General features: G+C 34.9%; 1 protein-coding gene across 1 annotated transcript; it reads right to left on the bottom strand.

The window, feature by feature from the left end:
• Positions 1-25,851: 25,851 nt before the first annotated feature.
• Positions 25,852-49,992, bottom strand: LOC150101551 (cytochrome P450 2J5-like). Its single transcript, XM_090400837.1, has 8 exons — positions 49,694-49,992; positions 45,404-45,531; positions 44,359-44,456; positions 43,296-43,597; positions 43,038-43,144; positions 42,520-42,775; positions 40,518-40,705; positions 25,852-26,033 (listed from the first exon to the last, which is right to left on the bottom strand). The coding sequence occupies exons 1-8, from the start codon at positions 49,990-49,992 to the stop codon at positions 25,852-25,854; spliced, it is 1,560 nt and encodes a 519-aa protein (XP_090256963.1).
• Between the last annotated feature and the right edge of the window lie 12,582 nt (positions 49,993-62,574).

Below are 62,574 nucleotides of genomic sequence, written 5' to 3'. Positions count from 1 at the left end.
ATGGATAATGCAAGAATTCATAAACCCACTGATTTGTCAAATATTTGTTTTAATTATTCATGCCAATTAAAATTACTTTCACCATATTCGTACATGCGTAATCCCGTAGAATATATTTTTTCGAAGATAAAATCTTATGTGATTTTACATCTCAATATGATGAGAAACATAACCCTTGCAATACAAAATCATGAGTTTTAATTAAATAATCAAACGTAAGTTATGTTTTATGTTGTTTTAATTTATTAAACCAAAATCACAAGTAGCGCTACGGTAGCGCTTACCTGTCCGAATGCACCCATTGTCTTCGCATACAGTGAAGGTGTGTCTGAAAATCTGCTCAATTTGTTAAAATAAGTAAAGGTTTTGTAGTGGAAGTTGCGGTGCTTTCATTTACTGGTGATTGTGTTAGGTAACGTGAATATTGTAACATTAAATTAAATATTAATAAAATAAAAATATTTTTGTAGTATTTAAAATGTCAGCAAAGAAGAGAAAGATAGAACGAGAAAGTCGGGAGTTTAAAAGTGAATGGACCGAAACCTACGCATTTGTAGCAAATAATATAGCAGGATTTCAAATGTGTTTAATATGCCATGAAAAGCTTTCAAACAATAAAAAACAAATATAGAAAGACATTTTTTAAATAAACACGATACATTGGACAGGGGGATGAAAGAAAAAAGAGAAGAGCTGCAACGCAAAGTAAACCTAACTAAATGTTTATTTTCCAAATGGATAAAAGCATCAAGAAATACAACTATTGCTAGTTTTGTGGCTTCTCAAGAAGTTGTTAATCATGTGTCCTTTTACCGACCACGAATATGTGAAAGAATATTTTATTAAAATGTCCGAATTTCTCTTCTGCGATTTTAAAAATAAAGCGGAAATAATTACAAAAGTAAAAGACATGCCATTATCTTCTAAGATTGTAAGGGACAGAACTATACGAATGGCAGAAGATATAACAAATCAGCAGGTTATAGATCTAAATTCAACACCAGGATTCCATTGCCTGTGACGAATCATACGATGTGGATGACATTGCACAGATTGTACTTATTTGTAGATACGTAAACTCTCAAGGACCTCAGGAAGAATTACTCGATATACTGCCACTTACAGGACAAACTCGTGGAGAAGACATTGACTCTGTTGTTACCACTTGCTTGAAAAGTAAGGGTGTTAATATTAACAAAATAATATCTATTGCGAACGATGGGGCGTCGAGCATGAAAGGTACAAAAAAGGTTTTGTTTCTTTATTCAAAAAACAAATTTTGCATGACTTGGTTTTCCTTTCACTGCATAATCCATCAAGAGATACTTTGTGCACAAACTTTTCCAAAAGAGATAACAGTAGTGATGGATTTGGTTGTAGACATTGTTAACAAAATAATGGCAAGAGCACTACAACATCGGCAATTTTGTGAACTTCTTAAAGAAATCAATTGCGAATATTCCGATCTTCTTCTGCATAATAGAATAAGATCGCTTTCCAGAGAGAGGTGAGGTGTTGATGCGATTTGCCACCTGCCTTGGAGAGGTTAAGTTGTTTCTAAGACAAAAAGACCATTAATATGCACAGTTAGAAGATACTCATTGGTTACCAAAATTCTACTTTATGGTGGATATGACTTCCCATTTAAACGCACTAAATAAGAAACTACAGGGAAAGGGAAATACAGCAGTTTTGCTTTTAGAAGAAGTGATTTCGTTTGAACAAAAATTATATTTGTTTGTGACAGACTTAGAGAAAGGCACATTATTACATTTTCCTACGTTGGAGAAATATCAACAAGAACAAGCTGATAATAATTCCATAAATTTAACCTTTTTCAAAGAAATCGGGGTAAATATGCGATCTGAATTTAATGGGAGATTTGAGGAGTTTAGAAAGAACAAGGCAACTATGTCATTTTTATTGCGACCATTTGAAATTAATCCTGCCGAATTAAATTTTTCACCTTTTGCTGGAATTGATGAGGCTGCATTTCAACTTGAGTTAGAGGACCTGAAAACCAAAGATTTGTGGAATTCAAAATTTAGAAATCTTGAAGCCGACCTGGAGGAGTTGAAGAGACAAAAATCTACCCCTTGCCATACAAACAAATGGTTTGAAATAGAAGATCTTAGAAAACAAGATCAGATTGTATTTGACACGTGGAATTATTTACCGGACACTTACTTTCAGTTAAAAACATACGCATTTGGACTTCTATCGATTTTCGGATCGACATATTTGTGTGAGCAAATATTTTCTAATATGAATTTTATTAAAAGTAAGTTGAGAAACCAACTAAACAACGTGAGTCTTTCGTCATGTTTGAAAATGAAAAATTACGGCGTATTCGCCGCATATTGAGAAACTATCCCAAGAAGTTCAACAGCAAAAGTCGCACTAAGAAGATATTTTAAATAAAAAAAAATTAAAGAAATAGGTATGTTATTGGATTTTATACATATGGTTTTGTAAGGAGGACGAAATCTTTGTTTATTATTTAATATTTATAACTATCATATAATTTCGTGTGACATGCCGCCCCTGTGTTTTAAAAGTATGATAACGTGTTACTGTGAAAAAAAACTGAATAAATAATTTAATTATAATATTTTTCGATGCAGTTTCTAAATTTAAAGCAGTGATGAGCAATTGAATAGTAAATCAAATACTCGGTTCGATCGGCATAAGGAATATTTTCTTTTTCTTTGATAAGAAAGTATTAATTTATTTCCCATTATTTAGCTATATTTTAATTTTTTAACCTGCACAAATAAATCCGCATGTAAAAATAAACATTCATAAAATAGATTTTTAATTAAAATATACTAATTCTGCCGTACAAAACAAACACCGTGGACCACACAAAAAACCTGAGAGGGCCGCATGCAGTCCGCGGACCATTGGTTACTCGTTACTGCGTGCTGCTCCCTAAATTTTTTTTCACAGATATACTTTTTAAAACGGCTCTTCACTCCAAAAAAAGTTGCCTACCGCTGGTCTAGAGAGTAGGCGATGCCGATTTAGTCCTATCTAACTTTTGGCAGCTGATTAGCAGTTCAATCTCCACTGGTAGCCATTCAGAGATAGCGGATTCAAGGCTATCACTAATTTAAGCAACCCGTAGTGCAGAGACGGCTCAACAAGTGCCACCATCTCGTGGTTCCTAATCCTAACACAACATTTTTTTTTTTTTAATATCTGAAATAGTGTGAGCTGTTCGTTCGATTTTCTTGAGTTAAAGGGGAGAAAAAAAAAATGCTTGACAGTGCCAGAGATCGATCAACTCGGGAAACGGTCGAACAAAAAGCTTAGAAAATCACCCTCTAGTCGCCGACTAGACTTGAACTTAATTCTATTTTTGGGCGGTTTAGCGCTGAGGAGTGCAAACACCATATTACGCATTCACAAACAAACAAAACAATGAACGAGTTGAGAGAAAACAGATTTAACTTATTATATTTTCCACTTTATTTATTTTTTAAAAATTTATTCAGTTCTAAAACCGATCACAACATGAGCTTTATCAAATGAATCAAGTGTATCTAATATAATCATAAATCCTACGGTAGGCATCAATGAATACTAATGTCTTAATAAAGAAGCTCTTTATTGATAAGTTGTCTTATGCATCTAGTATTTATATGGTAAATAAATGCCATCAATGGATCACAGATGAGACTACCTGTCTGCTTATTAGATTGAAATGGTTCCAAAACTTTCACGCTTGGTCTCTAGAACAGAGGTTAGTGATCTTGTGAAAATTAAATTTAAGAAATACAAAACAAATGATAAAATTAATGGGAAAAATCCTTTTAATCATCCACACTACAAATGTGCTATAGGTTTACGTTTCTTTAGTAGAGTTACATAAAATATAATAAATACATAAATATTGACGTTGCGCAAATTGCCAGTCTACTTGGCCCAGTGGATAGCTTATTTGCTAACAATCAGGAGGTAGTATTGAATCTTACCGTAGGCATCGATTAATACGGATGTCTTAAATGGTGGTGAGAACCATTTCCTTGTTTATCACAGTCCTAAAATAGCAGTTTTGCTAATTATTGCTAATTAATTTTGCTAATTAATATTTAGAAGGTAATTTTCACTCATGTTGAAGTGCCCGATTCTAGATATAATAATTATTAACTAAATTAATTTAGGTAATAAATGACTATGCCAGTATTTTTTTCTTGGCCACCAAGGCATCGTCATGGGCACAAAGAAATACCACTAAATATGCACACGTAGACTCACTAGGAGGGTGGCAAAAACAGACAGCATATGTAAGGCAAGATCAAGCAGTCCTACCGAGCTCTCACTATGAGTGAGGTGAGAGAAACTCAGTGAAAATCTCAAAACAACGATCTATTACATTTTATATAAAGTAAGAAAGCCGAATTTGTCCAGAGTTGGTCAATGCTGTAAAGCTAAGCCGGATACTAGAAATAATCTCTACGATTTATAGCCGTATAATAAGGAACGGTTGATATGAGGCTTCATTGGAGGGCTTTACTGGTCCAATGAGCCCTCCCTGATCGGATCCATTTATTTTTCAATGGATCCAGTCACTGGTATGCACAGTACGGTGTGCTACTCTATAACGGCAGTAGTGCAGGTAATAGATATATTGAAACCTCTTCCTGTTTATTCAAAATACTGAACTTTCCAGGATGTGGTAGACCCCGGGATGGTCTAGATAATGGAGGGAATCTTCCGGTGAGCGGATGACGGTTTTAAAATTTGAGATATTTTCTTGACCCGTATGTAAGGAACAGTTGATATTTTATTTGGATTCGGGCAGAATATTCAGGGTGTTGTTCTGTTAATTGTCTGTTGACTAGCATTATCTCAGTAAAAGGTTCTATATGTCGATTAGTTGACATTTCGATAACACCATATTGCTGAGATAAGTCCTGATGTGACCATATGATGTATGTGCTTTCTAACTGGGCTTTATGTTGACAGGAAAGAATAAGGTTAAGGAATAAGAAACTGCCGACTATTGTTTTCATTTTTAATGGTGAAACTTATCTTCAGATGTTGGTGTCGAGATGTGCTAAAACATTTCCAGCGTATCCCAATCAATGGCCCACGTAGCGTAGCCATATTGCAGGTTTGGGAGTGCAAGAGTTTAGGGCTGAGTCTCCAAAGCGTTCCATGAAGGTGTAGTAAATAAATAGATCCCTCGGCAACATTGATATATTTTCATCTTACTCAGAACGATCAAGTACAACCGTAGTGTTTCCTTTATCCATTAATGACTATGATATTCTAGTCTAACGTTGGTTTTTTAGTGACTCATGGAACAAATTCCCCCAAAATTCCTTTTATCTAATAGTAACCGAATATTACTGAATATATATATATATATATATATATATATATATATATATATATATATATATATATATATATATATATATATATATATATATATATATATATATATATATATATATATATATATATATATATGGGAGGTAAAGTTGTCTATTCCTTGTTGTCTTTTGCATTTTTTGAAGAATGGACACTAGCTTTGAAAACAAGGCGAAATTATGGCCGAGATTGAGCCACTGTTAGCTCCTTTCTTGACCGGAATCGACATTGCATTAATCAAGTTTGTTATGGAGGCGAATAAGTGTTCTGTGTTTCTTGGGTAGATTATTGAAGTTTTGTATACGACAAACCTGGACTAATTGAAGTTCTTTTTTGTGCTGAAGCATTGGACACGTTCGAAAGAATTGTCCAAAGCCCGGCATACAGCACGTTGTAACTTCGTATTGTAATGCTTAAAGAGGGAGGTTTGTGTGAGTTAATATGGTGCTTGAGTCGATTTGCGTACGTAAAAGAATGCAGCTGGTACAATGTCCAATACAAAAATCTTCTCAAGACGTAAAATGAAGCCCCAATTTTCTCAAAGGTCTCCGTATATGTCTTCGTAGAATTGGAAAGTTATTGGAGACTTTAACTTGAAAAAATGACCAATGGGGAACCACTCTTTTATACAGGAACGAATATAAATTGGAGAGATTATTTCTTGAATTTGTCAAAGCGTCACATGACTCACCAAAGCTGAAATTCGGCTGCAGCAGTCTAACTAAAATATGAGAAACCGTTATTCCGAGACCATCAGCGAGTTTCTATCATCGCTGAAGGCACTGTCGTTAATTTTCCGCAGTATGCAGTTTTAGCAGATGGTGAGCTTTGAAACTTAGCGGTATTTCTATGTGCCCTTGAAGATACTTGATTGGCAGGAAAGGCATCAAGATGATCGTGCCTTTTGTGTGTTCCTCTAGAGAGTTTGAATATAAAAAGGACAAGCTATTTTGAAATATTAATAAGATTATATTTTCAGGGAGATGTAATATTCAATCTCTAATTTTCAACACTGAACACGATTTTTAACGTCCACAGTTTCAAGTAGAATGAAGTGGGCAATCAAAATGGGAAATCTGTAAGTGAGAGATTGTGAACCTTGAAGTGCACTGATATCTTTGCTGGACAGCAAGTGGGGACTTCTTTGAGTAACCAAATAAAGCAACTGACATAAAGAAAAATAAAAAGTAGGTTTTGTTCATGGAAAACTGAAAAACAATGTAATATAAGAATGGAGTTCATTCGAGGATCATTTTCAACGAGTCCTACCCAAGTGGTCAAATGCAGAACATTTGTACTATATTTGGTAGTAGAAATTTGAACGGTTACTACATTTTGTAATAGCCGTTCTGTAGTTGGATAGGAATAGAGTTTAAGGCTATGCTTTCAAAATTCTCCTTGAAACAATTGGCGACAGCGGAGAGTGGGACCCCCGGTATGTTCCTTGTATGTTTCTTCCCTTAGTTTAAAATAGCCTGAGTCCATGGTAAAACGAATAAGACTGGTGTGTCAGTGGGAGAAAAGTTGGAGAAGAGAGCAAAACTTAAAATAATGGCAAGCATCATCCAGATTTGTAAAAGCTAGTGAAGAAGAGTATGCATCAGTATAAAATGAGCAACAATTAATAGCGATTGAATACACGGAGAAAAAGAAACAGCCTGTATTATACTACAGATAAAATTGTTGTCTGGTCCAAAGTTAATAGTATTCAGGATCTTTGGATTAATTACTTTAAAATTTGCTAAATGAAAAGAGCAATGACCAAACAGCGAAATTCAAATAAATTTGCAATAAAGATTACATTTTCAATACTTCAGGTATAAAAAGCCATCAGAAACATGAAATAGACAAAGGCATCTGGAAAAGGTGATAGTTGAAATACAGTGTGGTATTGTTTCACATCATGTCATCATTAATCCACAACGCGACAAGACATTTCATTTTGTCACTTGGTTTAATAGAGGAACAACACAGTATATTAGAAAAAAGAAGCTTCAAATTATTTTAATTCTAGCATTCTTCACATTACAAAGACTAAGACTTTCTCTTCCAAGCGTTCAACAATGTACGCTGTCAAGAATGATGTAATATTTGTATAACAATGACGTAAGTTACATAACGTAACAAACACAGATGTGTAAGCACTAAACGCGATGTGTTCTGCATAACAGCTGAATTTTTTTTTTTTTTTGGCCACACTGACTGTTTTCAAGCACAAAGTGGCTTTCACAGATCGCAGAAAGATAACAGAAAAGTGGAAGGTCTAAATTAACTTGGCAGAGAATGACAGAAAAGGAAAGAAGAATTGGTGGCTGGAGAACAGCTGAATTCGTGGCGAGGGAAAAAGGTATGGAAGAAACTGATGTCGGATTAATGTGCCATGAGACACGGAGGATGAGTAGTAGTATTGAATAATGAAGTACATATTTCCTTTCTATCTACATCAAAACTGATTTACAACAGTATATTGCAATATTCAGAGGGTATACATAAATTTCGAAATAATATCAGAACCAAACATTAAGTATATAACGTTTGGTTCTGATATACAAATTAGCTAGCTAAATGCATAATTTTTTACTCCACCCATGAAGTATTGTAAATCGACTGAATACAGAATACTGAATACTGAAGTACTAACTAATAAAAATAAAACAAAAATGAAATTAAAATAAATAAGAATTGTCGTCAATATAAAAGTATCAAAGTAGATTCTGATACCAATTTCTCTGGCGTTACTAATTAAGCAGTAGGTTGCTAAATCTATCGACAACGCCGATCCCCACAACACTATAAAAGTAACAATCATACAAATTAACTCGACTTCAGTTATGTAACTCGTTTCAATGAGGAAAAACATCACTGAAATCTGCATTGATGAAGTAACCTAATAATCAATGCAGACAATAGATAAACTCGCGTTTGTCCTTGACTACTGATTGAAGGTATGAAAATATATAGTCTATGATAAGCACTGATCATTTCTTTCGATTTTCTTGTACTGGACAACTGGAAACATCTCTGTCTCTGCACGCAAGAAATTTATTTCGAAACTTCCGCTAACATACCTTAGTTAAATTTATTGTTGACAGCCTCACAAAAATGTATCCAACCGGATCAGTTGGATAATTAACAGTGGCACTAATGAGCTACACGTGTATAAATATGCACTTTAATAGCGCCACTCTAAACATAGAGTTTTAGAATACACACAAAAACCTGTTCCTGTCCTTAAATTTCTCGTACTTTTATTATTTATGTTACTCCGTTGTATGTACAAAAGAATTTGAAGTAATATTTTTGTCTTTAATTTTTGCTATAATTAAAACATTATCACTGCAAAATCAGACAAAAATTTCGTCTGAACTGCATATCAAGAAAAAAAAAAGCCTTCTAGTTCAGTAGGGTATTGGCTATTTCCTGATGTTCTACTTAAAGGCACTGGGAATTTGATCCTGATGCACATTATGTTATTGTGATTTGCGTGTGTGTGTGTGTGTGTGTGTGTGTGTGTGTGTGTGTGTGCTAATAAAATTGCCTATTTCTAAGCAATGAAAATACTCCCACGAGGTTTACATGCTATACTTTTTTAAATGATGCCAAATACTAATGTGGTTTGATTTTTTTTTTCTGTGAAGGATGAAATAATAAGGCATTTTTGAAGGATGAAAAGGTTACGGTTTAAGTAAGTCTTCCGTAATATCATGAACAGGTGCTTAAAAAATTTCAATGACGCACTTATAGTAAGTAATAATACTAATAGTATACCAGTAATACAATTTCATACAGTCTCAGTAGGTATAGTATAGACGAAGCCTTTTAGTCGGAAAGACCTGGGTTCGATTCCTGTCTATGTCGTGAGGAACCTTTATCTGGTCTCTTTCGACTAAAGGTGAGTTTGCCGGTCCCGTGAACAGACACGGATTTACAGCCATGAATACTTACGACAATATGTGGAAGAGATAGGGTCCTCACCACATGTAGTTACGTTGGTGGTTAACCAAAAATCACATCATGGCAGTCAACCTCTAAAATAGGAGACGGTACATGAATGGGAATACAATTTCGAGCATATCATATTATAACGAAGTTCGTTAGGAAGAGATAGTAATTTTTTTTTGGTTTACGTTTAAAAATTTCAAGCATCACTTGCAGCTACATATGAGAATTATAAACTATTAAGATTGCATTTAAATATTCTGCAATTTATCTGAAATCTAACTCTTATAGGAATAATTTATGGTAGGTGCATATTTTAACGTTTTCCTTCTTTGGCGACTGTATAATTATTGCAGGAAAAGAGAAAGAAAATGACCCATGAAACACCGAAAGAAAGGCATTTGTCAACATTCGTGTGAACATTAAAATAGAAATGTATTTTACATGGTAATTAGGAAAATGAAAACACAACAAGAACAAAAAAAAAACACACTGAACATGGAAGCTGCAAGGCACAGTCATCGTTCAGTAAGTGCTGTGCACGACAGTTGATAGTGAAGTTAAAATCTGAGGTACGGATAGATGTAATAAGCGACTTCCAAATATCCCATCTAATCACTCCTTGGTTTCTGTTGAGTGTGCCTTATGATTGGATAACCGTCGTAGATTCTTTCCTGTTGCGGGCATTGCAGTTGTGCTCTATTCCAGACATAGCACTCACTGTTAATATTGGGGTGAGAAGTGGAAAGCTAGGCCTGATCTGTCTTCTCTGTTATTATTCAAGTCTCCACTACTTTCTTTTTGTCTTATTTTGTTATTAGATGTGTGTGTGTGCTATATAAGAAAGGCCACAAGAACATGGAATATTATAAGCTTCAAGATGTTTGTAGAAAGAGTTGTGGCCCTCCGGTGAATGTAACAGCTGTTATAGTCACTATGGCTTTGAAAGCTAATCAAATGTCTTTGTAGATTAGCCATTTTGAGGAAGATGTACCAATATGAGGGATGGAAACTGAGGTTCTTTAACGAATGGCAGGAATTTTTTTGTGGAGCTCTTGTCTTGTCAGATGTCATCTCCTTCCAGGAGGTTGACTACAATGAGTTTCCACCATGTACGGTTTTGTGTTTCTCGTTTGCATTCTTCAGGACAAAAAGGTTCAGTCTTTAATATTTCCCTTACAATCTCTTCTCTGTCTTCCTCTTCTTCTTTTCCCTTATATCATTCCTTCTAGAAGTGTTTTTTGTAGGGATTCATGCCTTAGCATGTGACCAAGGTAGGTGGTTTTCCTTTTCTTAATAGTTTTAACAGATTTCTATTTAATATGTCTAAGTTTTTAGTTTGTTTTAGCAGTCCACGGGATTCTAAGAATTCTTCTGAGGATCCACATCTCAAAGGCTTTTAGTTTAGTTTAGCTTAGCTTTTAATTTTGTGGAACTAGTGTAGAGAATACTTTTTCGTTGTATCATTTTCTTAGAATATCCGTTGCTCACCAGTAGTTGAAGTAGAGACCGTAATTCTTTTCAATTTTTTCTTTGTCTCTTCTAATAGAGTTTATCCTTTTTTAAGCATATGTACAACATCTAATTTTTGTGATATGTGGTGCATGTAGGAGGAGGAATGCAGGTAACAACCTACATGAGTGAGCTAAGGGCATACATTAAGAGAGAGGTCTCCTTCTAATTTATAATAATAATTATAAGTACTTGTAAGTTTTATTTATATTCCTATATCATACACGACATGTACGAACAAGGAAGTAAGAGTCAATGGTTTCGTTCTTTTGATGAACACGTTCAAATGTTTCTGGCGATGTGGCCAGAGAATGTTACCGTAGTACTGAATACCTTGATAAACCCAAACACATTTTTGTGTATGCATTGCTGTTATGCTAGGTATATGATTAATTTTCCCTTGCCCTATTTGCGCTTAAGTTGAATAATATGCATACAATTTTATTAGAGAAACATATGCTTCACCAGAAATACCAGAAAAAAAAAAGAAAATGCAAAAAAAATCTGTTAGAATAGATATTAAATATTATGAAAATGTGTCTTTTATGGTACACCCTCCTCAAAATCGCAAATTTACAAAACTCTCATGACATTAGAGTAGCTTTCAAACCCACTATGACTATCGGTAATGAAATATTCTTACTCCTGTTCCATATTCCGTATATACTGTATGTTTACTAATATGAATTAAAGTTTACTTCACGTTTGCTGCTGTGAAGATTTTCTTTGTGAACTAGTCAACAATGAATTATCCATAAGCTATGATATGACTAGCTGAAGGTATATGAATAAATATATTTCTATTACTCCTCTGTTTTACTGAAATATCCTATAGTGATGTTATCAAAATCACTTCGCCAAAATGTATTACAAGAGAAAATCTGGAATAATTGTAACTCATAAGTATAAACGGATGCATATGTAGAACATTCAACTGCTTCATAAACGTATGCAGTATGCAATGAACGTCGTAGCCTGGAAGATCAAATACAACTTTCCAGTTTAAAACTATGTCAATAGTTAAAAGAATCGAATTAGATACGGAGTTTACTTCATTTTAAATTAATGATTTAAAATGTCGGAGTGCGTGTTAATAATAACACCTGATTTTGAATTTAGGAGTGATCGGTATCCATTAGAAATCAAGAAAATATCCAACCTCTCACTCATGAGATGGGACATTGAGCAGGATAACTTCCCCAAATAGAGAAAAATTTCGACAGTTATTTCTGTTCAGATTTGGATGATGAATATATACTTCACAGGTTTCTTTCTCACTCTGTTATTCACTAGATTTCACTGAAATAACGTGTTTGAATGCGAGGAAGTACGTCATCTAAACAAGAACGGATGAAGTAATACAACTTACAATGTCAACATTTTAGGCAGTTGCTGGAAGCATTACAACAGTGTGCTTGTCATTGACATGTATTTAATGAAGGTCATGTAAATGTTAATGGGCTATCACACACACTGCATATATAATTGTTATGTTCGCTGTATTAGCGCAATGTATTTATTTATTTATTTGTATTTCATTCTTCATATTCATACTAATGTCTACTTTCCTGGGCTCTTGATATTTGATGAAATTTGAGGTTTTTTGAACAAACAGTGTGCCTATTAGTTTAGTTTTGCTATCATTTGTAAACTTCTAAAAGTTAGCTCTTTTACCTTGATAGAATACAATAAATATATAATTAGGCTTTCTTTTATTTATTAATTAAAAAATTTTTTTTTTGTCACTTGGATGAAAATTTCAGTTTCAAAATATTGATTACGAAACCATACCGGACATTTATACGAACACCATATTAATTAAGAATCCCAGATTTCAACTTACACTGTTTGCAACATACCAGAAATAAATCATACTGGATTTCTTTAAAAGAATATAGTTCTTTTTCTAGTTTAACAGAAACAAAAAGTTAAATTCCCCGTTTGTTATTTTTCTGATAACTACACCCTGTGTCCATAAAGAAACCTAACATTTGATAGAAAATAAAACACACCAGTTATAATTATTCAAATCATTTATTTCAATCAATATACTACTCCCCCTCAGCCTAGATACAGCGTTTTTCAGGTCAATTAATTCGTTAAATGATTTTTTTTATATTGGTTTTTAGGGATACTGTTGGGGGTCGTGGTTACTGCCGCTTGAACGTTTTCAATGGTGTCGTATCACTTTCCTTTCAACGGCAAATGAAGTCGGGGGAAGTGAAAGAAGTCACAGGGTGCTAAATCAGGTGAAACTTGGTTTTTGCTCATAAACTGTCCCACAATGTTCGAATAATGAAATGGTGCATTATCGTGCAAAAGCGACCAGCTGCCTGCATCACGATATTCATGCCGTACGCGACGAATTCTCGCTATCAATCGCTTCAAACTTTCGAGATAAAACTCACAATTGACCATTTGGCCAGGGGGAACGAATTTTTTGTGGATAACACCCTTGGAATCGTAGAAACAAATCAGCGTTGTCTTTACTTTTTCCTTCTCCAAGCGACTTTTTTTCGGATGCCCCTCTTCTGGTGGTCTCCACTCAGCATTCTGGCGCACGTTTCGTCACCTGTAACGATCGTTTCAAGGAAGTTCGAGTCCTTACGAGAGGTTTTAATTAGGTCCTTGCAGTGTTAAATTGAATTTTTACATTTTTTTGGTCGTCGGTCAACTTCTGGGGAACAAATCGCGAATTCAATTTACGAAGGCCCAAACTCTCGGTCAAAATGTTGATTTTGTAATCCCCTATTCATCTTCAATGAATCTCACCGACGATTTCGGGTTTTCTTTGATGAAATCACGCACTTTTTGGATGTCAACTTCGCTCATTCCAGTTTTTGCACTGCCTGCTTTTCGTCGTCCTCAAGCGTCTCACGACCACTTTAAAATCGCTTAAAACGCACGTAAACTTGAGTAAGGGATAAGCATTCATCTCCGTATGCTTTTTAAAGCATTTAATGCGTTTCGGTAAAACTTTTACCAAGTTTAACACAAAAGTCAATCGCAGCTCTCTGTTTGAAACTCATTTTTCGACGGTTCGTCAAATCATACTGTCAGTCTTGGCACTATAACTCGGCTTCTAATGAAACAAATGTCATTAACAGTTGACACAACACTAATGACGGTTGCAGCTTTCGACAACAAGAACGATACAACAGGTGGCGCCACTAATTTCTTCTATTTTCGAAAAGTTCGGTTTCTTTTTGTACAGAGGGTGTGCTTCCCAATAGTGATTAATGAGCCAATCAAACTCACTAATTAGTTTTAGTGAGTTTGGTGGATGTAAAAATACCTCATATGATTACCTAGAGAATCTCGTAAATTTATAATAAATAAATAAATAATATGTATCAAACATTCTGGTACATATTATTGGATGAAATGTGTACCTGCTCTCCAAGCTGCGAGTTCGAATACAGTTTTATACTTAGATGCTTGGGATTGTCTTTAGGTGGAAAATGAATGCCATTTTCCTGTGAGAGACAAGGCCATTGTTATTGGAGATCCAAAACAGATTGAAAATGTTTCGGTTTACCAGGAGGGCAGAGGACAAAGTTTCCAGATTATGTAAAAAAAATAAAAAATAAAATAAACTTAGATGAAAGCTATAAAGGAACTGGACACCAGATGGTTTTTAGAACTAAAGAAGGAATGTAGAAAAGGAGTGGTGGATTAATGAACAGCAAAATTTAAGACTTTAACAACTTCTTGATGAGTGTAGTGATGAATTTGATAAGATGATGTTGATGAAAATGATAACATCATAGAACAGCACTCTAAAGAATCAATTATAATCTTAGATAATTAAAGTTTGAATATTTTAGGTTTAGGAACTTTTGTTGCTGGGAGTCGCATAAAAATATGCTGCATAAAATGAAATAAGAATATTAAAACTGCTCAAGAATTGATGTAGTGTAAACTATTATGGATATTTTGAGCTGACCATTCCTTAAAATCATTCAAGTATTTTCTTTAGGTCTTTCCAAGACCATCATTGAACATAACACCTCACAACCCTTTCATCTAAGTTTAATAAGAATATTAAAACTGCTCAAGAATTGATGTAGTGTAAACTATTATGGATATTTTGAGCTGACCATTCCTTAAAATCATTCAAGTATTTTCTTTAGGTCTTTCCAAGACCATCATTGAACATAACACCTCACAACCCTGAGGAAAAAAAGCTAGTACTTTTATAATTAGGAGAGAAATGATAATCTTACAAACAAACATGATAATCTTGTTAGCACTTTTTTTTATCTAAGTCAGTTTTATATTCATTTCAATGAAACAAAGTGAATTAATGACGCATAATACTAATATTAAAATACTTTACTTTTTTCAAGTACTTTCAGTGATACTACCGCTGGCGAGTTTGACATTCCAAAACATTTCTTCATAATAATTAATATCTGGGAAATACATCATCGTTTAAAATATTGGGAAAAGCCTGATGAATTCCTCTTTTAACGATTTCCTCTTTAATTCCTCTTTTAACTGCTTTTAATCTAGACTACCTACATGATGTCAAATCCTTTTTCCATTTACAGGTTTGTCTAAAACATTTTACCACCTTTCGCAAATCAGATTATCAACGAAAATAATAAAAAAAAATGACGAACTCAGGTAAAATAATTTTATATTATTCCTAGCTAAAGAATGATCAGTTATGTTTTCATGTTTTTCTTTTATGTTGATCTCACAAATGGGGTCACAAGACATATAACACAGCAGTGTGCCATGTGTGGGAAAGTGATTAAGGAAAAATAGCCTATTGATATATTCGTAAAGAGTTGGAGGTTGTACTCAGTGGGAAAAACAGTATGGGGGAAGATTGTTCCAAATAATAGAGATGAAATTAAGGAAAATGGTGAGAATTTAGTTCGGGGTGTATAGATTTGGACAGCGTATTAGTGTTGACCAGTGGCTGCTTTACTCCCTCTATGTTTAGCAGAAAGTGGAGGAAAGGTAACAGCCAATTCAGAGGCGCAATGCCCATGAAAGTAGCTATAGAAAAAACAAAGCGCCGAAACAGAGCACCTGTGATAAAGTAACTGAAGTGAGTCTGTGAGGGAAAGATCATCTATTAAGCGGATTACCCTCATCTTATTATGATCAAGAATACTTAGAGGGATCTTGGGTGCTCTACACCAAATGTGGGAACAGTACTACAAAGTTGGATGGATCTGAGACATAAATTACTCGTATTAGGAGATGCTTTAGGGGTTAAGAGACTATGTAGGCAATATGTTTATGCCATGATAAACTGTACGTGACAGTCATCCCAAGAAGAGAAAAGAAAGGAAACTGGAACATTATGAAAATGAGAGCGTATGAGGTAGGATTTTTCTTGAGGGTAATAAGGCAGGCTTTAGTTTTTTAGCATTGAAATTTACTTAGTTGTCTTCACCCCATTTGAGGTAGTTGAGGAGGTCATTGTTTAAGTCACTCGTTATGGAAGATTTTGAGACATCTATCCTTGAAGTACTAAAAGCTAGTTTCTCCATTTTTTCTCCAATTACATTATTCCTCTTCCTCATCCGTGAAGAGGAATGGAGAGTACTTTCGTAGGCGAAGTTGTGACAGGATTTGATGTCAGAAAGAGGTCATTGATATAATGGAGATAGAACAGAACCGTAGAGCACGCCAGCATTAATGGAAAAATCTGATGAGAGAAAGCCATTAACCATTACAGGCAATGAGGAGGCTGGTAATCCAATCGCGGAGTACAATAGAGAGGCCCTGAGATGGTAGCTTGTTTAGGTGGCCTGTGTGCTAGAAACAATTGAATGCTTTTGAGGTATCGAGAACGATAACATGGTTTCTCCAAATCTTTCCATGGTCTTTGTCCAAACGTGGGGAAGATTAGCAAGGGATCAACTGTAGAACCAAAGTGGAGAAATCCATATTGGGATCACAAATTAACTGTTGAATTTCTGAGATTCAACAGTAATTTGTGGAGAGAAAACATTGTATACTGATTTCTTTTGTACAAATATTTGTACAGAGTTGGGCTTGTGGCCATGGATGATTCCAGTTGAAGTTCTGTTAGAAAAAAAAGTGATAAGGTTTTGATTTTATGTTTGACTTTCATGTGTAGAATGGTTGATTCAGGAAACATAAAGAGTAGTGTCATGCAGCTGTGCTGAAGGACTTGTGTACATAATTCACACAGAAGGTGTATTCAGACTCCCATCCAAGTGTGGCCTGGGACAGTGCCCTGTGTTCCATTGACCCGGTCTACCTCCAGGCACTATTCGCCAGCCTGATTGGCATACCTCCAATAAATGTGTTATTATCGAGTTCGGTCCTCTGCACTATCTGGCGACCAACCTGATAGCGTTCACGATAATGATTATAAGCGATTTTGAATAATCAGTTTAGTATTACTTCAGATTGCAAGTCTTCGCAATCCTTAGTTGCTTATTTGTTTAATTCAATTCAAAATCTTGAGGATAAAGATAGTTAGGTTAGTGCAGAAAAAGGTAATGAATCTATAATCACTCCCGGCCCAGCCTACACCAATAACTTCTCTCAACTGCTTGTTCACCCACACCGATATAAGATTTGTAACAAGGTTGGTTATCCTGGATTTACGACAGAAGAAACTATGACTGTGAGGCCTGTAAATTTCGTGGCCGGTTTTCCTATTCTGTAGGATTAAAAACCAGAGATTCTGGGAGGAAAATCCGTCGGATGAGACCGGTTGAAATTCCCTGATAAACGTACTTCTTGTCCTAGACAGGATTCGAACCTTGGCTTTGTAACAGGACATCACAAACAGAGGCTTATTCTGCAACCTCTGGTTCTATGCAGGGATGGCGGTACGATGGCCGATTATTTTATCCCATTCTGAATGGCATCCGAACTAAAGCTACGAGATAATTATTATCGTTGTTTGTAATATATACTGTGGAGTTGCTCTGGTCGTAAATCCAGAATGATCAATCTTGTTACAAATGGTTCCAGTAGTGATGTATGGATGTGAAAGCTGGATTATTAAAAAGAAAGATAGAAAGCGAATTGATTCGTTTGAATTATTGGAATGGAGGAGACTATTAAGAATCCCATGGACTGCAAGAATGACCAATAAGAAGGTTTTAAAGAGTACAAAGACAGAATGCTTCTTGGAGGCGATGATCTAAACAAAAGACGTACTTTGGACATATTATGCGAGCAGATGAATCATTGCAGTTATGTTGGGGAAAATTTAGGGAATGAAAAGAAGAGAAGAAGACTGAAAAAAGAGTTGAAGGAATAACAAAAGAACTTACCAATTTGAACTTACAATTACTGAAGTAAAGGACGAGAGGCCCAACGGAATGGAGAGCTATGGTTACAAGATCGCCAAGAGTCGAAATCGACTGGATGGAACATCAACAACAACAACAATAAACATGTTTGTTGTACGAGCTGTAAGGAGAAAGTTATGACGGTTAGTCGTCCTGGCTATTGGATGATTGGAATGATCCGTGCTAGCATCATTCTATTGTTGTTGTTGTTTCTTTTTGTGTGATTTTCACTCATGAAATTCTGCAAAAGTGTAGTCCATTAGCACCATGGGTATCTGCTAAGTTTTCCACATTTTTTAAAAAATAATTTCCTATTTTTTCCGATTGTTATTTACTATTTTACATAATCTAGAAACTCCTCCCCAGAGACCAAACGTGGAGCATTATTCAAGCAACTAGAGGCCTCGGAAAAAAATGGGAGAAGGTGGTTTTATACTGGAAGATGAAATTCATCTCCTTTGCTAAAGCATTCACAAATATCCAAATATCTCTGTCTGTAGTGGGATTGCTACGCGCAGCCTGTTAGAGGAAGAGTCGAAAAGCTACCTACTCGGTGAAGCAAGCATTTGGATCTCTTCCATTAAACATAACGTTTCCTTAATAATCCCTGTTGTGACAGTTCTACAAACATCATCCAGTTGAATATTAGCACGATCATATTCATAGTGAGATGGTATGGAGATATGAAATTACATAAGTCAGACTGGAGAGTAGAGATTCTGATCTAAGGTACATTCAGCGCTTTATAGTAGCGAGAATGTCACACGAGAGCAAGACTAACGACATGATTTTGAGTAAGTAGCAACTGTCACCTTTGAGCGGAGCAACTGATCAATATAACTTTGTGTGCTTATAAGTATTTCACGTTTATCCATGAGGGTTGCATCTGTGACTATCGCGACATATGGCAAGCTGTGTCTTAAGGATTTTTAAAATTCTTTCATTCGAAACCTAGAATCCAGGGTCTTTCATACGAAAAGGATATCACTGATGCTCTTTGGTTGACCTGATCACGGAGCACCTAATTCCCATGATTTGAATCACGTGGACTCAACGTTCTCTGGTTGAGATTATTCTGCCTAATTAGTTCATAATACCTTGCGACACTTCCATAATCCAGTTGGGTGAATGCTAAGACGCAAGCGATTCTCCACAATGTTTTCGCTTATGAATTGACCTCAGAAAAGCCTCTACGAACAGTATACCTCCAAACATAAAATCTGAGATAGCATTTCGTTAAGTCAGTTATGCCACTGTTAATGAAGAATAATGTATTTCAATAGTATTGTGTCGCATTCGTCCCAATCGTCGGAATAAGTGTGAAAGTATTCCATCTACATTATCATGTAGTTCGAAAACTATCTCTGTACTACTCTGTTAACTTTTCTAACCATCACGACATTTTGGAAGTATTGATACATTCATGAATGAATGTATGAATACTTCTGATGATTTATTTTTTAGACTTCGTCTGCGGCAGTTTTATTCAGTGGTGATTAATGATGGCGATGTGGCGAGAGAAGTTTTCCATGCGCCTGAATTCCATGACAAACCACCAGTTCTGTATTTTGATTTGATTCCTAGAAAAGTTGGTAAGCACCTTCCTCTATATACTGTATATAAAAAATAAAAAATCATATTTATTATGTCAGTTATATGATTAACTTCTTCTCTATAAAGTATCCGTATTTAGTCTTGTATATACCTTTGAATAAACTTTCAAGAGGTAAACACTGCTCTGGTGTTTTTTGAGAATACAGTTGAGTGATAGTCACCAATTTTTCACAAGATCTACTTTTCCAATAAATATCCATCCACTTGCAACTTTTTTACTTAAAAATTATTTATTGCCGTATTTATTTTTACTTATAACTTTTAATTGTTTTATCACAAACTCGTAATTCACGCATGCGCACAGTCTTTTTCATAAGCCTTCAATAGAGGGAGGAAAGAGGATTGCATACAACACATATAGTATTCTATGGGTACATAAGTTGTGAATCTATGAAGTAGAGTCAAGAAGCAAAATTATTTCTAAGAACGGATGTAATTTTGGTAATCATATTAGAGTGGGAGTGGCGTCTTGCTTTGAATTTCACCACACATTTTTAACAGAGTGCGTTCTTAAAACGCACTCTGTTATATTAATGATAATTATGGTGATATAATGATATTAATGATAATGATAATAGCTGTCTTAAGACGTGATTGACTAAATCTTTAGGTGGACACCACTGATATAAATGAGAACATGTTTATGTTATATATCAGAAACTCCATATGCTTATAGATATGCTATAATACATAGCTTAAATTATAGGGATCAAAGTTTAATTCAACGTGAAGTGTGATCTTCTCATATAGATAAATGAGTAAATACTTTATTACTAATCAGCTGTGAAATATCGGTCGGTGTACAGTTTAAAACTATGTGAACAAATCTTTCTGATTCTCTTTTGTATAATTAACACTAAAACTGACACTAAATATTGACACAGTTTAATTTTGATAGATTTTCAATATTTTATGTCAATATAACTAATAAAAGTGTCCTATTTTCGTGTTTGCAGGCGTTATCACAGATACAGGAAAAGCATGGAAGTTGCAATGACGGGTATTCAATTATAGCTTGAAAAACGGAACTGTGACCGACAAATGTAATATTCAGGTACGTGTACATTGTAACCGTGTATACAAAATATGGTTTAATGTGGACCAATGTATTATTCAGACTACTGAATAATACATTTATCTCAGGCCTACTTCGAACGTGTGCCAACATATTATAACTTGCAATCTTTATTGGTTGAAATTTACATGTTAAAAATGTTTATCAAATTTACCTGTTAAAGAAATTCAAGAAAGACAAACACGTTGGAACCGATTCAAACAGTCGCGCTAATTAATGAATTTAAATTATTATTTTTTCAATACTTTTAATATATCTTATTGACGAACATGTCAACCACTGGAGACCAACAATGACATATCTCTCCTTGGTGAGCGACACATACAGTTGATTGTAAAAAAATTCATAATTTATTGAATTGCTATTTGGTTACAACCCAACGAACTAAGGCTACGGTGCTACTATTTTATGCCTTACTGCATGTATTGTTCTGGCCAGTTTGTGTGCCAATTTCATATGAAATACATTATTTTGTACTTCGTAAAAAAGTACAAATGTATCCTACCGCCATATAAATATGCTTCCATTTTTATGCATTCTTTAACCTTACTGCAGTCAATGTGTTAAAGTTATAATATAGTTGACGCTTTTTATCTTAATAAACCAGAAAAATCAGTCGTAGCATACAATTTAAATAGTTTCTGATCCGATAATGACATTGGAATAAATACTGTTATTTGGATTAAGTTTTACTTCTCAAACAAGCACAGACAATCATCCCTAACTGTGGACATTAGTTTCCTTAAATATTGTTTATCTTTAGAAATAATAATACTGAAACACCAAGTAAGTGAGCCATATTAATATGATTCGTTTCTTGATTTTAGATTTCACATAAATCCTTCGTTCTTTCGTGAAATATATACTGTTTATTTTACAGGAGGAAATATCGTTATTTCTGAAAGTAGTTGGCAAAACCAATGGAAAAGCCTTTAATTTTAGAGATTATATCTGTAAAACTATTAATAACATCGTTTAGTATGCTGTTTGTGGTGAGAGATTTAGTTACACTGATCCTGAAAGGATGGTATTAGATGGTAAAGATTAAAATGTCTGGAAAATTGTGTATTCCAAACATTTTATCCACTTCACGCAGTAGATAAAATGTCATTCCAGACAGGATCTGGAATTTTCATACCGATTCTCCAAAAGATATTCGATATTTTCAATATCGGTGTGATTCCAAAATTAAGCCCACTTGTATTGCAGTTGAATAAGAAAATTAAGTAAGCACAATTCCTTTGAATTTCTTGTTAAATATTAATTGGCGATTCCAAATTAAGCCCACTTGTAATACAGTTGAATAAGAAAATTAAGTAAGTTCAATTCCTTTGAATTTCTTGTTAAATATTAATTGGTGTAAATAGCCTTAGTTTTATAATTTTTCACTAAAAGCGGTCAGCCAGGCGATAAACATCCTGACGGATATTTACATTTTCACATATAGGTAACAACATCATCATCATGTGTATCAAGGATTTAGGCCTAGCATGGCCTCTTCTGGCCTTAGAAGTCATCGTTGAATCGTTTAAGAAGACGTCCTGGTTTTCTTTTCCCTAATGGCTTGTATTTTAAGACTTGTTTTGGTAATCTTTCTGTTTTCATTCTTTGAACGTGTCCCATCTATTTATGTTTATATTTTTTAATTTTTTCTATTACTGTTTCTTGGTTTAATTCTTTCATAATATCTTCGTTTCTTTTGTGATCAAATAGAGTATACTTTGCAGTTTTTCTCATAAATTTCATTTCTGCTGTTGTTAATCTTTGTTTGTCTTTTTGTTTTATTGTCCAGATTTCGCTTCCATACATTAAGACTGGTAGGGTTAATATATTGTATCAGGGCTGAAGTGGGCATGCAGAGCATGCAGTGCATGCGGGCACCGCCACCGGAGCACGGTTCATAAGTTCATTTTTAAGAAACAAAATTTTTATTATAGAAACAAAAACTTTTTAGAGTGATCAATGTTAAAATAAATAAGGCCGGATACATCTTATTAAATGCACCGATACACCGAATAAAAATAAAAAAAATTGTATATTGCCGCCTCTTTGATCAGCCGGCTGTTTACAATTTTGCATCGAGAGCAGGCTAAATGCTTGCCTACAGAATGTTGTGTCTTTACTGCAGTCTATCTAAAGTGAAACGGTGAAAGGATTTTATGCGTACCAATCATATGGTATGCATCTCAGTAGGCTACCGACAGTAGCGCAGTGCGGACTATTATTTCGTCTTTGTGTAGTGTTGTGCAATAATTTCTTGTGGGTATAAAATAGAAATAGCATCAAAAATTTAAAAAAAAGTTATCCGGTGCTCAAAATCGTTTGCGTCATGCTGCGAAAGAAGCACATATTAAGAAACAAACTGGGACTCTTAATAAATTTGATAAAATATTAAAATATTCTGATGCAGATTGTAACTAACTCGATACATTAGAAATTAGAGTTAAAGAACCGTGCACATCATCCAGTTTGCATGAAAGTACTATTGCAACTATTGAACAAGATAACAAGACGCATGATTTAAGTGAAAAACAGAAGATTTAGTTGTAGTCGACCACGAAACTAACATATTGTTAGTCTCTGTAAATTTAGAAGATCCAGGTGAATGGGGAAATATTGATGAAAATTTACAAGTTGTTTTAATTAAAATGGGGCCTGTTAAAAGGAAAAATATAATATATCCCAGAGATACATATGGTCGTAAATTTGGCGACATATTATAATAGAAAAATGGATAACGGGGAGCTCGTGCCAAGAACATTGCTCATTTATTCCGAAACTTTAAATTCTGTTTTTTGCTTTTGTTGCAAATGTTTGCACCTACTGAATTAAGTAGTCTTGTAGAAGGTTATAACGATTGGAGAAATGTAAGTACAACGTTGCATAGACATGAGACTAGTTTAACTCACATGAAAAATTTCTTAAAATGGAAGGAACGTGATAGAAATGTAAAACACAAAACTACTATTGATTGCCAGACTCAAAGCATGTATGAAATGGAAAAGAAACATTGGACAAGCGTTTTAGAACGCTTGATTGAAATTATAAAAGTTCTTGGTAGCCAAAATTTAGCTTTTTTCGCGGATCATGTGATAAATTATATTAAAGGAATAATGGCAATTTTTTAAAATTAGTCGAACTTTTTTCGAAGTTTGATCCCGTTATGGAAAATCATGTTGAAAGGGCCCTACAACGAAACAATAGAGTACACTATTTGAGTAAAGACAGTCAAAATGAAATATTGGAAACTTAAAGTAACGCAATCAGGGATACAATTTTATTATCAATTCGAAAATCTAAATATTATTCCATAATTTTAGATTGCACACCTGATGCAAGTAAAACAGAACAAATGACCAATATTATTTGCTTTATTTCCTGTGACAATTTTATGTGCAACAATAATGGAACAACTGAAAAAATTGAACATTCCCATTGAAGACATGCGAGGTCAAGGGTATGACAATGGGGGAAATATGAAAGGGAAAAAATATGGGCTCCTAAATTTGCTTTTGAACAAACATCCTCAAGATTTTTACGTGCGATGTGCTTCACATACTCTAAATTTAATCTTTAACGCTTTCATTGCCAAGCTGAAAATTGGAATTTCGTGTGGTGGCCAAATTTTTTTAATTTTTTTATTTAGTTAGCGACGTCCACGCGATAACGCGTGATCGGCCGTTTGGCGAGGGCTCGCATCGCGCGATATCGCGTGATTGGCAATGAACATGTTAACGATGCAGCCAAAGTGAATGCAGATACAATTAGTTTCCTTGCAATTATTCAAGAAATACACAATTTATTTCCATTCTCTTACAAACGTTGGACAATCCTTTTAAAGTTGGTAAAAATTTAACATTGAAACAGCCAACAGAAACGCGATGGGAAAGTAAAATTAATGCAATCCGCCCTCTACGATATCAGTTAGCAGAAATTTACGATGCACTTTTCGAAATTTAAATAATGAAAATTTTAATAAAGGAACTCAGCATGAAGCACAAACATTATGTGCCTAAAATAAAAGACTGCAAATTTATTTGATCTCTTATAACTTGGCATGATTTACTTAACAGAATAAAGCCTGTGAGTAAAATGCTTCAAGACAAAAATATGAACATTACACTGAAATAATCCATTATTTAACGAAACTCCTTCCCCCCAAACGGTTGTAAAATTGTAGCACATCGATAGCTTGGTTGGGGTAAAAAGTTACTTTTTTATTTATTTTGGTATTTTACTTTTACATAGGAGTGTCCTGGGTTCGATTCCCGTTGCTGACTTGAGGAGCTTAAGGATCTTTCTCAGACATAGCCAAGTTAGTCGGTCATCGGGGTGGACTGCAGAGTTTTTCTCCCCGGTTTATTTGAGGTGTTTCCTCCCGCAAGCCGGCAAACCGGCCTCATGAACACACGTATCTACACACATAGGACACACCGGGAGGCATAAGGCCAATCACCTTATCCTCGGTAAGGGTACGGTTTAGAAGGGCTAATAATAGCCCTGTAAAAGACCACTAGGCCTAATACGTGAAGGGAAGAAGTAGACTTTTACATAATCTAAAAACTACTGTAGACGCTACTCTTTTTTATCACTTCATGATACAATAAATGGATAGGGATACGCAGGGCAATGAAAATCATATCCCAATTAATACGGACGATATATACCTACTATGGCCAAATATTCAGCTAAATTATTTAAAAAATCAATAAATATCTGTTTTATGTTTAATAATGTAACAATCATTTCCTTTCGCCAATGGAAAAATACATCTTCATCAAGCTAATATCATTTACAGGAAGTAGTTTCTATTTCACTAAAAATATTGCGAACGTTTTTATTTATTGCCGTATATAACAGTTCTAAAAATATAAACAAATGAACATTTGTCACTAATTCATTCTTTGGTGAGTGGCATTTTTTGGATGTAAGTCATATTGAAATAATTATGAACTCGTAACTATTACACAGAATATGACGAGTACAGGAGACAGTTATTGATACACAATTATCTGACGTTTGTTTGCTATCAATTTATTCTTTTCTGGGAATAAAACATATCTTCAAAGGTTTTGGTTTGTACGCGAGATCCATTTCCGCATCGAATTCTTTAGAAGTATTTTCGGACATCCTTAATTCATAATTCTGCAGCAGAGATGTGACGAAACAAAATATTATGATCTTGCCAAACATTTCTCCAGGACATTTTCGTTTACCTGAAAAAGGAAAACTCAATTACATATATTAATGAAAGACAATTACTTATGTATAATGGGTTTATTACGTGAAGTGTTCATCATATATAATATTTATTATTCATAGATTTTTAATGTTTCAGTTATGGTAGGCAGTGTAATCAGTTACTTTGTCTACCATACATGGTTTCAGCTACAATGATTAAATTTTTGATTTTCGCTTCAGGAAAACTTAAAGCAGGAAAACAGTGTCAGAAATGGCATGTTTCATAAGAGAATCACCATGCAATACAAAATTCTTCTTTATATATTCCACTTTTCTTAACTGATTATCATTATGTAATAAAAGCTTTATCACTTCAGTGCTCTACTGTCCCTCCTTTTGCTGCGTAACATTCTTTTATTTCTCTTTTCTATGCTTCTCTAAATACCCATAGAATGTCTGTAATTCCTGTCATCTGTAGAATCATAAAACTTGTTTTAGTCTTGAGATTTTAAAAGTTATGAAGAGATCCGCAAACAAGTGTTGCCATCTCTTGGTAACTAACCCTAACAGGATATGTTACTGGCAGAAATAATGTAGGTTTTATGGCCGATTTTCTAGAGTTCATTTTCGGTATCCTACTTTGTTTAAAATGCTGGCATGTTTCTGATCGGTTCGTTCTAATAATAATAATAATTTTTTTTTTCGATGCTCCCATATTTTAAGTTGCAAAGTAGATCTTTTCTTGTGAATTAAAATTTAAAGTAGATCAGTGAACTCCGTTCTTCAAGACGAACATATAGATGTAAAAACTGTAAGTATCTGTTAAGTAATAAGTTCGAAGTATACGTTGGTCAACTACGGGAGAAGAGAACAAAGGAAGACGCCATATTAGAAATTACAGCAAGATCGTCAAACAAGAAATATGAGGTGCTACAAATGCCAAGAAGACCTAACGGGGGGAAGAAAATCACGTAACATGTAGGAACTGCCAAAGAAACATGCATTTTTTATGTTCAGGATTGTCTGAGACTACTTGGCAGCGAAAATCAAACAAGAATCGTGACGAGTGGAAGTGTCCCCACTGCAGAGACAACAAAGGAATGTCGCCTTCGACCGCAGGCGGAAAACAGCCAATGCAGAAAACAACCACAGGCAGTAAACAGCTATCAACAACAGAGGGGAATTAAAAACAAAGAAAACAACAACGGAAACCCAGGTGAGCCAACTTTAAATGCATTACTTGAAAATAGATTACAAAACCTAAAAGACTGTTTAATCGATTTTGTTGGAGAACTATTTCAAAACATACAGCACAAATTACAGAAAAATTCAACCAATATGAGGAATTTATTAAATTTAATAATAACTCGGTAGAAGGTATGTTACAGACCGTTAGAGAAATTAAAAACTGCGTCAAAGAGCTAACTGAAAGACAGCATAATTTAATTAAAGAGACAACGGACCTACGGCAAGAACTAAATTCTTTAAAGCAACAGTACGAGCTCTCAAACCAACAGCAGCACAAAAATGACCTCCTCATAAATGGTCTCCCAGAAATAGCTACGGAACATCTAAGAGACACTGTAATACAACTAAGCCAAAAAATCGGCTCTCCCATTGAATCAAGAGACATCCAGTCAGTGCATCGGTTACCACAAAAAAGGAAAAGAGAAAATAATACCCGTCCTTCTCCCGTCGTAGTGCGACTCACCAACAGCCTAACAAAAACTACACTTATAAAAGCTAGCAGGATTAAAAATCCAGTAGTAAAGGATCTGAAAGGAGACCACGACAATACCAAAATATACTTGTCTGAATACCTTACGCCATATTATCAGAAAATATTCTACCAAGCAAGGAAAGTAAAAACAGAAAACAATTACAGTTTATATGGATAAGAGACAGCAAAATATTCCTTAGAAAGACACAAGACGCAAAACCAATCGAAATAAAATCCGTAGATGACCTCAACAGGCTGTCACATTGAAAGGAATATTGACAACTCGTAAAGAAGGAACAGCACACCAACCAACATGAATGCACACCATCAAGCAGACGTAATCACCCCGGAACATGATAATTGCCACATTCTGAAATCAATAACAGAATGTAAACAACTGACAATCCCCAAAAAAGGACTACTATTCTCCACATCAACATCAGAAGCATTCAAAAATACTGGCTGACCCTGCAAGGTTATCTGAAGGAAGATATAGACGAAATAGACATTTTAACACTGACTGAAGTATCTACGACAAACGAAGAGGCATCCTCCTGTCAAATGCCACACTTCCAACAACACAAACACTGCAGACAAACAAAACGAGGCGGTGGTATAATAATATTTACCAAACATAAACTAGAAGTAACCGAAATAAACTATAAATTAGAATACGCAGAAAACATATGCATCGAAATTAAAAACATCAAACAAGAAAACTCCCTGATATTAAACGCAATATACAGACCACCCAACTTAAGCACCACAAAATTCCTAGAAGAACTAAACAGATGGCTTTCAGCCACGAAAGTAGGCACCTCAAAATACTTGATGATAATAGGAGATATTAATATAAACATTAGGAACATAAATAACAACACAGAACAATACCTAGACCTATTATCGGCATAACATAACCCCATCCATACAGTCGTATACACGAGAAGAGATAGTCGGAAACACAACAACCTCAACCTGCATTGATCATATAAATATAAGGGGCCCCTCCAAACAGCCACACAGCAGCCGTCATAACATGCAAACTAGCAGACCATTATTTCACAGCATTGCAGTTACACACTGAACCAGAACCCATAAAAATCACTGAGACTACAAAACAGCATCATAGCATTGTAAACGAAGCAATAGTGAACGATGAAATCAGAAAAACAGACTGGATGCAGATAGCATCTTTAGACTCTGCTGAAGCTGTATATAATAATCTTAAACTTGCATTTAACAAAATATATAACAAAGCATTAACAAAAATAAAAATACGCCACCAAACGAAACAAAATCCATGGATAACAGACAACATACTAACAGACATACAAAGAAAAGATGCCCTATGGAAACAACTTAAGAAGTCGCCGAACAATATCGCTTTAAAAGCTGAATACAAAAGAAAACGGATTCTCCTAACAACCCAGATTCGAACGGCAAAAAGAAACTATTACAGCAACAAATTAACAACAGCTCAGAATTACATAAAGGAAACCTTGCACCTGATTAATGAAATGCTGGACAATATACGCAGAACCACTGCCTCAGAAACAATAAAACACAGCTTTGCCTGCGATCCCAAATCCCTCAAACAGTTGGCAAACAACTTTTAATCAGTACTTCGTGAACGCTGTCCAAAAGTTACAAGAAACAACCTTTACTCACACAAACGAACATTCTCCACTAGGTCCACGAGCAACCCAGTCGATGTGGTTCCCCACAGTAACAAAAGAAGAATTATCACTGGCAATTCAACAAATTAATCCTAACAAAGGACCGGGGATAGACGGAATCAGACCAAAAGACATCAAGAAACACTCAACCGACCTACTTCCAGTTATACAAAAACTGTTAAATAAAATCTTCGAAACGGGACACATACCTGAAACACTGAAGAATGCATTAATTACACCCATACACAAACAGGAAAAAAGAAACATAATAAGTAATTACAGACCTATCGCCACACTGCCTGTAATTAACCAAATCATGGAGCGCATTGTACATCAGAAACTCTCCACATACGTTAAACAATTTCAAATCATACCCAAAACACAATATGGCTTTCAAAAAAATAAAGGAACAGCAACACTCCTGGAAGATTTCACAGATCTAATAAACGCTGCATTGGATAAAAACAGATTCACATTAGTGATATTAATTGACCTAACAAAAGCATTTGACACACTTACACATAAAACCTTGTTAACGAAACTTACCCATATCGGAATTGGATGTCGTCTACTCCAGTGGTTTAAAGCATACACGAAAAACAGAAAGCACATCACACGTATAGGATCAGCATACAGCAAAGAGGTACATGTAACCTATGGAGTACCGCAAGGAGCTGTCCTATCTCCCATTCTATTTAACATATACACACACGACATAAGCCAACTCCCCCTAAAAAGTAAAATCTTCCAGTATGCAGACGACACGGCCATAGTATCCATTCACAACAATGCAAATATCGCTTACAAAAATATGCAACACGAACATCAATCAAATCACTAACTGGTTAGCCGAAAACGGCGAAAACGGTTGTTCCCAGAACTGATATTCTGGGAACAACCCACTCTTATGCAGGAAGCACAGAAAAAACACGACATATTTAAGGTGAAACACTTATGCCACTACACAGTCATGTTAAAACACTACTACTACAGCCCAACATATATAGTAACCAGAACAACATATCAAATAACAAGACCACAGTCAACAAACTACATAACATATAAGTACAACAATCACCACGGCAAAGCCACCCGAAAGTTCTACGTACCTGACATGATAAACAAACTGCTGTTCGACAACAGAAACCTAGGAACATACAGAGAGCTGAAACAGGCATATATAAATATTATAGCGAGAATGAAAATTAGAGCAATTCCTGTTTCTCTCTCCCCACCACACATGCACACACACACACAAACCTATGACAAATCCCCGCCCCCTCTCATAAACTATCACTACAAGAACACAAAGAAACAAACACACCATGTCTAAATCCAACCCTATTTGCACAAAAAAAAAGAAAAAAAGAAAAAAAAAGTTAAACTGCAATAGCAGTCAAAGTCTTCCAAGCATGTACCAACAAACAGTAAAATCAACACCTGGCTTGTGACCAGCATAGGAACACAAGCATGAAACCACCACCCTCTGTCATCTATTATCTTCCTCAGATAAGCTCAGCTAAGCTTTGAGGAAGAAAATTACTAACTTGCAAGTATCTGTTATACACACTTGTAATGCGTTATAAATATTATATATATATATAATTACTACAGCAACTATGTATGCAATTCATCTGAGACATAAACAAATAATAATAAATAAATAAATAAAATAAATAAATTGTTATTATTATCATTATTATTATTATTATAATTATATATATTCTAAATTCAAAAATTCTGTATAATCCTTATTGTAAATATTGTAAATATTATTATTATATGTAATTTATACTGAGACATAATAAAATGTCTTAAAAAAATAATAATAATCCTCACGAAGGAACACGGCCTTGCCGTGGCGGTGGGGCTTGCGTGCTTCAGTGATGTTGAGAGCTATTCTGGCGGTTGCATAGCTGCCAGCAGGGCCACCCTTGTCAGGCAGGTCTCAACTGAGGAGTCAGACTAACAGTGTTCCATCCTCCATCTTAATGGTGAAAAGGAAGAAGAAATCCATAGCGGATCAGTCGACGCCTGGGTCATCAAGGACTGCGTCAGATGTTTTGGGGATCCTGGGCATCAGGCGACAAGTGGGCTAGAGGACCCAGTTCTCCTTGTTGGACAATCAGGACAGGAAGCTGTAAAGCGACTGGAAGAAATCAAACGTAAAAAATGGACTGTAGAAGAAAACAGAGAAATTATGAAATGTTTTTACAGATCAACACCAGAAAAACGAGGTTTCAGAAAGCGTATGCATTTAATTTGGAAATAAAAATTCCCAGAATCTGCAATAATAGAACAAAGACTTATGGACCAAAAGAATTTTATTTTCCGTAACAAGATATTTACTGAACTTGAGCTGCAAGAGTTACGTAATAAACGAACAACTCCAGTAACAGAAAATCATCAGGAGGTAGCTATATCAAACTTCGGAATTTAACTCAGTAAACATCAAGCTGACGACATACCTCAGAATGTTTTGATAGAAGGGCAGTATAAAATGAAGTCAGGGATATTGGAACATATGAACTCCATAAATGACCGTATAAGACTACCACCATTAAAAGGTTTACAACAATCTAAGCTAAAACAGCTCCTCTTAGACGCAAATGTAATTGAAACCGTCGCAACCAACAGTATAAAGGAAACAAATCAGCTCCTATATAGCACAGCCTATATCATTTCAGTGAAGCTTGGTTGCAAACCGAAAGACCAAAAGCCGAGGATGAAACAATCTGCACCATGGAAAATCCGATTAGAACGCAAGGTCAACAGGCTTCGAGCTGATCTAAGCAACTTAAAGAGTTTTAAAGAAGGACAGTTGAAAAATAATATCATAAAAAAAAAAACAAACTGATTAACACATATAATTTGGCCAACAAAACAATTGCTGAAGTTACCGAAGAGCTAAAACAAAGAATTACAGCGACTGCACAGAAAATTAAAAGATATGAAGAATAAACCAATATGTTCAAAATAAGCAATTTCGACACAACCAAAGTCTCTCCATAGAAATACAAATGCAAACCATCATTCACCCGGAAAAGAAGAAACACTCAAATTTTGGAAGTCAATCTGGGATCATCCTATTGAACACAATAAAGATGCTTCGTAATGAAATAGAATCAGAAATTAAACAAAAACAAATGCAAAATGTCATTATCACTAAAGAAATGGTCAGTGCTCAAGCTAGAAAATTAAAAAAAAACTGGAGTGCACCTGGCAAAGACGAACTACATAGATGTTGGTTAAAACCTCTAACCAGTCTACATGATCGAATGGCAGAACAATTTAATTATTTATTGCAGTCAGGCCCAGTGGAAGACTGGATGATATCTGGGCGCACTTTTTCTCTTCATGAATGATAAGGATAAGGGTGTAGACCCAAGTAATTAATAATAATTAATCCAATAACATGCCTACCCAACTAATATTAAGCTGTTCGCTGCAATCATAGCAGATTCCATATACCATTACTTATCAGATAATCAGATTTATCCGATTGAACAAAAAAGGCAATTTTCAAAAATCTAGAGGAACAAATGACCAGATCATTAATAATAAAATGATTCTCAGAAACTCAAAAAGACGAAAAACTAATTTAAACATGGCATTGATAGACTACAAGAAAGCATTCGATTCCCTCCCACACTCCTGGATCCTAAAATCACTAAAAATATTTGGAATTAGCAAAAACATACTGTATGTTCGTTTCTGGCTACTGCTATGAAATCATGGAAAACAACATTAATAGTGAATAATAAACGATTTGGAGATATCAGCATTAAACGTGGAATTTTCCAAGGTGATTCCTCGTCACTATTGCTCTTCAAGATTTCTTTGCTACCTTTGTCTATGATTCTGAAGAAAACAAAACTTGGATATGAAATTCCTAAATGCAATATTAAAATTTCCCATCTGTTGTATATGGATCACTTGAAGCTGTATGGAAAATCGGCCCAGCAAATAGATTCTTTATTGAACACAGTTCGTATTTTGAGTCAGGACATCAAAATGGAATTTGGTTTAGATAAATGCGCAATTTTATCTATTAAACGAGGAAAAATTAATGACAGTAGCAATTTTAATTTTGATCAAGAGAAATATATAAAAGCAATTTCATCTGACGAACACTATAAATACCTAGGAATATTAGAAGCCAATGATATTCTCCACTCGAAAGTTAAACAACAGGCAGCATCAGAATACATTAAAAGAGTTAGAAATATTCTGAAAACAAAACTAAATGGATTAAACACAATTAGAGCAATGAATTCTTAGGATATACTAGTGATCCGATACACAGCTGGCATAATAAATTGGACAAAAGAAGACCTGGAAAAACTAGACCGCAAAACTAGAAAACTAATGACTATGCATCAAGCATTACATCCACGAAGTGAAGTTGACCGGTTGTACCTACCGAGGAGAGTAGGTGGAGGGGGTCTGCTGCAAGTGAGACAGACTGTGGAAGAAGAAGAAATTGGTTTAAGAAATTATATCGACAATAGCTCTGAGCCAATGCTTCAAGAAGGTCTTCTAAAAGCAACAGGAACAAAACCGATTACAAAAAGGAACAACAAAACATCCGATATGTGCGCTGGAAAAATAAACCCTTGCATGGCCAATTTCTTAGAGATAATGAGTACAAAATTGACGTTAACAAGACATGGCAATGGCTACAACACGAATACATTAAAAAAGAAACAGAAGGATTTATTCTAGCAGCTCAAGAACAGGCATTACAAAATAATGCAATCAAAGCAAAAAAAATTCAACATCAATAATAACAGCAAATGCAGATTATGCGATTAGAAAGATGAGACTGTAGAACATCTAATCAGTGCGTGCAGCAAAATAGCTCAAACTGAATATAAATACCGCCATGATCAAGTGGCCAAAATAGTTCATTGGCATGAATGCAAAAAATATGGCTTTCCTACTTCTGATAATTGGTGGAAGCATAAAACAGAGACTGTATTGGAAAACGAAACAGCAAACATTCTCTGGGACTTTAGAATACAAACTGATCGGCATTTGGAACACAATAGACCTGACATTACGATTATCGAACACGGACAGGTTTGAATTATCAATATTGCAGTACTCAGTGACAACAACTTTAACAACAAAGAACTGGAAAAAATTACTAAATATCGAGATGTGGCAATCGACGTTGGGCGACTGTGGCTTAAACACACCAAAGTCCACCCAATAATTATCGGTGCTCTTGCTGCAACTTCAAAGAAGCTGTCCAACTATTTACACCAATTAAAAATCAATGAAATGACCCCATATGACCTACAAAAACAGCATTACTTGGAACAGTCCATATTTTACAAAGCTCCCTGACAGACTATTCTTAGATTCTTGGGTAGAATCTGAATTGTTCTGAATCACCAGTCAAGTTTTTATTATATGATATCTTGTTTTGATGTATCAATTATGTGAATAAAAAAAAAAATCAGCTAACGCCTATTTGTTTCCGTATAGGGAGTAGGCGTGAATTTTCTTAAGTTTACGGAACGGAAAACCCGAGTTTCCGGGGGGAAAAAAATAAAAATCGCTTGCACATGCCAGAGATCGACTAACTCGGGAACCGCTAGAAGAAAAGTTTACAAAAAGTTCCTCCATTCTGCGACTGGACTTGAACTTTTATGTTTATCGTCGTTCGTCCTAGCTGAGAGGAAGCAAGCGTCACTTCCACTGAGATACACAGGCCTCAGTTCATTCTAACTTTTGCTATTCAGGTCAGCGTTCTTAGCGTTCTTTTTCTATTGCTGCTTTATAGTTATTGTGCATTTTTCCTTTAACCTTCGTGGCATAAATGCCAACTGAAATGAATGTAACATGATCTACGGATATCGAAAGCTGATTCTCTATTTTTGGCTAACATCACATTATGGCCACAACATCGAAGTCCATCTTAACTAGTACACTACACTACACTACATTACACTACCCACTTTCCTTGTAAAGTGATTTCACATCGTAAATCTCATTATGTGGTTTAACATTTCCTTGCTTTATCATGAATTAGTCATCTGCAGCCTCTACTGCTCCAGAAATCATTCTGATCTGTGATATTTTACGTTACTACCATAATAATATTCCAATGTACGAAATATTTCAAATGCAACAAATAAACGAGTTTGATTTTCACTGCCAGAGTAGAAAACTTCTGCACACATACCAGCTGCTAAATTATAAATTTTATTTAATACCGTGTTGGACTTTCTTTAGCCCGAATCACAGCGCATATGCAGTTTGGCAGAGATTCCACAAGGCATTTGAATGTATTCACGTGTACAACATATCAGGCGTTCAGCACACACTTCCTTCACTGGCTCAGATTTGACGGAAGAGGAATTTGCTTCCGGATCTGTCTTTCTAACATGTCCCTCTCAATGGGTTCAGATCCGGGCTTTGTGGTTGCCAGGGATGATTGTGGAAGTCGGTGTTATATTCTCTGAACCACTGCTGAACAATTCTTCTGCGATGGACTGTGGCATTGTCTGCATGAAACACTCGTTACCTGATAGATAAAAAAGTCGACATTGCAGGATGGACTTCATTGGCAACAATGTTCAGATATTCCTTGGAGAACATCCAACATTCGAGCAATATCAGGGGATCTACCCCACACAATTACACCACCACCAGCTCCAGAACCTTGCGTTGTTTACATGGCAAGCTGTGTTCATTGATTCATGAGGCTCTCGCCAAACTTCGTGGCTATAGTCGGTTCAGAACAAGGTATACCGTGGCTCGTGAATCTACATGACATTTTTGCAGTCTTCCATTGACCAGTTACGGTATTCCTGACACTACTATAGACGAAATTTCCGGTTCTTCGCAGAAATCAATGGTTTCCGTATAGGCAACATATCAATGCCAATACTGATCCTCTTCGATTCCCTACGCATAATTCAGTGAGATATGGGTCGTGACCACCCTTCATTAAACACTTTGGTCAATTACTGCACACAGGAAATTCTGTTTGCAAGCTTTCTCAGACGATCGCTATTTCGTTCTTGACAGGTTGTCTTAGGACCAGTGTTTCCCCTTTCAGGCATGCAATGTAGGTTATTTTCCCCATTGATTACACTGAAAACATTCGAGATATCTAACTGTTTCAGAAACCAGCCAGCTCGCAAAATCGGCTGCAGTCGGATAGGCGCCTGCAATAAGCCCTTTATCGAACTCTGAAAGATCCTGTTTTTTTCTCATTTGAATCAACAGTATTGACGATTACTCATCAGCATTCTGCATTCTTAAATAGCTGCCGAGAACAGGTGGTGACACACGTCAGCAAGTATTTTGCATATACTTTTCGTAAAGGTCTCTGATTCAGTGGTAGGTATATTTATTCACCATCACCACGAACCATGGGCTCACTTCCCATTGGTATTCGATGCCTCCTTCACTATCTTCTTCCACCTTTCTTTGTCTAGTGCACAGTGTCGCAGTTTCTGTACGTCCATTTCAGACCAGTCTTTTATATCGTCTATCCATTCTCTGTATGGTCTACCTCTTCTGTTTACACCATCCATAATACCAAATATGAATGTCTTTATCTTTTGGTCCTCACTCATTCTGCAGAGTGTCCAAATATTTGCAGCTTCCATTTTATAATCTTCTGCATTAGATTCTCCTTTGGTTGTATCTTCCGATAGAGCTCTTCATTTGCGATTTTCTGTATCCGGCCTATACTTAGAATCTTCCTGTAACAAGTTCTTTCAAATGCTAAATTATTTTTATTGATTCCTTATTTATCACCCACGTATCAGATCCATACAGTACACCGCTAAAGATGAATGTTTTCAGCACTCTTAGTTTCGTTTGCAGGCTTATCACTTTACTTTTCCAGATGTTATCCATAGCCTTCAGATTTCGTCTTCCCTTTGCAATCCAGATCTTTATTTCTTTTATACAGTCCAAATCATACGTCATTTTACTTCCCAAATATGTGAATTGCTCTACATTTTCTATATCAATTCCATCCACTTGTATCTTTTGTTTCATGTTCTTCTCGCGAGATACCATGGTTCTTTTTTTTTCCAAGTTCATAACAAGTCAAAATCTCTTTCCTTCCTAATTTATTCAATTATTCCATAATTCTCATCTGCAAATCTCCGATTGTTAATTCTCATCCCATTTACTGATATTCCTTTTTCAATTTCCTTCATTTTATCCATTGCTCTTTCTAAATGTGCGATAAAAATACTTGGTGATATTGGGTCCACCTGTCTAGTATCTCTGCTTGTTCTAAACCATTTCCACAAATCATCCCTATTCTAACTGCTGGGACTGCATTCTTGTAAACATTTCTTAATATAGGTATTAGTGTTCTATCAATTCCCTAGGATTCTAGCACTAAAAATGTCACTTTCTGGTAGATACTGTCAAATGTCTTCTGAAAATCAACAAAAATCCTGCTTGCTCGTCTGCAAGGTATGCTTCGAATTGTGTTCTCAAGTTTTCTGTCAATATCATCATCATCAATTTACCAAGGTGACTTGTCAAGGCAATTGTTATCTAATTTTTACATTTTAGCTTATTTCCTTTCTTGTATAATGTCACAAATTTCGATTTCACCCACTCCTCTGGCATTTTCCCTTCTTTCCATACCATATTACATAGTTAGTGCATTTCTGTAACCATACTTTCTCCACCATATTTAATCATTCCTACAGTAATGTTATCATTACTTGTTGTATTTTAGCCGTCCTATTGCTTTTTCTAACTCTCCTCTTAAAATGTCCATATCGTGCTCATTGCCTGGTGGTGATATCTGCTTCAATTCTTCAATCAGTTTCCCAACGCTATCTAAATCTAGTTTTTCATCATATTACTCACTACGGTATCTTGTCCACCGCTATACAATTTTTTCTTTATTCATCAATACTTTGCCTTTTTCATCTTTAATTGTGGTCTCTGTTGGTTTCCACCTTCTGTTAATGATTATAATCATTTTGTACACCTCCCTAGTTTTATGCTCTCCATAGTACTGTTCTATATTATTGCACTGGGCTTCTAACCATTTCATCTTATCCATTCTGACTGCTTTTGTTACCTCATTACACTTTCTTCTATATTGCTCCAATGTTTGTACTGATGCATCCCTTCTTATCTTCGACATTCTTTCCTCCTGTACTAACTTCAGTGTTTCTTGTCTAATCCACTTCTTCTTGTTCTTCTCTTTCTTCAACTACGGCGTCTATCGCCTTCATTACTCCTTTCACTCTTAGATTCGAATTTTGATCTTTGTCCACACTTCTAAGTTTCTCCTCTAACACTGTGATATAGCTTCTTCCTATTTCTGCTTCACTTATTCGTACTGTGTCGCTTCGTTTCTGATGATGCGGTTTATATTTTCTTTTTAATTTCAACTTGATGTTTGCAATCACTAAACTATGATCCGAGTCTATATCCGCTCTTGAAAAGTTCGACACTGCTGTACTGATGTTATCCATCTTCTTTTAATCCTAATCATATCAAACATGTTCTTAGTTTTCTTTTCCCATCATTTGATCGCCATGTCCATTTTCTACACTCCCTCCTTTCGCTGGAATTGTATGTTACAGATCATTATCTCGTGGCCCACAAATAATTCTAACATTTTTTTCACCTCGTTCATTTCTTTCTCCAAAACGATATTTTCCAATGACACTTTCCCAACCATCAATATGTATTCCGACTTTGGCACAATCTCCTTCAATAATTAGTATATCTTGCTTTGGTATTGCAGATCTCTGTAGGATAAGTCAATATCCTCATCTGTGCTGTCAGATTTCGATGCATATATCTGGACTATTGTAATATTAAATGGTTTTGCTTGAAATCTTGCTACTATGATTCGTTCGTTGACTGGTTTGTCTCCTAACAGTACCTCTCTAGTTCTTTTGTTAAGAAGGAAACCAACTCCTGCTTCATGGTTGGTGTCATGCCATGACCATATGACTTTGCATCCGTTTATCTCTCCTGATGATGTCCATCGCATTTCCGCCAGTCCTAGTATATCAAACCAATATCTCTTCATTTCCTCTCGAAGTAATTCCAGTTTTCCTGATATCCAAGATGTCCGTACATTACATGTTCCTACTGATAACAGTTCTGTTAGTTTCAGTTTTCTGTTTCCTTTCGGTATCCCACTTTTCGATCCAACCCCGATCGCTCGTTTGGTATCGCTTACCTACTTCATCCAAGCGACGTCCCAGTCGGCATATTTTATCTGTTGATCGTATGGGCATCAGATAACAATCGTGTTTTTCTTTACGGTCAGAGCATCAACACTCATCTGACTTACCCTCCTCCTTTATCCAGGCTTGGGACTGGCATGAGACCCTCCTAAGGATCCCATTGTGGAGCTGATGTATTATAAAATACTAATCATTCTAAAAAGAAACACAAGAAAACAGATAAAAGCCACCTATTTTGCAGGACACCATTAAACAAGCCCGCCTTTTACAATATATCCTCGAACTCACAACACTATGCGGAAATGATGTCTTTATGAATAATGCTAATTATAGTAATACATTATCTCATCTACCCTTTTTTGAATTGTTGTACTTTGCAATACATAAAAATCAAAATATGCATAAAATAATTAAAATTATATTACTTAAAATATAATTCAAAACTTTAAATCACACGATGTATTTTATAAAATTTAAAAAAAAAATTAGTCCATACGTACTTTTACAATTTTAGTAACATTATATCAATAAAAGTATGACAAAAATGGTATTAATATTGATTATATGATTATAATTATATACTGCGTGCAGGTACTGCGCGCTTGCTGGTGGCTCAGTAATTTAAATCATAGTATTTATACTGGTGTCACATTACTATGGTTTAGACCATATCACGAAACCAAAATACAAACCAAAGTTGCTGAAAAATTTGAAATCCCGCACACCCGCACGTGCACACGCACACACACACACACACACTGTAGATTTATTACGATAACAATGAAATTTTGATTTTATATGTAACACAACAACATTTATTGATGATCACTGTGATATTATAATATATATTCCTCAGAATACGTACTCAGTTTTCATAGTATGAAAAAATACCCGAATAAAATATCATGAAAGGAAGTTTACCTAAAACAAATGGCATGTAATATGGAGGAGAGATTACTCCAGATCCATCTGCACTGAGAAACCTGTCTGGTAGGAACTCATCGGGTCTCTCCCAGTACTTAGGATCGTGATGTATTTGCCACACATTCACTATCACAAACGATGTTTTTGGAATATCAAACCCGCCTATTGTAAGGTCACTCGAAGTGCTGAAATAAATGAGATATACAACAGTTATTTTTAAATATACATTCCTTATATTATTGTTTAGTATCCTATATTTATTTAGAACATTGAATATCCCAGACAGTTACCTCTGTATCGCTGTCCTAACTTCTACAACACTAATTAATAGAATTAACATTATGCAATTCAAGTTGCTGTCTAGAGAAACTTATTGTAAGCATTTTATTAGCATATACCAGTTAGTGAATAGACACGTAAGCTTTTCCTCCTTAGAAGCGTATAACTAAAAGTCAGTAAAATCGCCTATAGAACTCACGATATTTCAGATAATAATATTAATCTGGGTTATGAATACTGGATCAACGCTGTGTCACATTGTCATAACCCGTAAGTACAGAAATCATCCGTAGCTATAAACTAATGTATAGGTTCAAGTAAGGAAGAGTCCAGCTACTTACCGATTTCCAAAAGTTAGACAGAAAGATTTCCTTCTACACAGTTTAATGAGGAGAAAAAGACTTTAGAGGTAAGATTTATATATATCGATCATTTTTACAGCAAAATTATTTACTGAACACGTTCGAGATCCAAATTACCATTTGTTTTATTTCATATGACAGATTTTGATGTATTTCTACCTTAATGAAAAAATTCCATTGTTGTTACGTGTTCTGGCAAGATACATTCATTGAACCTATGGTCCTTTATCTCTTTGTGGGAATCGAAACGAAATATCTGGGTTAAGGAATAATATTAATGATAATTTGACTCGCCCATTATGGGCTATTGACCACCAGTGAGTTTTTTTCCTTTCCTCCTAAAAATGAAAAAAAAAAAAAAAAAAACCCTACTTGTTTGGTATTGTTTTTCGGATATTTCTCCTGAGATATCTGTTTTAGTATACCGCTAGATGACGGACCGTAAACGGGCTTGGAATATTATTGAGCTTTTGGCTCGCCCATTTTGAGCTTCTGGCAGTGGGTTTTAAAAGAGCGTAGCTGTTCAATATGGTTTTGGGTGGTTTGTGTTTTGAAGGATCACGCTCACTGTAGTCTACCACAACCACTTGGCGGATTAGTGGCTTAGTGTTGATAACAGCATTTTCAAAGAATTTTGCATCCTTTTCGCGTAGTAAAGTTTTGATCTCAGGGATATCAGCTTCTCGATGAAGCAGTATGTTTCTTACGAACCATGATGCGCTAAACGCTATTCATAAACATTTCTTTAGTTAGTAGTTCGTCTAAAGTTTGAATCTGCTGTGTGACTCCACGCGGGTGAGTCATACATCAGGAATGGCCTGATCAGCATCGTGCATAGCAATAGTTTGAGTTCTGTACTTAGCTGGCTAAGACGATTCCTCATACCATCACGCGATAATCTCTACCATAATGATATTAGTAATTTTAATATCATTGATAAAGATACACTATTGAAATAGTCACGGGCGTCGTATTTTTGAAAAAAAAGTACACTACACTCGAATCAAGAGCATGCGGGCCTTTTTTTTTTAACATTACTATAATGCTTAGCATTCTTCTAGTATAATCTCCGCTAGCTTGTAATATCAAGTCAAGTATTTGACCATTCTTCCCACGACATGAGTAGAATGAGGCCAGACCAGTCTGATCTACCAACCGAAGAATTATTGATTTGTGTATTGAAAGAAAGTTGTAGTTGTTTGATCAGAACTGGCTCCACTAGTACCATTTAAGATCTGCGCACAGCGTTTATCAGTAAAATACAGTCTGTTTTGACTAAAGGTGAAGATAATCTAGTTACATAATCTTAAGTATTGTCATTTTTTAAAGGAGTTTAATATCTTAGAAGTTTTTCTTACTATCTGAATGCGCCGGTTGGTATGATAGTTATAAATCTCTGAGCTTCCATAAAGAATGCTTGTGTGTAGGGAAGATATTGGCGATCTGCTCCACTAAGTTTCCTGTCTGTGCCGATGACGCTTTTTATTTCTGCTATTACTTTCTTCTGAATATCTGGATATGCAGCTAATAATATTATCGCCCAAGAAACTGAGGTTATTGTGGTTTCAGTTGCTCCTAATAAAAAAGAACGTGTGATTGGGGCAGCAATGGATTCTGAAAATAAAATAACAGAATATATTGTTTTATATCCGTTATCAATGAATTAAGTATTAGTTACGAAAATTAAAATTTTCTAACAATAGTTTTGGATTATTCAAGTTTTATATTGTCGTTTTCGTCTATTTATTCTTGAATCCAAACGACAGTTAGCTATTTCATATCAGACAATTCAAACATTCAATACATTTGCTGTTGAAAAGATGCATGAATATCTTATATAAAATAAAGCTATTGCATTCTTAACGTCCGAGTTTACCTTGGGCATTTCTTTCGACTGTTTTTCTTTCCAGTAATTGTAACAATTCCTCGAGGAATTTTCCGCTTGCTTCGCTAGTTGTATTTCTGAAAATCTGGATCTTTTCGCTTAAAGGAAAAAAAAGACCATTTATTGTTTAGAATTTTTAATAGAAATGCAAAAATTTCATTTTTTTAATTAATATCAGTTTTCGTTTAAATGCAATATGCAAAATATTTTAATTTGAGAATCAAAAAGAAATAATTCTTTGTTTCATACCTGATTTTTTCATTGAGCTTTTGGACAACAGGACTCAATTTCGGAAACATCCCAATGCGGAACAGCTTTGCGAGTTTGTACAAGGCCGGTATAAACGTAAACATGCCTCCCTGAAAAGCCATTTTACCCATCGCTATCGTACCTTCATCCAAAAGTACTCTGTCAGGGTCTGTGAAACTGAACTTCTCTCCACAAATAGCAAACCACACGAGATTATGAATACTTTTAAGTAAGTATGGTTCGAAATCAAATGGTTTACCATCAGTTTCGTCGACTTTCTTCATGAAAGAAGATATTTCCTCCTGTTAAGAATGCTAATTTTAGAATGCAAAAAAGGATTCAAAATATATTTTAATAAAAATATTTTCACTAGTTCATATCATTAATTTTTTTTTTTCAAAAAGTACACAGATACTGCATAAATAATGGAACATGACTTCTCCATACTCTTCTCAAACATTCCTGTATAATTGATACTGCTTTAAACATGGGACAGCGCGATCATAGCAGGTATAGGCGCATACTTTGTTGCCCTTAAAGGCTCTGACCAAGAAAATGCTATAAGAGAAACAAACCGGTTTTCTTCGAATGCGGCTGTTATTTGAAAGACATCATAGCCGGAGTGAACGATAACTTTCAAAATAAGTCCACTTATTTCGAAGCAGAGAATACGTATTATTCGATCATGGTTTCGATCACGATTACACTTGCAGAAATTCAAGATTTCTGCAAGTGTAAAAACGTTTTACAAAACCTAAGACTCGCGTTACGCATGTAGCATTTAATATTATTGTTGAAACTATCAGCTGTAGTACACCTAATACGAAATACTTCAGGAATCGATATTTCATCTTTTAAATCGTTAGAAAATATCGGGAAATATCATAGATAATCGGATAATATAATAGGAAAATATAGATAATAATATAATAGGATAATAGGAAATATCATAGATAATAAACAGTAATCTTCACCCACTGTGAAGCATATATTCAGTTTATTTATAATAAAAGTGGTCAACTTTAAATTGTTCGTTTTCGAAAATAGAAAGTTTTTAACATACCTGGATGTGGCCTTCATCCATCACACTTCCATTCTTTAGGCTATAATTAAACATTCGTCTGCGTTCCCTCCATGTATTGCCACTTTCGGTAGTTACCCCTGTAAACAATGATATGAAGAAGCAAATAAATAAAAATAAAGAAATATCAAATTCTGAGAATTGATAACAAGGACATTTTTCACGATTTTCAACTGAAAGTATCAGTACTTTACTTAGAAACTTTACTAGGTGATATTATAATAACACTTTGTAAGTCAATCTACCATATTTTATAGTACATTTAATCTTACTATTACCAAAGAGAATGTACCGCATTCTTTATACTGCTTATGGGAAGCTCGAGCAAGTTCTCTGAAATTCCTCTGAAATACCTTGTGACTCGATTCTTCTACCAAACATCCAGTTATCGATCTAGGGAATTCTTTTTTCATTTATATAGCCTTAAAACCTTGTAATGAAAAACTGAAAATGTCCAATCCACTGCAGGCCTCCATCAAACGGCACATCACATATGACGATGAAATCCCTAAAGACAATCATAACAGAAGTTGGAATCTTGTAGGGACATTCATCGAGCACCGAAACACATTCTGTGACTTTTTTTTTGGTGCTAGATGAATGGTAATGAAAGGGGAAGAGAAGACCTGGAAGACCAACTAGAGAGTGGGCCAATGACATCGTGAAATGGACTGGTTTAAAAATGACGGAGGCGACAGACAGAGAGAAATGGAGAAGAGCTGCTCATCTCCTGCAACCCTCTTGCTAGAGGATGCTACCGGACGACGACGAGATGAATGGTGAAACCGCCTTCCTGCTTATTAGAGGCGTGAAGTTTATTAGAAGTAACATCGATGATTTTCAGTGTCAAATTGATTCATGCAACATATGAGTTACACGAATGTGTTGCACAATGAATAAGTTGCATAGTGCAGATTTCTATATTAGTACTAGAAATTGAAAATACAAGTTTCAAAACATAAATCGACTCGCATTTTACAACTGCAATTAGTTATATCAATCAAACATAATTATTTTCCAAACTTACCAATTTTGCCCGGAATCAAATCAAAACTTTGAATGGATGGTTTATCTAATAGCTCAATACTATAGAAAGCGTCCCGAGCTAATTTAGCATCTCCAATCACTACCGTATACATTTGTCCAATATAAATCCTAAAAATCATAAAGATGCATTTAATAAACATTTAATAAAAATGGTTTACAATAATTGATTAAAACAATAATCTACTTAATAGATATTGTGAATTATGAAATATAAAATGAAGTTCATTTCAAGGTTTCACTACCAATGAGTAATTTACAAAAGAATATAAAAACGTCTAATTAGACAATATTTGTAATACGAGCTTAAAAGAAGCTTTTAATATTTTAAACTATTCTTAATCTTTCATTTTTATGTGCAGTGTTTTGATCAGAAAAGTATTTTATCACAACAGTTTACAATAATTCAATAATCTTTTAAAACTGATTTAAAAATCAGAATTTCAGAGTTCTTCTGTGTTACGTAAAAGAAAATGTTGGCAATATTTCCTGGATCATGATAAAAGTAGTCTACTACTACTTTTATCATGATCACGATAAAAGTAGTAATAGACTCTTCCAGGCAAATCGAAGTTTCTTTCCTGCTTTTAAAAAGCAAAACAGACAAAGTGTCTGAAAATTATACTCGGCCAAGCGAAACAACACAAAGTGCATCGGTTGTTAACTTGCTATGCAATAGTAACAACTTTCTTTAACTGCTGTACTGAAACAATTTCTGCTACGCTGAGCACATATCTTTAAATAGACAGTGAAAATACTTTTCCTGAATCGCTGATTTGCCAGTGTACATACTGAATTAGATACTGGCTTAATCTACGTAGATGGATATCTGGAAAGAAGTGTTCCCCGGCATGCGGGATCTTACTTTAGCTTGTTATTCGATAAAAATAGTTTCTGGTTTGTTTTTCTCTTTAATCATGAATTTATTTTATTGTTCGGCAACTGTAGCGACTAATTTATCGCTTTGGATATTGGCTGTTAGTGGAATGTACAGATAACTTATCGAATGTGCAGAATTTGAAGGATATTTAAACCCAACAATACGAATCAGTTATTTTGAGTTATTTCAGTCAAATCTCCTGACTGTGCTCATCGATCATTCTGTTGTTTCTGGTAGATCTGTTTCTGACTAATAATAACTGTAACCCAGATATTTCTGATCAGTGTTTCTATCTGCGAAATATTTTGAAATGAAGTGTCGCAATAGGTGATATCCTTCCTGATCACACTGAACCGGAGACTGCAATTTTTCACTGAATTTACTTCCTTTTTTTGTGACGCATCCAAATATTTCGTTATTGCTTGTTCGATTATAGGGTGATATAAATAAGCATAAAACTGAGTTGTCGTATTGCTTTTATAATTATAACTTTACTAACGTAATTAAAATTTTGAAAGCACAAGGCAGAAAACTCTTTATTCAGATACTCTATTAACAAAATACTCACTTCATTTTTTTTTTGTTGTTATTCTTTCGTTTTGTATTTTTGACTGATCATTGCTGAAGATTTTGTTCAATATGTAATTAATTATCCCAATTTTGAAGGGAAATTAAGAATGTCCGGGTTTCCAAAAGAAACTTGGCATAATTAAACCTTCGGGTTGGATCAATTTAGGGTGTTTTAGTTGGGGGAAATTTCTTTCTACAAACATACCATTGAGCATACGTAGTTGACAAATGAATTATGTAGAGAGGGTGCATTGTCATATACTAACAAAAAGCAAGTTTATTAAAGGTAACTTGTTTCCCTAATTGGGCTTTGCACCATTTCACAAAATTTTCTTCCCTCTCTTCAACTATTGACTCAAAAGTAAATGCTCCTTTCTAAATTCATTCTATCATCTAGCTCATAGAAAATTATAATGTATGAAAGAGAATAGAAAACACTACTTTGTTCTACAGTTCCCTAATAAGTACCATCGGTACTTCATCAGCCATCAGGTTGAGGAGCAACACAATGACTATAATTCTCATTATAATTTCGCAGTTTAACCCAAATTGAAAGAGGCAAAAGAAGTTGCGGTTAATTAGGCATTGATTTAGTTTTTCTTCGAAAATATCCACTTATTCTGACCGCTACTAAAATACTCGATTATTTCATCGTTCAAGTGTGTGTTCCCCCTGTAGTCTTTGTTAGTATAAACACCTGATATGCGCAGCTGTCTCACTCTGTATTAAAAACACAGCTTGTTGCTCTCGGCGTTATGTCTCTTCTATAAAACCCTTACTCATACTTTGTATAAATCTCACACACTTTACGAAAAAAAGTATTGCATTGGTCTATAAAACATTTTCACAAATATCTGCTTTTTTTTGAAGAGGCCATTTCAACCAAAAGTTGATCTCCTTTCTTACGGTTCTCATCATTTTCTATTACATAGCGGATTCCTGTGTTTTTTATCCTTTAGTGCAAGTAGTATTATCATGGTCAACTGCGACATCCATAATCCCTCCATATTTCTTCACATCGCACGAAAGCTCTAGTCATTATCGCTGTTCTTTGTGCATTCAAACTCACTAAGCTGTTCTCTCTCTCTCTCTCTTTCATTCCTATTCTTTGAACACATCTTCATCCCCAATCATTTTGCAAAGATTTTAACTTAGTATATAAATATAAATCTATGTTCTTAGCTTCTACCTTAACATGACATACTACAGGTTTTTAGCGTAACCCTTGCTTGGACTTAACTATTTAAAGAAGTCTATGCTCCGAAGTTGTCTTTCTACATCTCTGGACCTTGTACTGTATAAAATATTGATGTCAAGAACTTGAAAAGAAAATCCGATGTATTGGCTCCTATGACTTGTTCGTTCAAAAGGCTCTAGACAATTTGTAAGCTCACGGATTTTATCCTTAAATTCGATACAAATTGCAGAAAACGAATTTTGATATTTACATCATAGACCAAAGCCTCGGACGGACACAATATGCTGCTGCAAATGGTGACTTTCTTGACTTTCCACTGAAGAAATATTTGAAACTCCACAGTGCGTTGTTATCGTGGATGGTCTGATCTCGAAATACCAAACTATTTTAAGCCGCTTCCCACCAGTTTCTTCTAGTAACCAGGGTCTTAAACTATGTAATAAAAATCTTCTACCATCTAAGTCTTTTGAAGGAAGCTAAACTTCAAATTCTATACTTTTTTTAAAGATATCTTTAACCCTTCAGAGGTCGCGTGAAAATTTTTGGCATCAAGGGTCGCGCGCGGACTGTCATTCCGCACTCATTGTTAACAAAATGGAAGGTGTTTTGAATAATAATAAATAAGCATATTGTAGAAGAAAGGTTAATTATTCAAATTACAACATCTTTTTAAAAGAAAATAAAAAAAAAGTAAATGTTTTAGAAATAGAACTGCATATGCTACATGCTATATGTGCAGTAAATGTGCAGAACTTGGATTAACATTCTTTTACTTAGGTTCTACACATTCATTGCACATGATTCTAGCATGTTCAAGACACATATATTTGTAACATCTCTTACAATAATATTTAGATGCACGTTTTTTTTTTTCTATCACAATAAGAGCATCTTCCTTTTCCAGGATGTGCAACTGCAGTTTCGTTCTCAATTCTGTTCTCGAGTGATCCACAAATTTCTGTGAGTCTTAGTTTTATTTTTCTTGGCAAACTTTGAATGGACACCCTTTCTTGCAAATGTGCTTGTAGTAGAGAGAATCCAAGATCTTGCAGAAATTTACGTCACAATATTTTTTTGTCATTGTTATTTGCATGGTAAATAACTTGAGAATTAATTTCAGCAATGTTGATGCAAGAGTAAAAAACTACCATAGGCCATCTTCTTGTTGATCTAGCACAATTGTATGTTGAACACAATTGATCCACAACATCTACTTCTCCTTTTGTATGGTTATAGGTAGTTAGACTTTTAGGTTTGTATAAAGCTCCACTCTCTGTATCGATGCCATCATCATCATGCAAACTTGATGCTAACAAAAGTTTCTTTTTTTTGGGACGGTATGATACAAGTGCGCATTTATCTTTGAAAGCAAATATACTCGATTTTATAAGACGATTTGCTTGCAGCAATTCAGGAGGTAGTTCTCTTTTATTTTTTCGAACTGTTCTTATTAGAGTAAGTCTATATTTCTTTAGCAAGTTTTCAATCAAAGGAAAAGAAGTAAACCAATTATCTAAAGTAATATTTTTCCCAGAATTTTTGAATAGTTCTACTAGTCTCTCAACAACGTCACCTGGCGAATTGCTCATGAAGTACGGCCCTTCCGGTTGTCGTCCAACATATACCTCAAAATTAACCGTATATAGTACATTCTAGCTTCACATAATGCAAAAATGTTAATACCGTATTTATTCGGTTTGCTTGGTATGTATTGGCGAAATGAACATTTTCCTCGAAAAGCTTCCAACTTTTCATCGATTGTAGCGAATGCATCTAGATTGTATCTATTTTTGCACTTTGTAACAAATAGATCAAAAACTTCACGAATAGCTGCCAATTTGTCTACCTTTTTTCTTTCTTCAGGTATACTCTTATCATCAAATCTCAAACACCTCAAAAGGAATTTGAATCGCTTCACCGACATTGTTAGTCGAAATATTTCAATGCCTTTACCATTACTTCCAAAAAGATCTTCTAAATTCAAACGGTTTGCTTTATATGTACCAGCAAATATATAGAAGTCCAACTAAAGCCCGTATTTCATTCAGAGTTGTAAACTTGGCGTCTCGTTCTCAAGTGTAATTACTAGCTAAACTTTCAATATACTTGTTCGTGTTTTCCAAAAATCGATAAAATAGAATAAAATAAAATAGAATAATCGATAAAATAGAATCGCCTATAAAATAATTCCAAATATTAAGAGGTGAGTGACTGCAAATTTTGAGTGTTGTTTTTAGGGTCAGATGATTCTTTGATTATATTGTATCTCTCAGTCCTAATACGTTTGTTAGTTCGTCGTACTCCTCTCCATAAAGTTCCGTTTTTTCCCTGATAGAATCTATCCTCCAAACTCTCCGGCTTATCTTCAGCTACTTCCAATGACACCTCTTTGGCTTCTTGCTCGGTTTCGATGCACTCATTCCTTCCACATTGTTCCTCCTCTGAACTAACATCATTGTCTGAAACATCTTCATCCTCGTCATTAGCGAAGCATTCATTCACCAGTTCTTGCTTCTTCTCATAGTCACCCATTTTATTTTACCTCAAGAGAATATAATTTACCATATTGCAATTATATATAAACATATATAAAATAAATATATATGTATATAAAATATATATTTTCTGTGTAAATATATAAGCCTGTATAAGAAATATAAATAATTTACAAGTACTTACCAATTTTAAAAATTTTGATGACTGCTTATTCTTATGACACTAAGGGTCGAGTGGGATCTGTGAGTGCGCAATGTCTCAGTGGAAACAGTTGTCATCGCATCAACGTAATATTCTACACTAACATATGTTCTGCCTATATACGAAGCTACATAAACTCACAGGATTTAACCAGCCGCTTTAAAAATATACGCAAAAAAGCAAACCTGCCGACTCCCATTCCGCGCGGGACCTATGGAGGGTTAAGACGGTAAGATATCTTAAAGATATCTTGCCGTCTATGTTCGAAATCGTTAGATCAAGCATGTAACAGATCAAACAAGAGAACCAGCTTAAATGAGATTGCGTTTTATCACCTAAAATTGTTGCATAACATTTTTTCTCTTATTTTGAACTTCGCAAAATTGAATTAAGTGAAATAAAATTAATTTATTTGAAAGAAAAGGAAAAAAAGGAAAAAAAGTGTTAATTCGTAGAATTCTTTCAAATCCTAATAAAAATATGAATAATTACCATACTGAATACCAATAAAAAAACAGCAAATTAGTGTAAAACAACATACAGTACTTTACAGTAGACGTGAGCCAAAAGCACAATGAGACTTCCCAAACGTATATGACATAAATATCACGACCGAAGTAAGACAGCATCGATGGTTCTCTATATCGTTAACTAATCTTTATCAATTAATATTTCAAAATATAGTATTCCTTATCGATGTTTGTAATTATTGAAGTCACAAAAATCTAGAAATGAATGTCAAACTCAGGATTTCATTCTTTGCTCCTCCCCCCCCCCCCCCCTATTTGGCACGTGTATGAAGTCGAGAAGGTATCAAACCATGGAGGATGTATCACGGTCCTTTCCTTTCCAATATCTAGACTAATTATTCGTCATTGGTAAATTACAGAGGATTTTAAAAAAAAAGTAAGGTTATTTTGACGATATAGAAAGGTTCCCCTCGCATTTTGAATACAGGAACACTTTACTGCGTACTCCCTCTTCCAGAAGATCCAGGAAATTTCAATTGCCTCTTAGGATTCCATTAAATTAGCTGTCTATTCAATCTGACAAGAAACGTTCATTAGAAGGGCATTTCTCAGGAATCGTGTCAATAGTCCACACTGTCGATAAACTGTGCTGTTCACACATAAATAGATAAGCTATTCAAAGAATAAATTAAGAATTTTATTACCTTAATTTGCAGATTTCATTTTTGGAAGCTACTGTGGCACCATTTATGAAATTCAGAAATGTAATGCAACGTGTTATCAGCAACATGTTAAAAATGATCAACTACAATTAAGCTATCTGGAAATTAAATCACACGCCGTTTTTGTTTTTCATCATTCTTGGATATTATTCGTTTTTCATATATATGATTAAAATAAAATCCATGAAACTGTTCTCATATGTATCGATGCAGAAATGTACCTTAATTGTTAAAATTATCGCATTGTTCATGACGCTTGTTAACTGTGGACAGAATTGTTATCACGGTAAACATTGTCAACTTTAATTCCACTGGCGAACTATTTTCCTAGTTTCTGACAAGGCTAGCGCAACTACGAAAACATACGCAGGGGTTAAAGGTCACATTTAACTGTGTTGGCAATGGAAAATAAATTTTATATATATATATATATATATATATATATATTTGTAACTTTGATAACAACTTGAGCTACAACCTCCCAGATAGTCATTCAGCTGTAATCATGTACTGGCGTTCACGTGATGCAGCAAGCACGCACTCTCCCAACAATGCAACAAACGAAAGAACAGCTTCAAATACAACTGCAACATTTTCATGCTAATTATGTATAAAGACTATCTGTGTTGTTCATAATCTTTTAGCCCTCAATGTTTAGTGATTTTTCTTTTATAATGTCACCTGAAGAAGGCTGTTACAGGCCGAAACTAGTAGTGTTTTTATATTAAAACCTTTTCACTTAAATCTCGGTTCTAGTCATTCAGTTTTTTCATAAAACTATATATATATATATATATATATATATATATATATATATATATATATATATATATATATATATATATATATATATATATATATATATATATATATATATATATATAAAATCCCTAGCCCACCTACTGTGCATATGTACTATAGGTTTACTAGTAAGCTTTCGTGGGCGGGAACCACTTATAAATGCATGTTACATTATATTCTAGTTATCCGTATTAGTGTTAGCGAAAAAGTAATAGAAAAATTAATTGTGTCCAAAATATGCTTCACAGGATCATTTGTGAAGCAGGCCACAGCTAGGTTCGTAATGAGAAAAATATTTAGCACAAACCGGTTTTCCCCCATATCTCCTTTTTTTATATAGTTTACAAAGAGAGAGAGAGAGAGAGAGAGAGAGAGAGAGAGAGAGAGAGAGATCCAGGGAAATAGACCAAGGTAAATGGCTAGTGACCTACTGAATTTACAGAGGTGGTGTTAATAAGATTTCACTTATGAAGCAGCTGATTAAAATGACAACAAATGTCATTTTAATCAGCTATAATTTTATGTAATTTAATGTAATTTATTTATTATTTAATGTAATTTTAATCATTATAATCAGCTATTCCTGAATATCACCTAGTGAGATGAGTAAGGAAATTCTTAACTGAAGAAAAATGAAGTACTCTTTAGTCTTCTAAAAGCGAAATAGGTTACAGTCCAAAGTTTAGTATTAACGCCTTGTTCTTCAAAAGAACTTTCTTTTCAGATGACGTAAAGCTTGATGAGAGGAATCAGTTGTTCGACTAACCTAATTTCTTTATAGTTGATCTTAAAATATTAGAAGGTGAAATGGAAATGGGGTTTAAAATCTAATGTGAACAAATGCAAGAATATTTAATTCGATAAGAATATAGATAGATAAGTTGAATAATAGTGGCTTTAAGAAAGTTCATAAATACGAAGATTTGGATATTTTAGTTGAGTGAAATTAAGCTCATGAATCGTATTGCTAAAACAAGAAATGAAAAGCAGATTGTAAGTCTAAATAAAAGCCTAATTTGTAGGAGAGAGGAAGTTATCATAGCATTATACAAGTTTGTAATGATTGCGAAGAGCCTCCGTAGCTCAGTTGGTACCCTTTAGTCAGAAAGACCTGGGTTCGATTCCCATATTCCTCACATCACTAACGTGAAGAACATGGGAATGTTTTTCGTGAGGAACCTTTTTCTGGTCTCTTTCCACTAAAGGTGAGTTAGCCGGTCTCATACGAGTATGGAAGGTTTTTTCACACAGAAAAGAGGGTTTTTCGTCCCTCAGAACAGGCAAACGGGCCCCGTGAACACACACACACACACACACACACACACACACACACACACACACACACACACACACACACACACACACACACTGACTACAACCATAAATAATTGCCCTCAGGGGATGCAGCAGAAGAGTGACGAGCCGGCTGCATTAATTTGTTGAAAAACCCCTCCTTATTAGTGGCGGGGGGGGGAACTCAATCCGTCTTAAGGGGACTATGAGAGCAGTGAATGATTGCAATATTTGAGTATGACTCCAAACTTCACTCATCAAAGTTTTAAGGGATTCCAGAAAAAGTGTGAGTATTTAGGAAAGATTCAGGAAGTATGTGAATGGACTGTTTAACGTTAGGCTTATATGAAACATTATATGAAATATATGAAACTTAGATGTGCTGAATTTAGGAAGAGCTTGAAAGAGAAGGGAATTATAACTGAAATTTATAAGTTAATTCAGGACGTGTATAAGATACAGAAGGAGAATGCTGTATTAGAAAGTATCCTAGTTTTCTAGATTTTTGGGTACTGACGAGACAAAATCTAATTAATGGTATTAAAGTAAATATTTCTAGTGCTTTTCAAAATTATGTATTATATACTGATATAAGCATTTATACGTTTAATATATAATTAAAGTTGAAATTAATTAATCTATATTAGAAACATAAGGTTCGAAGTTGTAAATTGTTTGTTGTATAATGTTGAAAACAGACTTTTGGTATCTAGTTTCATAACGATGACACTACAAGAAAGCAGTTTTAACTACGGAACAATTAACAACAAGATTAATGAGCAAGCATCGCTTCTTTCTTAATTTCGTTTGAATATAAGATAATAATTGACTTTTGGATTAATATCACATCTATCAAAAAGGATTAGATAGCTCAAAGTTAAATGAATAAAATAACCCAAAGAACAGGCTTAACTTACGAGAATATGTCTCCGTATTTCTTGGAAATCTTCTGAAAATCCGAGTGTTGAAATTTACTGAGATATGGCAAATAACCCAAAACAGGTAAACCTCTTGGTCCAGGAGGAAGATTTTTGTATTTTTTTCTTTTCAAAACGTGTAGAAGAAGGTAAATAATAAACGCCAAAAGCGCAGTATTTAATACTAACATCATTGCACTGCGGAGTTCCTTCTCTTTGAGCAGCACGGAGAACATTTTCACGGTACACACTGCACTGGTTGTGGGTAGCACGCTGTGAGATTTGTAACGTAATAACGAGGATTATCAAACCGCCCAAACAAGGTGGTATAACACTACGTCACAAACTGACACAGTTTAGACCGGTGTGCAGTGTTTTGAGTATTTTACGACGCGCTGTATAATGTCAATAGCCGTTTTATAAATGCCGATTTCCTCTTTGCTATTTTCCGATATGACGAATGAATAAATGCCGAATTTCGTGTAATTCAAAGCATAAATTAAAAGAGAGGATATTAAATAACAGAAACCTGAACCTAACAGAATCTTCATATCTTAGAATCATCGTTTAATGATTTTGAAAAAAAAGTAGCATCATTATTTAAAGATGGTAAAATGTTTTGGATCTGTTCGACATAAAACAGAAAGTTTTAGAGCGATACTGTTGAAGCTAGTTGAGAAAAAATCATTTACGTCAATCCGAGATGTCATGAAGATTTCATAACTGCGTGTAGAAATTCCTACTAATTTTATAAATAAACTATTAGATTGAAAAATTTCACTCCATTTTTTTGTAATTAGTCTGTTCATCAATTAAAACAATCAACATCTGTAACTTCCTTGGATTCCCCGATTTTTTTTTAAAAAAATACCGATTAGTAACAACATTTCTTGTGGTGGTTAACATTTTACAAATTAAAAATATGAGTAGACATAGGCCTTATCATATCCATTGCTCATCTCTCTCTCTCTCTCTTTCTCTCTGAAATCGTAGGTTATTGTAGGCCAAATACTTTGAAAATTTAATGGGTCGTGGAGTGCCCTAAAATGAGTCTTCACCGACTCGAACTCAGGTTGCCCAACTGTTATACTTGTGGATATAGCGATAGTATCCTTTCGCTGGATAGAACCTCAAATTTATTCTTGTAACAGTAGAAACATTTGTAAACTTCAAATAAAGTTGAAATAAGTTTTAGAACTTTCGCACCTACAAGGAAAATAAAGGAATCTATCGGCATAATGCACTCCTCATAGCATCAATTGCTTGTTGTAATCTAAATAAGCAACCAACCTGTTCTTCAATCTTCAATATACTCACCGTGTTCATTGTTACTTCATAAATTATGAAGTAAACTTCAAAATTTATTATCCGGGAAAAGTTCAGTTTTTGTCACTGGCAGTCACAACTCCATGGGTAAAAACTATATCTATATAACTGTAATTATGCCAAATAATTAATCCACACCACTCGTAGTTATGTGTATGTAGTGTTAGCACCCAAAGTGCTTCAATGAATAAAACTGATATTGGGTATCGATTTATTACTATGGATGACATTGGATTCACCATTACACACTAGAATCCAAACAGCAGTCAAAACAGTGGACAGAAGCCGGGTGTTTAGTGCCAAAGAAGACGAAGTCGTTTCCATCATGGCATCGGTGTTTTGGTATGATAAAGGCATTTTGTTTATTAATTATCTTTAAAAGAATAAAACAATAACCGGGGAATATTATTCTGATTTTTTAATCAGACAAGATGAAAACATTCGTGAGAAAAAATCTTTGTAGAAAAAAAAATCATCTTTCATCAGGACAATGCACCTGCCCAGAAATGTGTTTTGGCAATGGGAAAATTAAGGGATCTGCACTATGAATTGTTGGAACGTCCACCCTATTCCCAAGATTTGGCTCCCTCTGACTTCTATCTCTTCCAAAAACTAAAACTCTTCCTCGCTGGTCAGCATTTTTCTTCAAATCAAGAGGTGATTGCAGCTGTAGAGGAGTATTTTGCAGATCTTACTGAGAACCACTACAGGATCGAAATGATGGCGCTGGAATAAATGTATTAGTTGTGAGGGAGATTATGTTGAAAAATAAAAATAATTTTGAAAGTATAAATTTGTGTTTTCATTGTTAGGCCGAGAACTTGTTAGATCACCCTCGTAATTTTTTTTAAGTACCCGTTATATAAATTATACATTTCTGAATACAAAGTAAAGTTATAAGATTAAAAAGTTATGTAAATACGGTAATGCTGTATTTGTTATTGTTTAATGAAATAAGTTGATGTTATGACTACACTTTAATAAGATTATAGTGTTTCAGGTTTTCTTGCATAATTTACGGTCTCTTTTTTAATCTCTTTCCTAACTAGACGGCAATTCTAAGACTGTAGCTATACAAGAATACAAATCAACTGTTAGACTTACGAAAATACGTTTCAATATTTCTTGGCAAGCTTTTGAAAATCATTATGTTCAAATCTGGAAAGAAAAGGCAAATATCCCACTAGAGGTAAACCATTTGGGCCAGGTGGAAGATTTTTGTATCTTTTTAGTTTAAAAAACTGGAGTAGGATATATACAAGAACCGGTAAACATACAGTAGTTGCTAATACCTCAGTTTTATTCTTCAGATACATTACTCCAAGCACGTAAGACATTCCTAAGTACCTTCTGCACAAAGTCTATCGAGTGTAAACTGATCTTTGACTAGCTATGATGTTGGATGCAAACGGAAATATGAAATCACACTGTACATCATTTTAATGCTTACCTTTTGTAAATTTAAGTATAAATATTTTTTTACATTACAATGAACGGAGATAGTTTCATCTCCGTTACATGCGATGTAGCTTTAGAAATAGCGAAGCGTAGCGCTTTTTGTATCTAAAACCATTGCGTTTATTGGCTATCATTTTTTTTTTTTTTTTTTTTTTTTTTTGACGTTAAAGTTAGTTAACTGTTTCGTTTTCATAATTTCACCTGCAATTGGGCTAGCTTGAAGATAGAGGTTTTCTCTTACTGGAACGTGATTTCGATCTCCCTAGTCTCGTGCGAAAGAGACAAATAGGCATCAGAACATGCGCAACTGATAGACATAATACTGTTCAATCTTTATTCACTTTTTTTGTATATAAGTGTGTAATTCGGACACGCATGAATTACTGCGTGTAATGAGACATAATGTAATGTTTGGGCTTGAAAGCAAGAGAAAAGAAAAATCTGTTGACGTATTCCATAACCAGTTGAATATTGTAGACATTAACGAAGAACGATTGCACACGAGACTGGGAAACTGATCCAAAGAACCGATGTAGAAACGAAAACGGATAAAAGATGAGAGAATAGAAGTCGGTTTTGTAAGTTTAAAGATTAAGAACAACTTGTCTAGTATGAAAGGCTGAAAAGTTGTTTATTCTGCAAAACAATTTCATAGCGAAATAGAAGAGAAGATAGGAATAAGATCAGATGTCCTGTTTGGGTTGATGTTATTTATTTTATTTTGTTTTGTTTTTATATATCTACCACACACGAGAGACAGAAGAACCTAAATGCAGTACTTACAATAGATTACAGATGTAATCTATTGTAAGTACTGCATTTATATTTCGTTATTTATTCTTTCTTCTCTTACTTTACTCTTATTTTTATATCTAGGATTGTTTCCTCTTCGGATACTGGCAAATTTATATTTTGCTCCCCCAGCAAATATCCTATAGCAGAAAAGATCCTTGCTCAAAGATACAATACTAGAGTCTGAAGATTACCTACACAATATCTTATTTTTACTGGCGTATAGATTCAAATTATTGCAGTCGTGACCTCAATCTATATTCACTCTCTAAATCCGTCGCGCCAAAATAGGTTCTATTTTTATAAGTGGTAATTTGGAATCGTAATCAGGCATGACTCAGGTTCAGGTAGGTATGACATGTTTATTGGAATATCTAAAACACAATACAAAATTCATACACTCAATTATGCTCAATACTAAATAAAATTCGAACTAAGAGATTACACATTATAAGGTAAGCTAAACACAGTAATTACACATTGGGATATAAAGTAAACGATGTTAAGTTAAGCATATTCCTTTCAGTGGTATTATTCGTAAGAACAAAACTAACAACCATTCAAATGTTACTGAGATACTAAATTCTACTTTTCTTATCGCATCAAGTTAATCCTATCACATACAAAATTACAAAAAGATCTCATCTAAACAATTCTTCTTACTCACAAACGAGGTTAACTTTCTGATGAGAGACTGTTCACAGAGTTCCTTAGAATAAAGTTCTAAATTTCACAATCGTAAACAATCTTCTTTCTTCTAATGAACATTCCCACAAAATTAGAGCAATCACACTTTACCGACTTTTCCCGCGTCGTTCTGCACCACGTGTTTGTCTGGATATTTCTCATCTATTTTGGCTGTCTATATGCCAACGTAGGGGTTATGCTATCTTCATTCTTTCTGCCGGAAACGGACTCAAAATCTTTGCATTTCAGGAACAACTCGATGGGGATTTTCAGCGACGGCTTGATTCTGCTAGGACTGGAAGTTTTACCTTCAGCTTTGCATAAAATCCAGCTTCATTTCTTTACGAACGCTCGCTGCCCGACAATACAGACTTCACCCCCTCCTCCCCTCCACGCGAAACTGCCCGCCAACTTCCGAACCACCCAACAGGAAAACGATACGACAAGAGACCAAGAGATCAAGAGAATGCCCTGTGATCCAGGCGCAACCCCCTTTTATACTCCTATAGAGCGCCCTCTTTTTCAGCCCCTTTTTGTACACGATCCTTACTAACTTCACTCTTTGGCTTATCCTTCGTTTCTACGACGCTGATATACTCGGATTCATGGAATACATGGTTACGTGATTTTCCGAATAAGCTATACCCGCCAGCGTTACGCTGTAGGCGTGTAGCGTTAGGCCTTCCTGAAATTAATACTTAACAGCTTTATGATGACTCATAATACATTTTACATAGCTTAAGTAAGGCTTAAATTTAATTCACATTATCCGTCGAGCGAAGTACGTCTGGTTGAGTTCCCCACGTCTTGCCAGTCATTTTTTTATGATGTTATTTCTTGCATAGATTTTTCCTTTTAGTTCCTGGCAATGTACCTTATACGACAAGATACGATCCAGGTTAACTCCAAAATATTTGGGGTTGTTGCAGTGTTCGAGGCGTTTTCCTCTCCAGACAATATTTAACTGGCGTTTGCTTCCCTGTTGCGCAGATGGAAAGCGCAAACCTGAGTCTTGTTTGGGTTAGGCTTTAGGCAATTGGTCTCATAGTAATTGGAGAGTATGTCTATGGTCTCATAGTAATTGGAGAGTATTTCTAAGCTTCTGTCAACCTCTTCTCAACTTCTTTAAAACTCCTTGCTTTACTGTATACAGCTGTGTTGTCGGCATAGATAAACCTCCTCACTTGTGGGTGGATTGGCTGATCATTAGTATAAATATTGTAGAGCATTGGGGCCAATACGCTGCCTTGAGGTAAACCATTCTTCTGGTTTCTCCATCTGGTCTTCTCTCCTTGCAAAGTTACGTAGAACAAGTTCCATTATATCTAAATGTCATTTTAAAAAAGTTCAAAAAATACTAGGATTTGTAACTCATTTTATTCAGACGAAGATTGGAGTGAATGAGAAACCAGTGATTGTTTCTCCTTCACCAATTCTTGGATACTAAGATGAGTGGTTGAAAGGGCACAACGCAGGTCCTTTTCAACCTACAACCTACTTCGTGTTTTCGTTTTCGCTTTTAACAAAGTTGAAAAGTCTGACTCACAAAGATATGCCTGTAAACACAGGAACAATCTATGAATAGTTTTTTCCTGCCACTTTTGGGAAGCAATCACACATCAAGAGCCAAAATTCTGTGTTTGATTTCTCTTTGAATATATCCCTTGCTCCCAACTCAGTCTTCAGCTCCAGAAATTCATCTTGGCTTCAGGAACTTTTTCCACTTACAGCTTGAATGAATTTCACAGTAAATCAAACTCTTCATCGCTAAACTTGTTACTGGAAAATTCATTTTACAGTGCAGTCAAATGCTGCAAAATTTTAATTTTTCATAAATTCTGGAAGCATCTTGTCTTCACCACCGGCAATACCAACTGATGACAGTTTTTCACACATTGCAACATTTTCTATCTAAACTTTTCTCTTCCAAGTTTTCAACTTACTCATGAAAGCTTTCAAGGAATCAATAAATAATATGATGTTTGTATTCCTTCCTTCCATCTGAAGATTCGGTTTATTTAGCTGCTCAAAAATGTCAACAAAATAGGCAAGACGCATGATCCATTCCTGATTACCCAACCAAAAAAATTCGTTTTACCTTGAACTTCGAAAAATAATTTGAGTTCATCTCTAAGCTCAAATACATTTGAGCTTGTCGAATTACATTTCCGCTTGAAGATTTGGGTAGAAAAGAAGCTAATGATGGCATGAATCCATTTGAATATATAACTGCTTGAAAAGTCGTTAGTTAAGCGCTCATCCTTTGATAAAATTCACAATTTGAATTGTTGATCCAAAACCTTTTCCAACGACGTTGGAAGTGTTTTTGAGCCCAGTGCTTGGATGGATCATACAATGAATGCCTTTCACTTTTGGAACTCCCTCTTTCACACAAATTGAAATCCAGAGTTACTCCCCAACATGACTGGTGCTCCATCTGTACAGCACCCAGGGATATTATCCCACAAAAACGAATTTCAAATTTAAAGCAAGGTAGAACTTTTTCTAAAATATCTGAGGTCTAGTTATTTCAAGAGGAGAACAAAAGAGAAACTCTTCTTGAAAGAAACCTGGGTGAACATATCTTGCGAATACAAGCAACTGGGAACACGATGCCACTTCAATCGATTCATCAAGTTGAATTGCTAATAAGCCAAATGCTACAGACTCGATCTTCTGAACAACTTGATCCTTGATTAATTGATACTTGATAATCCATTCTTAATCTCAATCTCATTGGCCATCTCGATAATCCTCATGTGATCAGTATCACTTGATTTGTTCGTGTTTTTTCTACTTTGCTATCTCCAGTGCAACGATATAGGAAGCTGCAATAACTCTGGTTCATTTCTCGGAATACCCTTGTTGAATCAAGCTTCCTTTCTCTGAAAGCATTCCCATCACGTTCAAAAAGCTTTACCTTGTTCTTGTGTTGAGCATGAACATTTTGAAAATGTGCTTCAACTATTTTGGTTTCATACAATCATTTGACAAAGCTTTGCTACAAACCGCACATGGAATCTATATTGAATACACGAATCGTTGTATGTTTTTTTTAACACTCATGATGGGAAAAAATAATGTATACGTAAAAAAATGTAGACGTGCATACTACTATACGCATCTCAGAATACTGCACGCACGCACGCACGCACGCACACACACACACACACAATCATCATCATCATCATACCATGATTGAATGCATTCATTACCTCCACAATCACATATAGCTTTCAAAGATATCCTCTTGTTCTTCCCCTGTCTCCACCCATTCTGCGAAAAATCTAATCCACACTAATCCGGTAATACTTTACCAACTTATATGTCCCGATCATGTTCT

The sequence above is a fragment of the Typopeltis vanoorti genome, chromosome 11, assembly GCF_054136105.1.
Source record: "Typopeltis vanoorti isolate ZY-2024b chromosome 11, IOZ_Tvanoo_1.0, whole genome shotgun sequence".
NCBI lineage: Eukaryota > Metazoa > Arthropoda > Arachnida > Uropygi > Thelyphonidae > Typopeltis > Typopeltis vanoorti.
Note: the sequence above shows the minus strand (reverse complement) of the source record. Positions and strands in the feature narration are given on the sequence as shown.

Excerpts from the sequence above, each read along its gene's own strand:
- LOC150101551 (XM_090400837.1), bottom strand. The coding sequence starts at position 49,992 with ATGTCGGTGAAGCGATTCAAATTCCTTTTGAGGTGTTTGAGATTTGAT. Across the intron at positions 43,598-44,358 it reads TGGATGAAGGCCACATCCAG|GAGGAAATATCTTCTTTCAT; the intron begins GTATGTTAAAAA and ends CATTCTTAACAG. Across the intron at positions 42,776-43,037 it reads AGTCGAAAGAAATGCCCAAG|AATCCATTGCTGCCCCAATC; the intron begins GTAAACTCGGAC and ends TTTTATTTTCAG.